The sequence below is a fragment of the Hemitrygon akajei genome, chromosome 1 (assembly GCF_048418815.1).
Source record: "Hemitrygon akajei chromosome 1, sHemAka1.3, whole genome shotgun sequence".
NCBI classification, from domain to species: domain Eukaryota; kingdom Metazoa; phylum Chordata; class Chondrichthyes; order Myliobatiformes; family Dasyatidae; genus Hemitrygon; species Hemitrygon akajei.
The window spans coordinates 197,534,025-197,606,113 of record NC_133124.1 but is presented as its reverse complement, the minus strand read 5'-3'; the positions used below and the strand labels follow the sequence as shown (position 1 = coordinate 197,606,113).

The window sequence follows — 72,089 nt, the reverse complement described above, 5'->3', positions numbered from 1 at the left end:
ATCTTGGAGTCCATGTATAGGACACCCAAAGCAGCTGCACAGGTTGAATCTGTGGTAAAAAAAAAAGGCGTATGGTGTATCGGCCTTCATCAATCGCCGAATTGAATTTTGGAGCCGAGAGCTAATGTTGCAGCTTTATAAGACCCTGGTCAGACCCCATTTGGAGTACTGTGCACGTTTCTGCTCGCCTCACTGTGGGAAGGATGTGGAAGTCATAGAATGGGTGCAGAGTAGATTTACAAGGATGTTGACTGGATTGCGGAGCATGCCTTATGAGAATAGTTTGAGTAAACCCGGCCTTTTCTCCTTAGTGTGAAGGAGGATGAGGTGTGACCTGATAGAGGTGTACAAGATGATGAGATGCATTGATCATATGGACCGTCAGAGGCTTTTTGCCATGGTTAAAATGCCGAACGCAAGAGGGCACTGTTTTAAGGTGCTTGGAGTAGGTACAGAGGAGATTTCAGGAGTATGTTTTTTACTGAGAGAGTGGTGAGTGCGTGGAATGGGCTGCCGGCAAAGGGGTGGACGCGGATACGATAGAATGTTGTAAGAGGTGTTTAGATAGGTACATAGAGCTTAGTAAAATAGAGGGCTATAGGTGAGCCTAATAAGGTCGGGACATGTTCTGTACAACCTATTGGGCCGAAGGGCCTGTATTGTGCTGTAAGTTTTCTACGTTTCTGTGTTTCAGACTGGATTGGCCAAATGGCCAACTTATGCTTCGATATCTGATAGTGTCATGGACTCACACGCATGAACTTTGAACTGGAAACATGCAAAACATTATACATAAGAAAATCTGCAGTAGTGTTATTGGAATAAAAAACAGAGTTCAGGAAACAATAAAACCGATGGATGAATATGCAACATCTAAGTATCTGGTGATCAATAAGGAAAGAAAACAGATCATACTGCAATAAATGTAAAACTTTCAACAGAATTTACTTCAAGGCTTAAAAAATCTGCCAATCGGAGCTCAATATTAACAATATAACAAATGAAGTAAACAGTTTCTCTACACTTATATATTAATGTATTTTTGCATAATATCTTGGTTCTAAAACAATCTGGAAAATTTACAAAAAGAAGAAATGAAAAGACACATTTCGGATAACATCTTATACATTCGAATGCGCTTAGATTAACATTACCTATGACAGAATGCATAACAGTCCTTTAAATTTTAGACACCCGTCAAATAAAACTTCTAAGGATATAGTTTCATCAACAGAAACAGGAATCAGCTCTCCTCACAGATATATGCTATTTTGATCCAAAGTATACGTCACTTAACTTAAATGAGAGCACACCCCGGATATATGAAGACATTACCACTGTTGAGAAAAAGTTATCCAATGGAAGAACCTGGCTCTACATTTAGAACATCCGCACGATCTGAGCAGACAGATGGTGTACTGCTGAACAGGAGGGCAGGCACCAGTAAACCTGAGAAATATAGTGCTAACATTCAAAGTAGTCCATCAACATAACCGGCTGTGACTTCTGCAAGTTTTCTCAGGGGAGCGGTCCAGTTACAACTACAATCACTCAAGCAGTAAAGAGAAGAAAGGAATGCATAGAATTGTCATTAGAAATAAACACATTCATAATGCGTATATATACCCGAGCAACGGAACTTGAGAAGCACATGACAGGATACAGGGAACACTACATCAACAGTTTCACAGTAGCATCTATGTAAATCTTCAGAAAGCCTCAAGGCTAAACACAGTAGAAATGTAGAATAGCCCGAAAGTTCCTAAAAATTGACAAGCGTGTGCGATTGGCTACACCCGTACTTCAGAACAATTAATTTAATAGATACAGCCACTCGAAACACACATGATTTACAGAAATCAATAAGTGAAATACACCAGAAATGCGCTGAATTACTAGAGGAAATTTAATGATTATGGATCTTGAACAGGGTATACATCCTCCCAAGAGTAATATCCATAACTGATATGATCCGAAAATCATTGCTCATTAAGTCAAAGCAGCAATATATATGTGAATTTCCGGAAAAGGAAAATATGAAATCACACAAAGAAATAGTCGGAAGATTTATAACATTTGAAAAGTGACTGTGCTTGGCTACGCCAGTATCCGAGGTTTTACCAGCATGAATCAGAAAAAACAGCAGCAATAATAATAACTATTTATATAGCAACCTTCAGACATCCGCATGTAGCCTCGAATTGCTTTACATAGATTATAAAGTAAAAACCTTTTGTATAGATGTTTGCATCTGGATTTAGAAAGCATGCCTGCGTTCGTAATCAGTTTAATTGTTGAACGCTTACTAGCTGTTGCATTGAAATCTTCCTTTCAGATTCACGAAAGCATCCTGAGACAAAATCACACAAGAAAGGGAAAGATGATGGATTTTGGACATCGGCGGATCATATGGGTATCACTAACATCATTGTGGTGCAAGATTTTCATTACGGAGTCTTAATTTTCAGTCTACCTTTACATATTAATCAGTACAAAAATGACCCAGGTGAAGGGAGAGAAATAAAATACAATTTTCCAGTTCTGTGGCCTCAATCTAAGACACTTAACCTCAGACACAACATAGGTTGCAATGCCATACTTTCAAAGAATAGTAACATTTCGCGGGGTTTCAACATGTCGGCGCAGTGAAAAGTCTGCTTTGCTGAGCTCAGCACCGCAACACTGATAATTTCGCATATAAACCTATCCTTTTCAAGTTTTTCTTTTAAAATGCTCAAGTGTCGGATTTAAAGACATGAACATTAATGAATATTTTTTTGAGATGCTTCAACACCATGCGTTCGAAAGCTACTAAAACGGCAGCCAAGATGGTCTGCACAGAGCGCTTGCCCGGGGCTGAGGAGCTAGCTGCTGCTAGCTATGCTAACACGTTGGAATCTGCTTTTCGTTAAGTAATTCAGGAAGTTACGGAGAATATAATCAAAATGTTCGACGAGAAGCTGGCTCCACACTCTCTAACATTCCAAAACCACATATTTGAGCTTAAAAATCTTGACACAAAAACGACCGAAGCCGAGGGCCGAGTCTCCGCGGTAGAAACCGTAACTGATAGTCGCGAAGCCTCATCCAGGCGCTAGAAAAGCAAGTTCAAAGCGTGCCTAACAATATCGATGACCTTGAGAACAGAGGTAGAAGAAAGTATATACGAATCATCAGTCTACCTACAGAAGGCAGCTATCCAGCGAAGTTTTTGAGGGCTGGTTGCCTAATTTCCTTGATTTGGAAACCAAGGTTAAGCGGAAAGATCTCACCGTACGCTGGCTCCAAAACCGTGCACAGGCCAACGCCCTGTCCTCATGCGGTTCCATAATTTCGGTTGTAAGCAAAGAGTGGTGGAGGCTTCGAGGCACCGCCGGACTGATGCCCAGGCTTTAATATATGAGGGACCCAGGTTTATGTTTCTAAAAGATTTTGCGGCATCCGTTATTCGGAAGCGCAACGAATTCGACCAGGTAAGGAAGTGCTGAGAGAATCTGGAAGCCAGTTCTTTATGTTATACCCAGCGGCACTGAAAATCACCTACAACGGGACCACCAAAATAGATGATTTTCCTGGCAAAGCTAAAACTTTTGTGGACACGTTGAGCTAAAGAATGTATACACTATATTGTGGAACCCTGGTTATGGACGATAACATGCTCGATGGTCGCTTCCTTTTACCTTTCCATTACTCAACGGTAAATATAGGATGGGTACCGTGTTTATTTTGATTAATACAGTTTCATTATTTGTTTAAATTAGTTGTGCTGCTCCAGCCTGAAGAGATTTAAACTTGACGGTAACAAATAGGTGGATTGATAAATTATGCCCTGTTTTAATTTTTGACTATGTTAAATGCCATATTGACAATGGAGAGAATATGGGGTGCTAGAGGGTTCATTTCTCCCCTTCAAGTGTGGGAATCAGTCCTCTTGTTCAGCGCTGTTGTCGCTTTGTTCTTGTATGTGTTTTCTTTTATTTGCTTATTGCTGCTCAGCCGATCTTAAATCGGGTTTCTTCTCCTCTGGAGTAACATGATTGTTATAAAGGGTTATGACCAGTAATATATTCAAATTGTGCACTTGGAACATTAAGGGGAGTCATTCACCAATCAAGAGAAATAAATACTACTAAACCTGAAAAAAGAAAAAAAGGTGGATGTAGCCTTATTTCAGGAGACACATTTAAATGATAAAGAACATCTAAAACTGCAACATAGTGGATTTGATCAAGTCTGTTTTTCATCTTTTAATACCAGGGGATGGCCATTTTAATTAGGAAGAACTTACCTTTTAAGTTATTAGACTGCATTAAGGATAAGTATGGAAGATTTGTGATTGTTAAGGCTTCAATAAATGGAGAGGAATATGGTGTTCTCAATGTTTGCTGCACTCCAGCTCGCCTTCTCAAATTCCTAACAGATGTTTTTTTTCCAAACTTACAGGCTTTTCAATTCAAAACGTTATTGTAGGTGGGGATTTTAATGGTCTCATGGACCCATTGATGGACAGAGTGGAGTGCCTAATGGTCCCCATTGCTCTCCTCACAGTCCAAACAAATCATGAGCTTATGTGGAAAATTAGGACGTGGATGACTGGTGGTTGTTACATCGCTCGGACAAAGACTTCACATTGTTTGTCTAATCCACACACGTGTTACACCAGAATAGACCATTTTTATAACCCCTAAACCGCTCCTAGATTTAGATGTATCCTGTACAATTGGAAATATCGCTATTTATCACCATGCAGCAGTACGTTGAAATATTAAGCCCAATGATAATTCAGCATGATCTAGACAATGGAGGCTGAATACTTTCATTCTAAAAGATAATACATTTATAGACTACTTTACTTCCAAATTCAAAACTTTCCTATCTCTTAATTCCAAATAAGCTAGCAGTCCATCGATTCTCTTGAAAACCGCTAAGGCCTACGGAAGAAGATTAATAATTCTTACTCTGCTAGTAAGAAGCGACAAGCTGTGGAACAGTAGCATCTAGTGGAATCAAGGCTTGTGGCAGCTGAAAAGGATTATATTAATAAGCTTTCTGTAAACACGTTACAGAATATCACAGCCCTACGATGTACACTAAACTCTTTACTTACACAAGCAAGCAAAAGAAAATTGAATTTTGCTAAACAATGGTTGAACATGGTGAAAAACCAGATAGATATTTGGCTTTATTTCTCTAGAAAGAAAAATGCCTCCCAGACTATTGCTTCAATTAGGGATGGGACAGGAGCCCTCACTAGTAATTCTAAAATGATTAATGTTGTGTTTAAGAATTACTATTCTAAACTGTATCAATCTGAGCAATGTATTAATGGTGAATCTTGGATGCAGTCCTTACCTGGTCCTGATGGTCTAATGAATGAATTCTATAAAGAGTTCACATGGTTATTATGAGAGCCTATGCTAAACATGTTCAGTCATTCATTTAATTGTGGTCTCCTCCACCATCATTGAGAGATGCTAATATCTCCCTAATACTTATGAAAGGGAAGAACCCCGAAGATAGAGCTTCCTTCACGCCTATTTCATTGTTAAATATTGACTTTAAAATCTTGTCTTAAACCTTAGTGTTGCGATTAGAAACTATGTTACCTTTAATAATTAAAGAGGATCAAATGGGATTTATAAAAGGCCGTAGGTCATCTAACAATATCAGAAGATTACCTAATGTGATTACTTAATGCATGTCAGCAATAGGCAGTGCATGGCATCATGGTTTCCTCAGATACAGAAAAGGCCTTTGATTGTGTTGAGTGGCCGTATCATTTTTTTTTTTACTTTCGAGCGATTTGGTTTGCTATATTTGCTATATCAGTGCACAACCTTATACAATGCATCAATTCATTTAGCACCTTTTCAGGTTATAAAATCAAGTTTATTAAATCAGAGGCGATGCCTCTGGGGTATCTGCAGTTGGAACCTGACACTCAGGGCGTTTTCCCCTTTAAATGGTTGCAGAGTTGTTTTGTTTACTTAGGCATATTTATCACACCTACATTTGATCAATTGTTCAAGCTAACTTTACACAGTTATTTGACAAAATCAAACAGGATCTTGAGCGATGGAGCACTCTTCCCATTTCTTGGCTTAGCCGAATATCCTTGCTCAAAATGAACATTCTTCCTCGTCTGCTCTACCCAATACAAATGATTCCAGTCATTTGTACCCAACAAATACTTAAAAAAATGACTGTTTTTTTTTTCTTTCATCTGGAGCAAAAATAAAACCCTGTATTAAAATGTCTAAGTTACAGCTTCCCAGTAGTCCAGGGGGTCTGGATTTTCCACACATCAATTATCAATTTTCCACAAATCAACAAGTATCAATAAAGTTCCTTTTTATTTTATGTGGTTGACTGGGATTGCAAGGACCCCTCCTCAATTTTGGTAGACATTGAAGCTTCACAAGCAAAATGCCCTCTTATTAATTTGCTTTTACTCAGTAAGATGGAACTATTTAAGGAATATTGTCGGAATCCAGTAACAATTACTACAGTCAGGACTTGGAGGTTGGTGCGACAAACTGTGGGCACCACAGCGAAAATATCACCTTTCACTCTAATAACCGGCAGTCCTGATGTTTAGCTTGGCAGAATGGATTTTGGATTTAAACTTTGGATTTCTAAGGGTATTTCCCATCTAGGAGATTTGTTTGATGAAGGAATGATGGTGTCTTTTAGTCAAATAGTTCAGAAATTTAACATACCCAACCAGGATCCTTTTTGTTTCTTTCAGATAAGAGACTATATAATGAAAAAAATCATTGTTAAATGATTTCTGTAGTTCTGACATAGAAAAGAGGGTCTTTCTTTCTAATGGTGAAGTCTCCATTAGTACCTTTTACAGCATCCTGAGGGAATGTTCGTGTGCAGAGGCTGAGCAGCTGGGAAGGTTCTGGGAGGAAGAGCTGGGAGTAGAAATTACAGCTGAAACATCTGAAGACAACTGGGATAATGCAAAGAGGATTTCAGTTTGCAATACAACTAAACCACTGCATCTCAAAATTCTGCACAGAGCCCATTTGACTCCAGATCGTCTCTCGAAATTTAGGATGAGGCTTTCTCCAAAGTGTTTTAAATATAAAATAAATACTGGAAGTTTCACCCACTGTTTTTGGACGTCCCAAACTTCAGGCATACTTGAGTGATATTTTGGGTGAAATGGAAAAGATTCTGAAGGTGGAGCTTGAACTGGACCCAGTGTCTTCTCTCTTAGGCTTACCCAGCAGTTGTATTATTTATGCACATCAGAAGAATCTTTTGAACATCCTGACTTTTTGTGTGACGAAGAACATTTGACTTTGTCGGATATCCGATAAGGCCCCTGGTCTTTTTGGTTGGCATTAATTAATCAGAGAATATATTCCTTTGGACTTTTTGACATTCATGGTACACTCAAAAACAAATTGTTTTCATAGAATATGGCAAGCTTTTCTGCATTATATAGATGTAAACTTGTCTGCTATACTAATAAATGCGTTTATATAGGATGTTGTGATGATATCTATATTTTGAAGGATGTGTTCTGATACCTGGCATCTGTGAGGCGAAGAAATGCAAATGTAAGTGTATCTGGAAATAGGAAGTTTTGTTATGCTGAGAAAAATATAAAATAAATTAATTAAAAAGAATGGATAGTGACATTTCAGGTTCTAGACTGACTCTACTAATTATGAAGAAGCACTACCAGCTCGGTATTTCTACATAGGAAAGACTGGAAAAACTCAGTATTGGTTTATAATATTGATCAAATGTCATTTTAGTCCTGTCATGTGTATACCTATTCCCCTCTTCTGTGAAATCATACGAAAGGATGTTTGCATTAGTGTTAAGGACCGCAGATTTGGGATGATAAGGGTTATTATTGAGTTCATGATTTAAAGTTTGTCAGTATTTACATCCTACTATTCTGTTCACAAAAATATACATTTTAGCAATGGCTTCTTGTGTTAAGTATCTGGACCAGAAAATGGATCCAAAATCTTCTTTTCAGTCAGAATACAACATGCTATCAAATATAGATTCTGCATTTCAATATTTCAGAGTAGAAGAAAAATAAAATTCCCCCATAGCAGGTGTTTCCTGCTAGCTCAGGAGCTGCCGGTAAACAGTTTTTTTTTAGAGACGTTGCTGTGCTGCTGCAGAATGCTGCAGCAGTCCCTGCATACAGCGAATGAAATGAAAAGTACTATTAGGCACAATGCTCAGTTATTAATGCCATGATAATTCCTTGCAAATAATTGGTAAGGAAAACAATACTCAGCTATCTTATATTGAAAACCTTTCAATACTGTAAAGGAAGTGTGTGGGTCATTGCATTTCCTAAAATACTTGGGAGATGACCATGAGTACACAAAATAAGTACATCTGTCTTGCTTTGAAGATGCTCTGAGAGTCAACTGTCTGGCAAAATCAATTAGTGTGGGAAGTTTTAGAACCACGACAATCTCTGCTCACAGCAGAGCAGAGCAAACTCGAGTATAAACTCTGACTAAGAAACAAATAGCTCATTCCAAATGGATAACTTCTACAAGATAGTCCAAATTGTTATATTACATTAACAGAAAATATCCGATTCACATTGGTGATGTGGAAAGTGATGCAAGAAAGTGATTAGGCAAAATCTTGAGACTTATCTGATTTTATTGAAAGTTGACACACTGAATTTCTTAACAAGTAATTTCTGTTGTGTTCTTCATCGCTCTTCTGTCTTACACTTTGTATCTGTACATTTCCATCCCTTACATGGATATCAGCCTTTTTTATTTAATCAACATTGAGTTCAGGAAGTTTAGGTTGTAAACACAGCTCAACTTAAAAAAAAGATAAAAGATAATGTTATTCTTTTTGTAGGTTCAGAGTTGTGCTCCACATTCCAGAAAGCGTCTTTGCTCTTCTCTTTACCCTTTGGTCTTTCATTAGAACACTTATTTGTAACCTTTCATATTCATGACATTTGTGTCAGTTGAAAGAGTCTATGCGTGGTCTGTTGAGTGCTACTAGAATTTTATACGCGATTTGTTCTTCTTTTACCTTGCAGTGTCTTTCACTTAAACTCTATATACTCTCTCCTTTCAGTTTGTGTTGCGATTGCTTCTAGGAACGTGAGTATGTATTATTCAGTTCTAATTTCCAGAGGAAAGTTGATTGTCAGCCTCCTTCCAGAGACAGACTTCCCACTATCTTCAGGAGAGCCATTTAACACACCGCGAGCAGAAGGCACATAAACAGGCAAATAAAACGATATTGGGATACATGTCTATCATCATGTCCGTAAAAAGGAACGCAATGATGATGGCAAAGAACACATTGAGCGCATACAAACATGCTATAAGTTGGATACGCCAGTGCATATATGAGGGAGATTGCAATTCTGCTTGAGTGGTGCCACAACAACCTCTTTTCAATGTCAGCAGAATTACTCATTTCAGGAGGAGGAAACCGGAGGTCCATGAGCTAGTCCACATCGGAGATTCTGAGGTTGAGAGGACGAGCAACTTTAAATTTGTCGGTGTCATAATTTCAGCGGATCTGTCCAGGGCCTAGCATACAAGGGCCATTCTGATGAAGCACAGCAGCATCTCTGTTTCCGATGATTCGGCATGATATCGAAAACTTTGACAATCTTCCACAGATGCTCAGCGAGGGGTATATTGACAGTTTGCATCATGGCCTGGTATGTAATTACCAGAGCTCTTGAACGGAATATCTTGCATCAAATACTTGATGTGGCCCAGTCTGTATTGGTACCAATACTGCTAAAGCCCTAACCATCACTGAGCACCTTCATCCATCATCAAGGACATCCACCATCCAGGTCATGCTCTTCTCACATTGTTGCCACTAGGAACTACACAGCAGGAGTATCAGGACACATACCACCAGTTTCAGGAATGGTTGTTTTCCATTATCCATCATGCTCTTGAATCAGAGAGGATAACATCACTCCACTCGTCCAATCGCTGAACTGCTCTCACAGCCGGTGAACTTATTTTAACAATGACTTATCAAGAGCTTTTCATTTGATGTCATTAAAATATATTGCTTATTTTTTGTAGTCATTATTATTATTATTATTACTATTATTATTATTATTATTATTATTATTATTATTATTATTATTATTATTATTATTATTATTATTATCATTATTATGATGATGATGATCATCATCATCATCATCTATTGCATTTGCACAATTGGTTGTCTTTTGCATGCTGGTTGTCTTTATCCGTCTTGTTAGTAGCAGTCTTTCATTGCTAGTATTGTGCTTTTTGGATTAGTGTTTGTGTCCCCGAAAAAAAATAACGTTCTATATGTTGTAAGAGAAACACGTTGAAAGTAAATATACCTTAAACATTGAAGACAATTGCAGGTGCATCGAATATAAAATGGTGCAGAAGAGAAACAACCCTTATGCCCATAATGTCTGTGCGGAACATCACATCAAGTACTACTCATGCATTCTGCTTGCCCATTTCCAGTTTCTCCAACCCTTATCTGTACAGGCGCCCAGACGAATGTCTCCTAAACGCAACTAACAGATATGCTTGCACTGGGAGCCCTGGCAACGTTTGTAAGTACTCATCTTCGTTGTGTCATGAACATGCCCTAAACACTGCCTTTAAACATTCACTCCCCTCAGCTTAAAGCTGTGCAGCGTAGTATTTGACTTTCTAACTTGGGAACGAAATTCTGGCTATCTGTTTCACTTATCACCTGTCTCATATAAGTTGATGGATTTTTATCTTGTCCCTCCTTGAAATAATCCTAAGTTATCTAACCTATCCTTACAAGTAAAGCACTATAATACCAGTAGCATCCGGTTAAGAGTCTTCTGCACCATGTACAACACTTCCACGTATTTCAGAAATCGTTGATGAAAATGGAAAGTCGTATCCAGGTGCAGCCGAACGTACGCTTTATACAACTACACCATGTAATCCTGACTCTTATACTCGGTGGCCTCTGCAATGTTGTTATGGTGCAAGATTTCATCCTTTCCATCCACTGAATTTACATATTCACTTTCAGGAAGGGATGGACTTGAACTCAAGGATCACTCTTTATAATAGTGCACCTAACCATCTATCATTGACGGACTGCTTTCCCATCGTCTTGCCTCATCTCACACTTGCCCAAGTGGAAATCGATTTGCCATTTTCCACCAGCAAGTGTTAATGATCCATATAATGTTGCATCAGTGGTGATATTGTTCCACCTTCGTAACTCCAACATTTTTATATCATCCTCCAAGTAAAATATAAAAACAGATAAATCTAAATCAACAGACATTCTGCAGACATCTCGACACATATATCCAAATAGATAATGACTTCCACCACTACAATATGCCATTTATGTGCAAACCGTTTTAGACTCCAAACACTCATGTAACTGTGCTTTCCATGCACATAGTCTTCCTGATCAATCCAGCAAAATGGATATTTTCAAGTACACTTATCAATGGACAACATCCAAACATCACCACCATCAATTGACTTGGTTACAATCAACAATCCTCCAAGCAGTATTTAAAGAGATGACTTCTTCCACAGAAGTACATGGCGGTTACTACTTATATCCTGCTTTTTCCCAAACCGTGACAAATCCTATCATTTTAACTCCACTTCAATAGTTTCAAATGGCTAATGTGAGAGTCAACAACTTATAACTTCCCGGATTTTCCCCTACCCCCTCTTAATCAAGGAAACAGCATTGACCCCTCTTATGTACTTACTTGGTACTTTTCCATATCGTCTAGTTCCACGCACTAATTACCTCTCTTATACTTGAGCAGTCAATCCATCACTCTATTCATCCTCTTGTTCTGTATCAATGATAAAACTAGACTGTGATTCTTTTAACCTATCTTGCAAAGTTCATGTTTATGCGCTATTGGCATTTCTTTTCCTTTGATTAGGTTTTTCAATGTATCCCTAAAAGGGCCTCTCCAATTGCATTTCCTGGAAACTTACCTATGCTTGGTATTACTTTCTGCCGAGAGCCAATGCCATAATCCGTCCAGTATTAAAAGACGGATCTTTTCATCATTATCCATTTTTGCATCGCTGACTGTTTGTCTGCTCTGAGTAGAGCTGTGACATTACCTTGATTTGACACAGAACTCACCCATCATTTTATTTCCATTTATATTATTTTTGGCTTGTTGAAATCCCGGTGAGCAGTCAGTCATGCTCAATCGCAACCACTTCTCTCCCATTGAAACACCATCATAGTTTAATGCAGTAATCGAGACCTCGTCCATCGTCCTTTTTTCTAAATCTCACTGAGATGGAATAAACACCATTTTAGTCCCATCATTTCCATGAACTCTCCCTGCCTGTTTTCTTTTCAGACATACTTCTCAGAACTTTCCACTTCTATCACTTTCTCTATCTCAGGTACAATTTAGGTTCGCACTGTCTGTTAATCTGGTTTAACCCCACCCGTGTGAAAATTGTGAACCTTACTACAAGGGATTCGGTACCTTATCTGTCCTGCAGCATCGCATCTTTCTACATGTGTTGCAGCTGCCCCAGAGGAACTCCTAATAACCAACATCTCTGAAGCCTGCAGACTGCGCCAACTGCTGTCACATGCAACAACCTGCACTCTCTTTCAATTAGATACCTCAGCAGTATATGCCACAAGCAGTAAGTTTCCAATGACAACTCCGGAGTTCATATGTTTAAGCTCCTGCCTGAGTCACAGAATTCTGTTTGAAGATCTACAAATTATTCGGTGCCAAATGATGCACGACTAATTGCTACACAGTCACTCCATCAGAATGTCCTATGCCCGTTCAGAGACGTGGGACCAGTGAGGAAAAATATCATTCTGGATTCTGTTTTGGAACCACAGAAACAGCTTCCTCTACCTCTGCTTTAAGAACTTTCTATCGCCTCTGCACCCCACGATTGAACAGCGGTAGATTGTATTGCTCTTTCAGGCTTCTGCTACTATTTTTTCCCGAGGGGACACCCGCCCTCAACTCTTAAATGGTGCTTTCATATCTGGTTAGCCCTGGGGATTCACTCAATGCTTCACTTTCGGTTACTTATCTAGATGGTTGACTGTCTCCCTACCAAAATCTCTAACTCCTGTAAGACGGTCAATGGGCTCAGTGTTACTCCAAACAAAGCATTCTACCTCACAGGAACAACAACTGTACACACCTCTTGCAGACAGAGTTGTGGGGACCATGGGCTGTTCCCTGATTTTCCATAACTGACAGGAGAACCGCACTCTATTGACTGGTATTGCTGCTCACCCAATAATAAAAGAAGGCTGGAAATTAACACGGAAACAAAGAAAACCTATAATACATACAGGCCATTAGACCTGCAACGCTGTACGGAACATGTCCTTGCCTTAGAAATTACCTAGAGTAGCCATATCCCTCTATTTTTCTAAGCTCCACGTACCTATCCTGGAGTCTCTTAAAATACCCTATCGTTTCCGCGTCCACCACCGCTGCCGGCAGTCTATTCCACCCACTCACCACTCTCTGCGTAAAATAATAACCCCTGACATCTTCTCTGTATCTACGTCCAAGCACCTTAAAATTATGCCCTCACGTGCTGGCCATTTCAGCCCTGGGAAAAAAAAAGTCTCTGACTGTCCACATGATGAAATCCTCTCATCATCATGTACATCCTAACAGGTCACCTCGCCTACTCCGTCGTTCCAAGGAGAAAAGGCCGAGCTAACTCATGCTGTTCTCATAAGGCATACTCCCCAATCCAGGCAACATCCTTGTAAATCTCCTCTGCACCCTTTCTATGGTTTCCACATCATTCCTATAGTGAGGCGACAAGAATTGAGCGTAGTGCTCCAAAAGGAGTCTGACCAAGGTCCTATGTAGCTGCAACATTACCTCTGGGCTCCTAAACCCAGTCCGACGATTGATGAAGGCCAATGCACTGTATGCCTTCTTAACCAAAGAGTCAACCTGTGCAGCAGCTTTGAGTGTCGTATGGACTAGGACCCCGTGATTCCCCTGATCCTCCACACTGCCAAGATTCATACCATTAATGCTATATTCTGCCATCATATTTGACCGACCGACATGAACCACTTCACACTTAACTGGGTTGAAATCCATCTACCACTTCTCAGCTCAGCTTTGCACCCTGTTAATGACTCTCCGTAACCTCTGAAAAGTGCCAGCTCCCCGCAATATCCACAACACTCGCGAACTTTGTGTCATCGGCAAATTTACTAACTAATCCCTCTCCTTCCTCATCTAGGTCATTTTTATAACAATCGCCAAGAGCAAGCGTTCCAGAAAAGATCCCCAAGATACACCACCGGTCACCAGCCTCCATGCAGATAATTACTCATATATAACCACACTTTTCCTTCTGTGGGCAAGTCAGTTCTGGATCCACAAAGCATTGTCCCTTTGGATCCCATGCCTCCTTACTTGCTCAATGAGACTGGCATGGTGTACCTTATCAAATGCCTTGCTAAAATCAATACACACGACATCTACAGCTCTACTTTCATCAATCTGTTTAGTCACATCCTCAAAAATTTCAGTTAAGTTCGTAAGGCACGATCTGCCTTTGTCAAAGCAATGCTGGCTATTCCTAATCATATAATGCCTCTCCAAATGTTCAAAACTCCTGCCTCTCAGGAGTTTCTTCATCAACTTACGAACCACTGAAGTAAGACGCACTGGGCTATCTCTACTACCTTTCATGAATAAGGGAACAACTTTCCCGAACTCAAATTTTCCGGAACCTCATCCGTCCACATTGATGCTGCAAAGATCCTCGCTAGATGCTCAGCAACCTCCTCCTTCGCTTCCCACGGTGGCCTGGAATACATCCCGTCTAGTCCTGGTGCCTTATCCAACATGATGCTTTCCAAATTCTCCAGCACATCCTCTTCCTTAATGTATACATGCTGAAGGTTTTCAGTCCACTGTAAGCTAGCCCTACAATCGGCAAGATCCTTTTCCTCAGTGATTACTGAAGCAAAGTATTCATTAAGCAGAAGAAAACAAGTAACTTAACTTCGATTTGCGCTGTTGTTCTTCGTCTCTTTTCAGAAGTCTGATATATTCACAGTCCACCACTTAACCCAGAAAAAGCATTTTCACCTCCAACTCGTCAGAATGAAAATGGTTGCCGCGATACTGCGGGTCTTCCATATATTCACTTCAAACAAGGGCTTCCTGCATGTTGTCTCCTAGTCGCCATTGTACATCGCATTGCAAGGACGTTTATTTCCCTGCACTGCAAGAATATTGGAAAATGTTCTTATACGTATCAGGTTCTCTAATCCGACACGAAAATGGGAGGAACGATGAATCTGTGAACGGTGTGTGTGTGTGTGTGTGTGTGTGTGTGTGTGTGTGTGTGTGTGTGTGTGTGTGTGTGTGTGTGTGTGTGTGTGTGTGTGTGTGTGTGTGTGTGTGTGTGTGTGTGTGTGTGTGTGTGTGTTGCGTGGTGTGGTGGGGATGATGATAAACTTTCACAAGGTTGAGTGCCAGGGTGAGCAAGTGGGAATATCATTGAAATAAATATTTCTGAGAAATTATAAAATCATCAAAAGAAGAGGCGGGATACTAAGAGCATTCAGTAATGGAACCATCATACATTTCAGGCAAAAAAAATGGTAGTGAATACTGGAGAAGCACCGAGAGATAAAACATCATTTTGGTTTAATTGTTTAGTCTTTTCGGAAGAAAATAACCTAACAGATTTGTTGTGACGACGAACGATATTGATTGATAAAATGGACAAGAAAATAAAATTGATTTGCTCTTTTTGGTGCAAATGGTAGTCCGGGCAAGATCGCTGTCCAAATCGCCGAAGTGTCCATCTGCATGATATTGGGAAAGAGGGAGATATGTAATGTGGTCTCAGAGAAAGCACACCGAATAAGTAGCAGCCTTTGCAATGATCTGAATAACCTACTCCTGCGCAGTTAACTTCTAACACTGAATATTTTTTTAGGTTGTAGATACCGCATCGTTGCATCATTGCTTTTTCAGATTATCTCAGCTCATTGCTTCCTCAGAATGCAGAACACATCAATTCCATTAATGGACAAGTCTTTTCCCATTGGTGCGTTTCAGCAAAATAAAATACATGCGTCAATTGAGGGGAAAGCTATTGGGTGTTGAGAGAGAAATATTGAATACTCAAAAAATTCACGAAGAATTTGCTTTCAGATCAATTATTCAGTTATTGTTGTGCCTACTCGTTGAACATACAAGTCTGATCGCTCAAAATGACGACCGAGAGATTGCTGTTGACTATCTTGGCACTGATGGTGTTGAAGATCTGGAATTGTGAGTTCATTAAGAATATTGAAAATATTATCATTTATTGACATGGTCATTATCATTAATGTACATTCTCGTGTAATTTTACAACACTGTTACAGAAAATTGAGTGAAATGGAAAGAAAAAAGTAAAAATACATGTTCCATTTCCACTTCTAACTTTCTGATAAATCAATGTTGATACGGTAAACAAAAAGCAGAGGAACATATCTGTCGCTCTGCGAATTCGCGACGAAATCAATATTTCAGGTGCTTCAAAATTTGGAGCGTACTGGTTGAATAGATCAGGAATAGGCCGTTTTGTTTCCAAGAAACGATGACGGAAATGCTCCGTTGTAATTTGGCAGTGAATTTGCAGTTTGTGTTTTCTTTCTCTAAGCAGATTTCCATTTCTATCATTTGCAGTAGAAGTGCTTCTGTTAATTACATGGAGTTCCCATTGAGATTCTGTCAAATACTTCACTGTAAAGTTGCAGCGAAGGGTAGATTGATTGTTTTAGCTCGAAAATTCTCGCTTCAGGAAAAACGCGGTTCTTGTCATCTTATATTCTAAACAAATTATTAATCCATGTTGGATAGTGGGCACATTTGGGAAACTGCCAATCTGATTTCACAGTACATAATTCAGTGAATGCGAGCAACAACCAAAGTTACAGCTGCTGCTCCTGTTTGACGCTCGTAGTCATTCCTATCGCAGGTAATTATCAGTTCTTTCAAAACACCCTGTTGCACAGTTAAGTGAAAAAGTTTTTCTAGTGGAATTAGTCTTAGCTTTTGGAAATTATTTTCATATTTTACATTATTGAAATCATTCTGTATGAGTTTAATTAGAATCTTCAGTTAAACAATATTTTGTATTTTGTAATTTTGTGCGGCCGGAGAAAAGTACCAGATACTTTTTCTTGCAGTGCGTGTTTCCGTGTTCCATTGCAAGTATGAGACAGTTTGCCGTTCCTAATATTTTGAACACTACATTCCTTTTCTTTCCCAGGTAAAACTTATAGAGCAAATTTTAGTGGGAAATAGTTTCTTTATCTCTTTTTACGTTATGTAAAATGCGTTACTGCCGTATAACGGGAAAAAAAAACCTAGGAAATCATCAAGATACAGTGACGGACAAAATAAATTAACATTAAAGCAGAGTACACAGCATTCGTGGAATGCTCAACGAAGGAAACTGTCTGTTTCTCTTGACGCAGATACATCCTAATCTGCCGCGTATTCTTGACTTTTATCTCGTTTGCTGAATACTTGTTTGCTATTTATTTTAAAATGAATTCACGTCATATATCAACTTGTATTCGTAGATATTTTAAACTCAGGGAAAAGATGTAGAGCATGGAGAAAATTAAAACATTTCACCTTATGTCTCCCTGAGTCCTTGGTCCATGAGATCCTAATTGGCATCGGGCACTAGATAATTTATTTATAGATACGTCTTTCAAATCAGATCATAATAACATGAGTCATTCAGGCATGAATCCGTGGTGAAAATTAGATTCCAATTCAAAAATACATATTTTGTTCAGAAATTCTGATTAAGCTAATAACTATGCGAACTGAATATCGATAGATTTTCATAAAGTTCAATATTCATTTACATTTAAATATACTCTCTCCGCGACCCCTTAAATGAAAGCAAATTATTTTTGTTATTTCTGGATAGAAATGAATTAATTTCTCTCTCGGAAAGCAGAGCTACGTATGTAGTCTCTCTCTCTCTCTCTCTCTCTCTCTCTCTCTCTCTCTCTCTCTCTCTCTCTCTCTCTCACACACACACACACACACACACACACACACACACACACACACACACACACACACACACACACACACACACACACACACACACACACACACACACACACACACACACACACACACACACACACTTTCGCTCCTTCCGGGCTTCGAGCCTGTGCCGAGCGGCAAACATTAACTTACAATTGAATGCTATTTTAAATGTTCCTTCTTTCTAAATCTCCAGCCATAGATTCTCCCAATCACCAACATACCGGATGGTAAATTGCCTCCCGGGTGCCAGAGCCCGGGAATATCTCTGATTGAGTCCTTAGCATTCTTAAGTGGGAGGTCGAACAACCACAAGCGGTGGTTCATATATGTCCCAATTACATAGGTAGGACAAGTTACGAGATTCTACATAGGGATTGTAGTGAGTTAGGCGCTTAGTTAATGGGCAGGACCTCTTGGTTTGTAATCTCAGGACTGCTATCCGTAGCACGTGTAAGTGAAGCCTGAACTGGGAATATTAAACAATTTATTACGTGGCTAATGTCCCTATTTGAAGGAAAGCATACAGTACTTGGATTATTAGAATCTCTTCCAGAGAAGATGGGACCTACACAGAAGGGACGATTTGCCTTGAACGGGGGTGAGTTTAATCACCCAGCGGGAACGATTGTTAATGACGCATGGTCGGCCTTAAAACTAGAATTGCATTGGGGTCGCAACCTGTGTATTAAAACAATTAGTGGAGTTGATATGGTTGGAGATATCGGTATGACATTAGACAAAATTAGGAATCAAAAAGTTGAACATGGTGCTACTAGTGTCCTGATCCACGTGTATTTCAATGCATGGTAATTCATGGGAAAATCCGATGATAGTGCTGATGATGGTTTACAAATAGAGGCAATATGTATTGATAACAGACTGTTTATAGGGCAAAACTGCAGTGAACAGGATGAGTTGGAACGTAATAACCGGACAAAATTGGAAAGAGTAAATACAGCATTGAAAGTGTCATATTTGAATGCGGTCAGCATGTGGAATAACGTAAATGGACTTGCGGCACAATTTCAGATTGGCAAGTCTGATATTGTAGGCATCACAGAATCATGGATGAATGAAGATTCTAGCTGAGTGTTAAATGCCCAAGGGTACACATTGTATCGAAAGGATAGGCAGGAGGGCAGAGTCGGCGTCATGGCTCTGATGATAAAATAGAATATCATGCATTATAATGAAATGAAATCAGATCCGAAGATGTTAACTTATTGTGGATAAAGTTAAAGAACTGGAAGGGAAAAATGACCCTGATGGGAGTTGCATTGAGATTTTCAAACAGTTGTAAGGATGTAACCTACAAATTTCAAGGGGAGGTAGCAAATACATGACAAAAGTGTAAGGTTACAATAGTTATGGGTGATTTCAATATGCAGGTTGATTGAGAAAGTTATGTTTGTGCTGGAATCCAGTAAGGGAGATTTATCGAGTGCCTACGAGAGGGCTTTTAGAGCTGGTCATAGTTGAGCCCACTTGGTGATCAGCTATTCAGGAATGTGTTTTGTGCGATGAACTGTAGTTTATCAGAGAGCTTGAAGAAAAAAATTCTCAGCGGAGAAGTGATCATAATATAATCGAATTAACCTGAAATTTGTGAAGAAGGAGTTAAGATCAGATGAATCAGTATTACAGTGGAGTAAGTGAATTACAGAAACATGATAGTAGTTGGCCAGAATTAATTGGAAAATTAATTTTCCGGCAGATAATAACGATCTGACATTTCTGAAAGCAATTCGGAAGACACAGGATAAATACGTCCTGCAGAAGAAGAAAGGAAAAAGTCTTCTTAAGGAAAGATGATACAACCGTGGCTAACATGAGAAGTCAAAGCCAGCATAAAAACCAAAGGAGGGCATATAAATGCAACACCTGGTGGGAAGTGAAAGGAATGAGAAGCATTTCAAAACAAAAAAAAACAACTATAAAGTCATTAAAAGGTAAAGAGGGAATATGAAAGTAAGCCAGCTAATATGGCAGGAAATATGTTCCAGATGCTGGCAGAGTACAGTACCAGAGGGCATTGTTTGAGAATAAGGGGTAGGTCATTTAGGACAGAGTTAAGGAAAAACTTCTTCTCCAAGAGAGTTGTGGGGGTCTGGAATGCACTGCCCCGGTAGGCAGTGGAGGCCAATTCTCTGGATGCTTTCAAGAAGGAAGTAGATAGGTATCTTATGGATAGGGGAATCAAGGGATATGGGGACAAGGCAGGAACCGGGTATTGATAGTAATTGATCAGCCATGATCTCAGAATGCCGGTGCAGGCTCGAAGGGCCGAATGGTCTACTTCTGCACCTATTGTCTATTGTCTAATGATATTGAAATGGGCACCAAACGTTCTGAAAGAGGTGGCTGAAGGGATTGTGGAGGCATTAGTAATGATCATTCAACGATCCGCAGATTCTGGCAAGATTCTGGAAGACCGATACTTCGCAAAAGTCACTCCACGCATCAAAAAGGGAGAGAAGCAGAAGAAATGAAACTATAGGACAGTTAGCTGGCCTCAGTGGTTGGGAAGATGTTCGTATCAATTATTACGATTGAGATTTCAGGGTAACTGAAAGCACATAATAAAATAGGCGGCAGTCAGCATAGTTCTTCAACAGAAAATCTTGCTCGACAAATCTATTGGAGCTCTTTGCAGAAATAACTAGCAGGATAGATGAAGGAGAAATCGTTGATGTTGTGTACTTGGATTTTTAAAAGGCCTTTGGCAAGGTGCCACAGATGACGCTGCATAACAGGTTAGGAGCCCATGGATTTACAGAAATAATTTAGCATGGAGAAAGCAATGGCTGATCGGCAGGAGGCAAAGTGTAGGTATAAAGGTAACGTTTTACGGCTGGCTGCCAGTGACTTTAGTATTTCACAGGAGATTGTGTTGGGACCGTTTATTTTTGCGTTTAATGCCAATGAATTGGATGATGGCATTAATAGCTTTATTGCAGCTTGCAGATGATATGAATATAGTTGGTGGGGCAGGTCGTTTCGAGAAAGTAAAGAGGCTACAGAAGGTCTTCGGCAGATGAGAAGAGTGGGCAAATATATGGCAAAGGGATTAATGTATCGGAAAGTAAATGATTCGTGAGATTTGCTGGAAGAATTGAAAAGGCTGACTACTTTCTAAATGAAAAGAAAATGCGAAAAAATAACCAAGGTGCAAAAGTGAATTTGCAGGCTGAATATGTGGTGACGAAAGCAACTGCAATATTAGCATTCATTTCAAGAGGACTAGAACATAAAAACAACGATCTAATGGGGAGAATTAATAAAGCAAAGGGGATGCCTTACTTGCATTATAGTGAGCATATTTGGGCCCCTTATCCTCGAAAGGATATGCTGAAGTTGCAAAGGAATCAAAGGAGATTCAAAGCAATATTCACTATAATAAAGAAGAAAGTGCTCTTATGTAGCTGAGAACTGTCAGATACAGAAAGGATCTGACAAAGCGGATGAGCAGAGGATATTTCCAGTCGTGGGAAAGTCAAAGTCCAGACGATACAGCTTCAGAATATAAGGGCGTTCTTTTAAAAAGCACACGGAGGGTAATTTATTTCTTTCTTCCATAGAGAATGGGGAATCGATAGAAATCCTTGCCACATGTAGCTGTGGAAGCAGAGTCGTTATGTATATTAAAGGCAGAGCTTGTTATATTCTTCATTGGTCAGGAGATGAAGGGATATAGAAAAATGGCAAGAGACTGGAGCTAAGAGGAATTTAATGAAATGGAGGAACACACTCAATGGGCCAAATATCCTAATTCTGCTCCTATGTCTTATTGGCCTGGGGACATATTCCAGGAATACTTTAAAGTTCCCAGTTAACTTAAAATTAACCTCTATCTGGGAAGTGGGCAAAACCCAAGTTTCAGATGGAATACGTGATACTCCACACAGGGAGAAGTTGAGTTTAGAACTGAATGCCGATCACCTGTGCCTGAGCGCAGTGTCTCTATTAATGCAACGTACTAGAAGTATCCTTTACGTAATACTGCGTCGTGCTGCAACTGTGTAGTTGTAGAGACGCGCTCTTGTGTCTACTCGAAGGTGCTATCTGCGAGATGTGCAGCGTATGTTTCCCTGTGAGCTCGCCTGTTTCTCCCGGTACTCTGATATCTTCCCACATAGGATGGCTTGCTGGTTGGTTGTTTCATTGGATACCATAAACTATTGCTTGGTGGAACCCTGAAGATCATGCATAGGGCAGTTCATGGGATTTCATGAGATGTAATAAGTGCAGGATGAAGAAAATTAAGAGTAGAAGAACTAAACTGATTTTTGTTCTGAAAAGTACGTCGATTAGAGAGTTTGATAGGTTTCTTTTTTATCATCCGCTAAGAAAATAATTTAAAAATAGTTCTCCTCAATACACAACGAAGAGGTTTAAACAACAGCAAATTGATAATGTTTCAACTGTTACGAAAGAAAAATCTTTACTTATTTGTCACATGTAGTTCGAAACATACAGTGACCTATGATGTCGGGGTCAAATCCAATCAGCGAGGCTTGCACTGCTCTGCACAAAGATATCGCTATGCTCATGGTGGCAACATTGCTTGCCAACAACTCACCAGCCATAAGCATATGTCTTTGGAATGTAGCAAGAAAGCTGAGGAAGCCCACACAACCACAGAGCGAATGTGAAAACTTCTTTGAGGAGGGAAGTGTTCCCAAGCTGACGCTCTACATCGATGCGCAAGGGGTTAAGCTGCCGCTGAATTTAAAAAAAAACTCGTCATTTTATCCAGTCCTGACGCTGAGTTAATTTATTCGTATTACGACTTATGAGACATAGACCTAACATAATGAGCGTCAACATTGCCTTATTAACAACATAATAAAATTGGATCCTCGACTTCCTAACCGGAGGAATACAATCTGTTCCAATTGGTGATGACATCTTCTGCTCGCTGACGATCAACACTGGTGCAGCTCAGGGGTGTGCGCTTGGCCCACTGCTCTACTCTCTCTATAACTATGAATGTGTGGCGAGGCACAGCTTAAATACTATCTATAAGTTTGCTGATGATACGACCATTGTTGGTAGAATCACAGATGTTGACGAGAGGGCGTACAGGAGCGAGATATGCCAAATAGTCTAGTGGCGTCGTAGCAACAACCGGGCATTCAACGCCAGTAAGACGAAAGAGCTGATTGTGGACTTCAGGAAGATAAGATGAAGGAGCACATATCAATCCTCATAAAGGGATCATAAGTGGAGAGAGGGAGCAGTTTCAAATTCCTGGGTGTCAAGATCTATGAGGACCTAACCTGGTCCCAACATATTGATGCAGTTATAAACAGGGAAGGACAGCGACTATACATCATTCCGAGTTTGACAAGATTTGGTATATTAGCAAAAACTCTCAAACACTTCTATAGATGTACCGTGGATAGCATTCTGAGAGGCTGCATTACTGTCTGGTATGGGACGTGGAGCGGGAGGGGAGTGGCTATTGAACAGGATAGGAATAAGCTACAGAGGGTTGTAAATTTAGTCGGCTTCATCTTGGCTACTAGCCTACAAAATATCCACATCTTCAAGAAAGGGAGCTTTATTATTAAGGACGTCCTGCACCCAAGGCATGCAATTTTCTCACCGTTATCATCAGCTAAGAGGTACAAATGCCTGAAGGCACATACTCAGTGATTCAGGAACAGCGTCTTCCCCTCTGCCATCTGATTCCTTAGTGGTCATTGCCCCCTTGAACAGCACCTCATTTTTAAAATATATATAATTCAGTTTTTTTTCCATGATTTTTAATCTTTTTTCTTCGGCTGCCCATTAATTTCGATTTTGACTGTGCTGAGAGTTTCTATTCCAACACGCCTTGTATAGTAATAAGACAGACGGTGTCGTGCCCCCACCATACAGTCTCTCTGGGCTTCCAAATCTGATGCTAAGTGGAACACAGGAGTGCAATAAACTTAGCAGATAAGGAAGCTGCCCCGCAGTGGCAACTAACTAGTCTAGTGATGCCATCCATTGACCAACACTCTGGTTTCTCCGCATGTCGCCAAGGTGGCTCTTTTGGATTCATCTGCCACAGACACCATCAGACGCCCTGCTGCCGGCGTCCACGTTAGGTGCAGTCTTTGCCTGAAGAGGCATAACCTGCAAAGCGGCAAAGGCATGCTTACCTCCTTGACTTAGCTAGTTACGATCCTACTACTAGATCTAGTCTAGATTCGTTCTCTGGCAGGTCTAACCTAGCCGTGAAGGTGATGTTCCATTCCATTTGTAATCTATTCAATATACGTATATTGTAATTGATTTATTTATTAAATTATTATTACTATTAATATTATTGTATTTCTTTTCCTTCTATATTGAGAATTGCATTGAACTGCAGCTACTAAGTTAACAAATTTCACGACATATGCCGGTGATCATAAACTTGATTCTGATTCTGATATAAGTTGAAGAGTGTGGTTGAACTGGACCAGAGGAAAAGACGTGAAAACCGTTCACAAATTATAACAGTGACCTTGAGTTCATGAAAATAACCATGCATTTTCCACCTGTTAAAATCGATCACATGAACAAAGCAATGCGTCAGACGGTTCCTGTCACTGGAGCAGACGTGTTCGGAGCAGTCCGACTGGGAGCAAATCGTCATCCGTTTTTGGTGTGTTAACCACTGTATCAACGAACGCATTTATAAACATTAGAATATAATTCTAACAATATCCGGAAACGAATATGAAGAGAGAAATGAACTTTGTCGTCCCTAAATGGACAGAGTGGAGAACAGGTTTCTTTTTCGGCAGAGTAACCCCATTAGTCTGCATTCAAGTTGCCTTTTACGCAGAAGGCAATGTCAAGCAATGAGAATGTTCGCAAGTTTAGTTGAAGTAATAACAACCCGCCATTTGTAATATCCTGAAATACGTGAGCGGCAGTGAGTGATGTGATTACATGGATGAGTCTGCCAAATGGAAAATATCATGTTATTTTGCTTTTGAATTTAAATTTATTGTGAGAATCGCAGCGGCGTCTTCAGAGCCACAAAGTCAAGTAATGCAGCGGAACAAAGAGCTCGGAGGGCGGGACCTAGCGTGGGAGGGAGGCGGATGTGGTGGTGGGGGTAAGGTGGGAGATGCGGGTGTTTTTACCATTGATCGCATATTAATTTCATGTCCCTCTTACCATGACTTCATAATCCATAAGTTACCACACCTGTAACTCCAAAGAGAAATCTAATTGTACATTTCTCATTTCAGGCCGTCCAGTGGATTGTCAGACCGAACAGTCAGGTAACCTCGCTGAATTTTCACTGATGGTCTGGGTTGTTGAAATTAATTGTTACGGAGTATAAACGACGACAAGCACCAAACTTCATACAGGGCAGTGAGCAGAGAAAGAGTTTCCGCTGACTTTATTAATTCCTGAAAGTAAAAAAAAAACTCCCATTTTTCAGTCCATCCTTTTAGTACTAAGCTGACGACACGTGGAGGCTCAGTTCGACCCTTTCTCCAGGATATTTCCACACATCCATTAATGTTTATATTCGATTACCCGATTGAAGAGGACCAACTATAGTGGAGGCACGGAAGGAACAGTCCATCAGCAGCTCTCCGAGGAGTAAAAAGGAGTCAATGTTCCCTATAAGTTTTGTGAGTGAGCGGCCGCGGAGCCGCGGAGCTGGTTTTTTTTTTTACATTTAAATATTTTAAAAGGTGTACAGTTTTAAAGGTGTTTAATACTTCTTTGATTAGAGCATTCTAGGTCCGCAAAGCTGTAAAGCAAATTCGAGGGAACATTGAAGCAGATCATCTTGTTTTCCTCGGAAACACCCACGTCTTCCCGTAGAATGACCGGTTGACTCTCTGTTCTCTAGACGTTACGTAACCCTTTGCTTACTTTCGTTATATTAAGCAACTTATTCCGGATTTGCCACAGCCTGATCTCCCCGTTGATCATCACGTTGTTCATGAATAATTTTAATGTTTGAGGTGTCTTAATTCGTCTCTGCCTTATGATATTTTATTTTCTGTTATTTTTCAGAAAGAAAGTTAAGATTGGTGAATGGTGGCAGTCGATGCGCCGGGAGAGTAGAAATTCTCTACAAGGGAAACTGGTGGACTGTGTGGAATCGTAAGTGGATTCCTAAGTTGAACGAGCGAGCCTCGGCTGTGGCGTGTCGGGAGCTGGACTGTGGCGCCGCGGAGAAAACCCTGGACAATGCTCACTTTGGGCAAGGATCCGGACCCGTTCTATTTTCTGAAGTCAAGTGCAGCGGGAGAGAGGCCAGTCTGCAAGAGTGTATAATCGATGAATGGGTTGACCCTGGCTACTCACATTCAGACGATGTCGGCGTTATTTGCAAAGGTAAACATGAGGTTTTTGTATCTGTGTTCCCGCCATTTTGATGTCGTCCGGGATGACTCCGATAGCAAATAAGCGGGGCGGACCACTCTTCGCTTGTGATGTCGAACTAAATCCAATTTATGTCGGGATTAATCCCGTCATGTTGGAATTGCATTTCCTGTTATCGTACTTCTACTCTGATGTTAATTAAATACTACAAACAAGTGCACATATAGTCCAATATCAGCTCAACTACTCAAAAGAGTCGAGTAACATTTGTGGTGTGAGAGAAAATGATGTCGTCAGGACTGCACAGATCCCGACCAGAAACGTCGAGAATTTTCTTTCCTCACAGATGATGATTGTCACGCTCAGTTCCACTATAGTTTGTTTTTATTTGTTCCTGCATAGAGCATTTGCAATCATTGATTAATAACGCAATATGTCACGGTATCAGTCCTGTCCTATCGCCCGCCAAACATTTTCTATACAAGTACCTCGGTAAATGTTCCCTCTCCGGTCTTTTGAATCATTTAGTCCTTCATGTTTTCAGTTTTTAATGCTCTTTCTCTTAATGCCGAGAAATTCTCTTCCCTGACAGATGATGCTCATGCCGCCGAAATGTTCCCGGTTCCAGCATTGCCAGCTGTTGATTAGTAGTCTGATACAGCACAGAAACAGTTCTCCCTCCCCCACCCCCACCAAAAGAAAGAAGTCAATAATCCCCCATGACAACCAATATGACAAACTTCGTTCGTTTGAGTTCCTATATCCTTCAAAACAATTCCTATCCTTTAGCTATCTAAATTGCTTTCAAATATTGTCACTTTACTTACCTCAACCACTTCCTCATGCTGCTCTCCGTCGACAGACCGTCATGTAGATGAAGAGTTTGCCCCTCAGGTCCTTGTGAAACATCTGCTATCTCCGCTAAACCTATGCATTCAGGTTTTGATAAATTATTTCTGAAAGTAAAGAACGCTTGTATTCACCATATTTATACAACTCATCCTTTAGAAACCACGCATTTCCCATGGCAGCAAACTAGTTTTACAGCTCAACAGCTTCCATTCCTCAATCGCATGCTGGGTTCAATCGGACAGCGCGTATATCTGGGAATTCTTAGCGTTTGACAGGGGAAGGAATTCTCGTAATTTGCATCCGAAAGCTCAAGCATGTGTTAGGATACTTCTGGAACAGCAGATTTGTTAGTATCTGTGTTTGCATAAATAATAGGTAATGCATTTATTTCAGCGTTTCTTAAATATGAAAACACCTATTATGGAAATTGCTGAAATTATTGAGGTTGCCGGGCATACTTCGTCTGACCTTATCGTTGACTTCTCACAAAGTGCGCAAAGGGTTGGAACTCGAAACAATTGTACCTGTACACATCCAGAAGAAGAAAAACTGGAAAAGCAGATGCAAATTAGATTATTGGTCATACCTTTGTGTGGGGTCAACATGTCTCACTAATTCAGTTGAGTGTTTGAAGAGTAGCTGAGAATATCAATGAAGACATACAAGTAAAGTTTGGTAACGTCTTTCCATGTCTTCGCATGCTAATCTCTCAGAAAGTTCGGGCGTATTGTTTGCATGCCGAGCAACATAATTAGCTACATAATGACATAATGTCCTGCACAATAGAGGAATGATTTTCTTGTGAGCAAACATGACCAGCGGTGTTCCACAGACACTATTGCTGGGAATTTTGTTTTCGTACTATGCACACACACACACACACACACACACACACACACACACACACACACACACACACACACACACACACACACACACACACACACACACACGCACGCACGCACGCACGCACGCACACACACACACGCACGCACGCACGCACGCACGCACGCACGCACACACACACACACACACACACACACACATACAAGTCGCAAATACATGGTAAATGGAAGGGCATTGAAGAATGCAGTAGAACAGAGTGATCTCGGAATAATGGTGCATAGTTCCCTGAAAGTGGAATCTTATGTGGATAGGGTGGTGAAGAAAGCTTTTGGTATGCTGGCCTTTATAAATCAGAGCTTTGAGTATAGGAGTTTGGATGTAATGTTAAAATTGTACAATGCATTGGTAAGGCCGAATTTGGAGTATTGCGTACAGTTCTGGTCACCGAATTATAGGAAAGACTTCAACAAAATAGAGAGAGCACAGAGAAGATTTACTAGAATGTTACCTCGGTTTCAGCACCTAAGTTACAGGGAAAGGTTGAACAAGTTAGGCCTTTATTCTTTGAAGCGTAGAAGATTGACGGGGGACAGTATAGCGGTATTTAAAGTTATGTGTGGAGGGATAGAGTTGACGTGGATAGGCTTTTTCCATTGAGAGTAGGGGAGATTCAAACAAGAGAACATGGGTTGAGAATTGGGGGCAGAACTTTAGGATAACACGAGGTGGAATTTCTTTACTCAGAGTGGTAGTTACGAGCAACCAGCTTCCAGCAGAAGCGGTAGTGGTAGAGGCAAGTTCGGTATTGTCATTTAAAGTAAAACTGGATAGGTATATGGACAGGAAAGGAATGGATGGTTATGGGCTGAGTGGGGGTCAGTGGGACTAGGTGAGAGTAAGCGCTCGGAACGGACTAGAAGGGCCGAAATGTCCTGTTTCCGTGCTGTAATTGTTACATGGTTTTATGGAAACAGAGAAAACGCTCTATTTATAGAATTTGGATTATGTGGACCAAATGAGGAACATAGAATATGCACCTGGCGATCAAAAGATAGTTTGTTACGGACTTCAGAATATTTCTGATCTATTATTATTACCGGCTGTTTTGTTCGCTCATACAATTAACTTCCAACATGGATGTGCAAAATGTTCAGTAAAAATTAATTCATCAGAAATGAATAAATACGATGTATTCTGTTGGTGGAAAGCCAGGATATCCCTCAGAGAACTGATAGTAACCCAACGATTTCGGATCCTGATATATGCTGAACTTAATATGATTTGACTGTACATTGTTATAATTTTCTTTGCCATGTTTTCTTGTCACAACTTTATCAGGTCACAGAACTGCAAGATTGGTGTCCGGAAATGACGAATGTTCGGGAAGACTCGAGTTGCAGTTTGGTGAATCCTGGGGAACGGTGTGTGACCTGCACTGGAATATGAATAATGCCAACGTGGTGTGCAATCACCTTCAATGCGGAGTCGCTGTTTCTGTGATGGGGGGAGCTTATTTTGGAGAGGGAACCGGGTCCGTATGGAGCAGAGTCCTTGAATGTAAAGGTAATGAGTCGAGCCTGTGCGACTGCCCGTATTCTTCAAGGAATGATAGTTGCAACCACAAGAACGATGTCAGTCTGAAATGTTCTGGTGAGTAACCGGTTACTGAACAAATCAATATTAAGCTTTGATTGCACTTTGAAGGCAGAAATCAGTCATCAATAATTCTTCGTCTTCAGGAATTAGTTGTCTCAATACAGTATCGTTCGATATTGCTTTGATGTGAAAATGTGAACATGGGACAGCAGTTCTAATACTGAAAAGAATGCAGCAAAGGGTTGGGAATAATCAGTTACAGGCTCGCAGAACAAGACAGCTTTAATTAAAATAAACTTTCGACAAGTATCGATGATATTAACTAAAGATGACTGACAGCTTACGGTATTGAGGGTAATAAAATTGCAGTACAGGGCATTATGTCACAGTGTTTCCCCAAGGATCAGTTTTCTACAAATAGATTGCATGCTGTTAGTCGAATTCAGCCGGCTAAAAGGGCCGGGAGATAATTGCTTCACACAGAGAAATTTGTGCATATTGCACTATCAGCCTGTGGAAACAACAGAGACAGATACATTTATGTAATTTGACAGACACAGGAACAGGTTCCCGAGCAGGAAATAATTGGTTTCTGTGCTGAGGGGAGCTTATTTTGGAGAGGGAGAAGACCCTGTATGGAACAAAACCCTTGCATTTCAAGGTAATGAGTCGAGCTTATGCGACTGTCCATATTATTTAAGGACTCATCATCATTGCAACCACAAGAATGATGTCAGTCTGACCTGTTCTGGTGAGTGTCGAGTTTCAGAAAAAAAATAAATCAATATTAAGCCCTGATTGTATTTTGAAGGCAGAATTCACTTATCAATAACTCTTCCAAATAATGTTTCATAAATTGCATTGGTGCAGTATCATTCGATATTATTTTGATGTAAAATTGACCGACAATAAAGTGGGGGAGGAGAGATAATTAAAGATTTACCATAAAGCAACATTAATGGCTGAGTTCAATGTGGGGTTCTGAAGGAGGAAATTTAGAATACCTATAATTGGAAACTTTAGAAGGGATGAAGAAATGAATCTCCTATCAAAACTTGACTAATAGGTTGATAAATTACGATGGCATTGAGCAATGAGTTAGCATATTAACAAAGTACTTGGGCATTATTCACCGATTTACTTAGTTATGTAACTGCACAAAAAAGGAATATTGGACCACGGAGGAGGGAAATTGACCAGCGGATCTTATGGACGAACGAGACGGTAGAACATACTACAGGCGGAAAACGTTTAGAAAGGAATGCAAATAAAATACATGAAGATAAGTACTCAAAAGTACGTTGTGATTTTATAGGTTTGTAAGGAAGTAGTGTCATGGACAGGTCCTGGTTCCTCGGGCCCCGGGCTCCAGGTCCTCCGGCTGTCCCTTGTTTCGGTTGGACTAAACCATAAACACATGGTGCTCATCTCGTTGTCTGGGAATATAAGCGGCCCTGGGATTGAGTGTAGTTGGGGAGTCGTCTTGTCAGCTTCCTTGGCAGGATTCTCATCGAGCAAATGTCTGGCGGAAGGCTGGTACGGCCACTTGCCATCTTTAGGCTGCGTTGGAGAACCGTTGCTTCTTTTAGCCTTTCTGCCTGTAGTCGGTGCTGTCATTGCCGTATGGATTCGACCGTTTCCCGTGGTAGCTGGGCCACTCCTAGATAGGTAGGGATCCGGTTATTTCCGTAGCCAGCCAAGATTGCTGGCCATAACGGCTACTCGGAGCAGTCCCGATGCAGAGATGGAACTGTCTGTCGTCCTTCAGTGCTTGTGTCTTCCTGTCATCGCCCCGTGGGATAAGTCAGACCGCTCTGCTGTTGCGCTGCGGGGGAAATCTGTCTTGTCTTGTCCTCTCCTCCGTAGGGTAAGTCAGCCCGTTCTGTCGTTGCCCTGCGGGGGGAATCTGTCCTGTCTTCTGCTCACCTCCGTGGGGTAAGTCAGGCCGTTCTGCCATTACCCGACGGATCGTCATGCCCCACATTAGTGTGAAGTGAAAGTTGAGTCCCGGCTTGTCAAAGAGAAGTCCCGGCTCTGTGTCAATGTCCCGTCCAGTCTCATGTTATGATCTTGTTAAAGATGGGTCCTGCCTTGTCGAAGGAGAAGTTATGGCTCTATGTTTATGTACAGTCCTAGTCTGCCTCCAAGCTCAAGCCAAGCCTCGAACCCAGCCTCAAGCCTCAAGCCAAGCCTCGACCCAAGCCTCAAGCCAAGCCTCGACCCCAGTCTCAAGTCTCTAGCCAAGCCTCAAGACCCCAGGTCTCTAGCCAAGCATCGTCACGTCTTCGCCTGGGTTTGTGGGTCCGAGCCCGAGGCAAGACCCAGGTTGTGAGTGCTTGTCCTGTCTCGGGCTTGGAGTCCACCCCAGGCTCCTTGTTCCGAGTCCCTCGTCCTTCCCTGTTCATAGTATTGCAGTGTCTGCGTCCTGCATTTGGGTCCTGATACAACACCCCCGTACGACATGTAGGTTGTTCTGGCAGCACTCTGAAATTGAACGGGAAGCAAATGGCGATATTTTCAGAAAACATCATTCAAGTGAAATCAGAAGCCATATCGTAATAGAAGATAAACATAAAAATCTACAGCAATTACATATGCTTCGACCTGCAATGTTATACCGACCATGTAACCGACTCTAGAAGCTGCTAAGAATGATCCAAATGCATAGCCCTCTGTCTTTCAAACCTCTATGGATCCATCTGAGAGTCTCTTAAAAGACTTTATTTGTATCCCCTTCTACCACCACCGCGGATAGTGCATTCCACTTCATCCAGCACGCTCTGTGTGAAAATACGCCCTCTGACATCCTCCAGGATCACTTCCAAGCACCTTAAATCTATGTCCCTTAGTGTCACCCATTTCAGCCCTGGGAGGAAAAGCCTGGCTATCCACACGATCAATGCCTTTCATCGTCTTGTACACCTCTGTCAGGTCACCTCTTATTCCCGGTCGCTCCAATGAGAAACTGGTAAGTTCACTCAACCCATTCTCATAAGACATGTTCTCCAATCTAGGCAACATCCTTGCAAATCTCCTCCGCACACTTTCTATTGCAGCCACATACTCCCTGCAGTAATATAGTGTGTATAAAATGATGAGAGGCATTGATCATGTGGATAGTCAGAGGCTTTTTCCCCGGGGCTGAAATGGCTAACACGAGAGGGCACAGTGTTAAGGTGCTTTGAGGTTGGTACAGAGATGTCAGGGCTCAGCATTTTACGCAGAAAGTGGTGAGTGCGTGGATTGGACTGCCGGCGACAGTGGTGGAGGCGGATACAATAGGGTCTTTTAAGAGACTCCTGGATAGGTATATGGAGATTAGAAAAATAGAGGGCTCTGGTTACTGTAGGTAATTTTTAAAGTAAGGACATGCTCGGCACAGCTCAGTGAGCTGAAGAGCCTGTATTGCGCTGTAGGCTTTCTACGTGCTATGTTCAATGATGTGACCTGAACTGAACACAGTACTCCAAGTAGGGCCTAACTGTCTTGTATTGATTTAACATTAACTCACGGCTATTGAATTCAAATTAGAAAGAAAGAAAACAATAAAATAGTTCAAATAAAACTAAATATTCTAAACTCTAACAAAATGCTGACAACTGACAGGAAACAGATTAAACGCGAAAGACCAAAGAAGATATCATTTACAGATTCTGGAAATCAAGCGAATACACAGAAAAATACATGTAGGATCATGACCGGGAACGCCCCATGTTTACTCTTTTTCCATAGATGCTGGCTGGACGGCAAAGTTCCTCCAGCAATTTGCGTTACTCTTTTGAGACAAAGCTATTTAACAACCAAACCGTTGCCTTTCATCACTACTACGACAATCGAGTAATAATAATTAACTAGTTAATAGTTAATATCTAGATGCTTGGTAAATGTTGAAGACATTACCTCTTTCTTGGAAAAAGAATCCCGAAAGATATGTTATTCAGTAATGTGTCAAAATTTGAAGGCGTTGTTTATGTCACGTCATTTCCAAGCATCAATCTACTGCATTACTGAGGAGTGCAATTAGGTCGAAACACTCTGTACCATTACCATCGGAGTTTCCCGCTGCAGAACCGAGCAGAACACATGTCCGCATTGATCATGCATAGAGGCAAAAAATGTGAAGCCAATAAGCCAAAAGTCGTTAATGGAACACAAAACGCCTTATGAATTCCCTGTAAGTACGATCAGGCCGGGGAATATTGATAGCGTCTTTGCAAAACCATAAGTCGAAACTAGTAGATATAGGAACAGAAATAAGCCATTCAGTCCATCGAATCTGCTTTCCCATTTCATCCTGTCTGATCCACGTTACTTTTTCGCACTAAACCCCTTCTTTCTCCCCATTTCCCTTCATGCTCTGACTCGTGAAGAATTTGTCAAGCTCTACTTTAATTATACCCTAAGAGTTGAACTCCACAGCAGCCTGAAACAACGAAGTCCACTCGCTAGATAAATAAATTCTCTTTTATCTTCGTTCTAAAAGGACAACCCTCTATGCCAACGGATTGTCTTCTGGTCTTAGACTACCACACCTCTGTACATCGACTCTATCGAGAATGTTCAATATCGGTTTCATTTGGGTCAACCCTTATTCTTCAGAATTCCAGTGAGCACAGGCCCAGAACTATCAAAAGCTCTTCTATAATAAGCCTTTAAATCACGGAATTATTTTCCTAGAACAGGCCATTAAGCCTCAGAGCTAGAGGTGGAGAAGTTCAGAGGTGGCGAAGTTACTGGAAGATACTTTAATGGCCAGGATCTGCAGGAGAGAGACCAGCATTCTGGCAGGCAGGTGTGCCACTGCTCGGGTGTGTTTAAACTAAGTGGGGGGGGGGGGGGTGGAGACGAACTGGAAATATAAGGATGGGGTTAAAGGGACAGACAGAATAAGAAAAGTTAAAGAATACAACAGAATTAACGGGGCAGAGCGCTCAGGAAGGGATCGGAGAGTATGGCCAAGTGCAATAGGACTCGACGTGAAAGTTGAGGGGAGTAATGGATTAAAAGTATTCTACGTGAATACAGGAAGTGTAAGAGAAAATGTGGATGAGCTTGAGGCTCTGTATGGCAGAGTATGATTTTGTAGGAATAACAGAGACATGGCTGCAAGAGGACCAGGACTGGGAAAAAATACTCAAGGGTATGCGTCCTATCGAAAGGACAGACATGTGGGCATAGGGGGTGGGGCTGCTCTGTGGGTGAGGAATGAAATTCAGTCCCTTGAGAGGGGTAACATAGAGATGTAGAGTCAGTATGGATAAAGCTGAGAAATTGTGTGCAAAAGGACCATAATGGGAGTTATATATAGGCCCCCAATCAGTAGCCTGGATATAGGGTGCAGGTTGAATCAAGAGTTAAAATTGGCATGTCGCAAAGGAAATGATGCGGTTGTTAATTGGGGATTTCAACATGCAGGTAGACGGGAAAATCGGGTTTGTATTGGAGCCCATGAAAGGGAGTTTGTGGAGTGCCTCCGAGATGGATTCTAGAGCAGCTTGTACCGGAACCCACCGGGGAGAAGGCGATTCTGGCTTTATTGTTGTGGAATAAACTGGATTTGATAAGGGAACTCGAGGTAGTGACCATAATATGATGTTTTAATCTACATTTGAGAAGGAGAAGGGAAAATCGGAAGTGTCAATATTACAGTTGAACAAAGGGGATTATGGTGTCATGGGGGAAGAGGTGGCCAAAGTTGACTGGAAAGATACCCTAGCATGGATGACAGTGGAGCAACAATGGCAGGTATTTCAGCAAACAATACAGAAGGTGTAGGATCAGTTCATTCCAAAGAGGAAGAAAGATTCTAAGGGGAGTAAGGGGCAACCGTGGCTGACAAGGAAAATCAAGGACAGTATAAAAATAAATTAAAGAAGTATAAAATAACAAAGATGAATTGGAAGCCAGGGGATTGGGAAACTTTTAAACAGCAACTGAAGATAACTAAAAAGGCAATAGCGGGAGAAAAGATGAGAACGAAGGTAAGCTATCAGGAATATAAATCAAGATAGTCAAAGCTTCTTTAAGTATGTGAAGAGGAAAAACAAATAGTTAAGATCAAAGTTGGGCCCTTGAAGACAGAAACGGGTGAATTTATTATGGGGAACAAGGAAATGGCAGGCGGATTGTACAGGTACGTTGGATTTGTCTTCACTAGGGAAGACACAAATAATCTCCCAGATGTATCAATGGCTAGAGGATCTAGGGTAACGGAGGAACTGAAGGGAATTCACATTAGGTGGAAAATGACGTTGGGTAGACTGATGGACTGAAGGCTGATAAATCCCCACGGCCGGATCGTCTGCATCCCAGGGTACTTAAAGAGGTGGCTCCAGAAATCGTGGACGTATTGGTAATAATTTTCCAATGTTCTATAGATTCAGGATCAGTTCCTGTGGAATGCAGTTTAGCTAATGTTATCCCACTTTTTAAGAAAGGAATGAGAGAGAAAACAGGAAATTATAGACCAGTTATCCTGACATCAGTGGTGGGGAAGATGCTGGAGTCAATTATAAAAGATGAATTAGCGGCACATTTGGATAACAGTAACAGGATCGGTCCGAGTCAACATGGATTTACGAAGGGGAAATCCTGCTTGACTAATCTTCTGGAAGTTGTTGAGGATGTAACTATGAAAATGGGCGAGGGAGACCCATTGGATATAATGTACCTGGACTTTCAGAGGGCCTTTGATAAGGTCCCACATGGGAGATTACTGCGCCAAATTAGAGCAAATGGTACTGGGGGTAGGATACTGACATGGGTAGAAAATTGGTTGGCAGATACGAAACAAAGTGTAGGCATTAACGGGTCCTTTTGAGAATGGCATGCAGTGACTAGTGGGATACCGGAATGCTTGGTTCAGGGACCGCAGCTATTTATAATATACATTAATGATTTAGATGAAGGGATTAAAAGTAACATTAGCAAATTTGCAGATGACACTGAGCTGGGTGGCAGTGGAAATGTGAGGAGGATGTTATGATAATGCAGGGTGATTTGGACAGGTTGGGTGAGTGGGCAGATGCTTAGCAGATGCAGTTTAATGTGGATAAATGTGAGGTTATCCACTTTAGTGGCAGGAACAGGAAGGGAGATTACAATCTGAATGGTGTCAAGTTAGGAAAAGAGGAAGTACAACGATTTCTAGGTGTCCTCGTTCATCAGGCACTGAAAGTAAGCATGCAGTTACAGCAGGCAGTGAGGGAAGCTAATGGCATGTTGGCCTTCAGAACAAGGTGAGTTGAGTACAGGAGCAAAGTGGTCCTTCTGGAGTATTGTGTGCAGTTTTGGTCTCCAAATTTGAGGAAGGATATTCTTGCTATTGAGTGAGGGCAGCTTAGATTCACGAGGTTAATTCCCGTGATAGCGGGACTGTTATATGTTGAAACACTAGAGCGATTGGGCTTGTATACACTGGAATTTAGAAGGATGAGAGGGTATCTAATTGACACATATAAGATTATTAACGGATTGGACACGCTAGAGGCAGGAAACATGTTCCCGATGTTGGGGGAGTACAGACCCAGAGGCTACAGTTTAAGAATAAGGGGGTAGGGCATTCATAACGGAGTTGAGGGAAAACGTTTTCACTCAGTGAGTTGTGGATCTGTGGAATGCTCTGCCTCAGAAGGCAGTGGAGGCTAATTCTCTGGATGCTTTCAAGAAAGAGTTAGATAGAACTCTTAAAGGTAGTGGCGTCAAGGATATGCGGAGAAGGCAGGAAAGGTTTGTTGATTGTGGATGATCAGCCACAATGATAGTGAATGGCGCTGGCTCGAAGTCCCGAATGCCCTAATCCTGCACCTATTGTCTATTGTCTATTATCTACCATTTATTTATCAACAGAATCTGATTAGAAGGCAGAATGGTGCTGTGAATGGAAAATTGTGTTTAACAGAGCTTTGTAAGGTTTTAAAAAAAGGTTTAACAAAAAGTGTAAATGAGGGTAGGTGATGTTGTACATTGGATTTCAGCAAAGGCATTGATCAGGTTCCACATGGCAGCCTGGTTTGAAAGATTTCCTTGTCCATTGTTCCCTCCCCACTGATCTCCCTCCTGGCGATTATCCTTGTAAGCGGAAGAAGTGCAGCACCTGTCCCTGCATCTACCACACCACATTCAGGGTCCCAAACAGTCCTTCAAGTTGAGGCAACACTTCACCTGTGAGTATGCTGGTTTCATCTATTGTATTCAGTGCTTCCGATGTGTCCTGCTGTTTATCAGTAAGACCCGGCGTAGATCGAGAGACCTTTTCAGCGAGAAGTTACACTCCGTTCTTCAGAAGAAAGGGGGGGGGGGGAGGTTCTCCCAGTGGCCATCCATTTCAATTCTGCTTCCCATTCCCATTCTGCCATGAGCCTCTTCCTGCTGCCGCGATGAAGCCGCACTCAGGTTGGAGGAGCATTCCCTCATATTCTGTCTAGGTAGCTCCAACCTAACCCGATGGCATGAACATTGAATTTTTCGAACTTCCGGTATTGTCCTGTCCTCCACTTCACCATTCGCCATTTCCAATAAGCTCTAACACTTTATCCTCCTGCCTGCCTGTCACCTCTCTCGGGTGATCCTCCCGCTTTGCTTTCTTCCATTGCCTTCTGTCCTCTGTAATCAGATTGCCACTTTTCCTTTTCCTCTGCAGTCAAATTTCCAGCTCGTTACTTCACTGCTTCCCCCTACTGGTTGCTGCTATCACATTGTGGTTTATCCTCCGCGCTCTTTCTTACCCTGAATCGTCATCTTTTTTTCCCAGTCCCAATGAAGGGACGCCGCCCGAAGTGTGCACGAAACGTGGACTGTACTCTTTTCCATTGATGCTGCCTGGCCTGCTGGGTTTCTCCAGCATTTTGCGTGTATTGCTTGGATTTCCAGCATCCATAGATATTCTCAAGTTTATGATAGGATCTCATAATGTATTGGAGACAAAATGTTCTGGTTCAACGAGGCGAAGAATGTATCTGCATAGTATGTACCTTCAGTGCGTTCCATTTCGATGAATTTTCCTGCAGAGAAACCGTTGTCAGGTAGCCATGTGGAGAAGTTGAAAAATCAACCAGTTTTTCAAATTTATTATTTAATCTGTTTTTATTGAGAGTAATTAACTGCCTTCAATTATTACTAAAACAGGGAAGAATGGACCACGCTTGGTTGATGGGAAGAGCAGATGCTCTGGCCGTGTGGAAGTCCTGCACGGAGGCCAGTGGGGGACACTTTGTGATGAATACTTTAGCCTGGAAGATGCTGCCGTTGTTTGTGAACATCTACAGTGCGGAGCAGTAAATGCAACTCCTAGAGGTTCTACCTTTAGCGAAGGAAAAGGACGATTGTGGAAGGATGACTACCGTTGTCTGGGGAACGAGACCCGATTAACAGATTGTCCAGTCTCAGCCTGGGGTCAGGTTAACTGTTCACATTGGAATGACGCTGGCCTCATCTGCTCGGGTGAGTCACAAAGAATGTCGGACAGAAAGAAACTACTCATTGGTCCTAGAAATTTTCACAAAGGTGATGTTTTAAAAAAAATTAACGATTTTGTTGTTTAGTTGTGATCACGTCTGTTTAAGATTATGACGATTGTTACAGCTCCTTAATTTTACAAGGACAGGCCATGAATACATTTTAGATTTATTTTAAATAGACTGTGCTTTAGTATAGAGTGAATGATTCTGAAGTTAGAGTTAAATTGTGTATAAGACAATATATTAATTATTATAGTAGTTTTTGGCACAATGTAAAATTACACAAATATAGGAATATATTATCTATGCAGACACTACCTGGGATATAGATTTTATTAATGAGTTGTCAAGGGACAATAAGAAATAAAGGACCCCATTACAATACGCTCTGGACGAACAGAGTCTGGCATTGTTACTTAGAACATAGAATATTACAGCAAAACACTATTCCTTCGGCGCATCATGTTTTGCCGACGACATTAACCTACTGTACTATCAGTCCAATCCTTCCCGACTGCACAACCATTCATTATTTTTCTATCATCCATGTCCCTACTGTATCTCCCTCTATTTGCAGCAGTAGCAGGCCGTTCCGTGCGCACTACTCGGCTCTCTGCGTCAGAAAAGCTCAGCTCTGATGTCCTCCCTTTTTTTTCCTCGATTCGCCGTAAGGTTAATCCTGCATGTAATCGCCCCTTTGACCGTTGGGAAAAGTCTCTGTCTATCCACACTACGTAAGACTCTTACCATTTTGTAAACCTCGATCAATTCCCAGCTTGGTCTGCTTCACTCCAAGGGGGGAGAAACAGTCCCATTATGTTTTGTGTGTGCGAGTTCCTCCCCCGCACCTCTCGTAAAGAGAAGCAGAAAAGCTCTCCTGGGAAGCTTGTATTTAATATTCGGGAACAAAATAAAGAGATTTATGAAACAGATCAGTGCCAACAGAGTAGCCTTGACGGGGGATCAGAAAACATAACACATTCAGTAGTTATCAATATGTTCAAAGTTAAAACAGTATACTTCATATTTCCAGTTTCGGAGATGAAGTGCAGAAAGCGTTTTTATAGCTCAAATGGACTGACAAACTTTACTGATGTTGCTCGCAAGCTAAGTCACACGTGGGGAAATTTGTGTATAACACAAACTCCGCAGTAAAATCTGAAAAAAAATGTTGAATACTGTCGATTGATATTAACTGTTTTATCTAACTTCTTCGATATCGTAGCTGAAAAGTGGTCTCTGAGACTGAGCGATGGAGGAGGCCGCTGCGATGGCCGAGTGGAAGTTTACGATAATGGCACCTGGCATAGAGTGCAGGATAAAATTTGGAACCTCAATGATGCAAATGTTGTCTGCAGAGAACTGTGTTGCGGCTTCGCCACATCCGCCTACAACTCCTCATGGTACAGAGAAACTGCACGGCCCATGTTGGCGACCGAAGTTCGATGTGAAGGAAATGAGACGCATCTGCGAAACTGCAAAACTTCTTTGTTGCAGAGGTCTTCTGCTAACATCACGGGCGTTGGTGTCCGGTGTTCAGGTGAATATTGTCAAAAATGTGCCAATAACAATTTGTAAAATGGTGTGGCCATTAATAATGCATCAAGAAATTCGGAATCTTTTAGGCATAGGGATTGGTATCTAGCCAGATCGGTGAAAATTTCCCAATTGAAGTATTTCTATTTTATACTACAATGAACCCCGACCACAGCACCGCATACCCCACGCATACACAGCGCCTCCCAATACCCCGCTTCACAGACTCTACAGCATTTTTGGATATCAGAGGGTTAGTACAGACTTGGAAGGGTGAAATCCCATTTTGCAGGCGGTATAGTTACGATAATGAAGTTTCATATGTATCTATCTATCTATAGGAAGCTCTCAGATTGAACTCTCATTATAAGGTCTTTCAGTGAATATGATGTGCTATGTTTAATGTATTTAACATACATTCCCTGACAATGAAAAGATCATTTTGTTCAAGGGGTGCTGGTTACAGCATTTAAAACGCAATCTATGGAAAAGATATCAGTAGGTGGCAGCGAGGCAGTGATACTGTAGCGCGCAGAAACTGCATTAGTTTGGTTGTGAAACTATCCGTCTTCAATTGCGCACGCATTATCACAGTCAATAGATGTGCGTTTATTACCCTCGTAAACAGATGTGTGCTTGACTGCAGACAAAACAACAGTGAATGGACTGCGAAGAGGGTACATCTATTTGTATATTCATCAAAGAAAAGCATTATATCCCAGAGCACTTCTCTTATCGGGTAGACAGCAGTTCTAATGCATACTGTCCAATACTCACTAGTGTGTGTGTGTGTGTGTGTGTGTGTGTGTGTGTGTGTGTGTGTGTGTGTGTGTGTGTGTGTGTGTGTGTGTGTGTGTGTGTGTGTGTGTGTGTGTGTGTGTGTGTGTGTGTGTGCGTGGCAGTAGACTATGGAAACAATGACAGTAGGACAGGGCATCAGACGGTGATGATGACCGGGAAATGAGAAGGTATCAGAGGGGACGGAGAACGGGGAACGGGGAATGGAGAAAGAGAGAAGAGAGAGCGGCTGTTGGAGAACTTACCAGAAGTGGCAGGTATTTCTTCCGGGTTAAGGAGGACGGAATTTTGATCACCTTGACGTTCATGGGGAATGCAGTTTTCGGATTATCAGGAAAACTTCGGGTATTTCATCCTGATGCTGCAGGTGCAAGATTTGCCAAGAAAAGAGCAACAAAAGAGCAAAGTTAAGCGGCTGATGTCTAGCCTTATTTCACGGTAAATGACTTATGGTTAGAGGATCAACACATGAGTCAAATGTGACGCTACGAATTTTCAGTGTTTATCCGATAATTGCCATTAGATTCACGTCGAGCGAAATTCTCAGAGATTTATTTTTGTATGCGTTAGTGTGCACTACTGCTTTGACATGAAATAAGTCATGATAGAATTTGCTCATCCAGCCAGATGTTCATTGACAGTGCTGCACGGAGTTCAATTATTTCGTATTTATGTTGCACAGATATAAGTTTTTTACTCAAATATTTAATGTAATGTGATTTTGCAGTCATGCGACGATAATTGGACTGATATAGTACAGGGATTTCCAAAATGGAGTACTGATGGAGAAGCTGAACTGTGAGTGAATGTCGCGTTGAGGACAAAAAAATGATCAAAACTGATACGAATACCGAGCGTTACCACCGTTTTCATAATTTCCCAAAAAGCACATCTTCATTATGACGATATAATGAAATGGAGCTGTTACGTGAGACTTCATACGTCCCTTTAGCAAAGATCCTTCCTCTAACAGGGATGAGGTCCTGCTGGTTTCTTTTGACATTTTCGTAGCACTGTTTTTTTTCCATGCTGGAGGTTGGGTTTGTCCATGACAGAGTTGCTTACGATACCATAGCAAAAGCATGCTATCAATTGAGAACGAAGTAGAGAAGCTGCTAATTAAACTCCGAAAATGTAAACGCTATTGATGTTCACCCCAAATAATTATATATAGTATTTGGATACTAGACAACGGTCAAATTTTGAGGTGGCAGTAGTAGCAGTAAGAGCACAGACGTTATTATTAATTGGGGAAAACAACAACAACAACAAAATCATTAAATGTATTGTGAAAAGTTGATATGTTCTGGTCTGGGCCGTCAACTGAACGGAGAACGTAAGGAATGGAAGTAAATATTTACACTTAAAACAGCATTTTGCAACATTTGAAAAATAGGTCAATTTTAAGCAATATTTATTACTCCATCTTAATGAGGTATGGATGTAAATGGCTGGCAAAACAGAAACGCCCTTGGAAAGTCACCGCAAGTTGTGTGAGCTCGTCGCTGGGAAAGAAAAAAAAATAAGCAAAGGAAGAGACAGCCAAAAGAGCTAGCGATGTGTTTGTTCATCAAAAGCAACAATCAGTTCCTTGTCGTTTTTTTTTCTCCAGAATTATGAGAATCTGCTTTGGCTGATTATCCTACGTATAATTTCCAACACACAACATCCACAATGGTCTTTGATCTGCTGTTGATATGAATTATATTCATTCGTAAAGTCTATTCTTCATTATTCAGTAGATTTTCCACCGAAGCCCTATCTGCATGATTAACGAAGCACTCCTTTAACTTTCCTGAAAATACAGATAACAATGATGTATCTCTATCTAAAAAAATAATGTGGTTCTGTTGTAGACTGATTGAATTCCTGTAGATGTGAAGACTTCATGCAAAGTAAGACACGAGACCATGAACATCAGTTCCTTATCAATTCCTGGCAAAATGTGACTAATTGGATCACCCCATACTTGATATTGTGATTGCACAACCGGAGATCTTGGGCAGGAGGTACAGTTGTAATATTCTCTCCTCCCAGGGATATGGTCCAAAGCTCTTTCCACTGTTTTGGAAGAGGAATACATCCTTCAAATTACACGGAACCTCTCTGATATCAACCATGCTTTAGACAGTTAAAATGTCAAATTAGAAGAAATACCACCAGGCACCCCCCCACCCCTCTCCGGCAGAGTAAAGTAGCAAATGCCTGCCAGCACGATTGATCTATGGTACTGCATGCGGTACAATGGTGAAAGAGAAGCTCCACCTGGGAAATAGAGTGCCCAACGTTCTATGCAGGGTCCAAATGTGAAGAGCCATAACCTGGTTCAGACAAAAACCAGTGACTGAGCGCCCAGTTCAGTCGAACAATCTAATCCGCGCTGCAGCCTTACTAAATTCTTACAAACTTTTGGTTTTGATTTTATACTTCAGCAACTTCAACTTCCAACATGCTGTGAAATGAGTGCACAATTATTTTCAAACTTTAATTTCAGAAGAAGTCTCATAAATGAGAACGAGGTGATGAGTTCAGTTTGTGATGCAATGAGTAACCTTGTATGTTTCTGTTCAACAGACCACATGCAGTTAAGGCTATTCGGAAGTGAAGATGCATGTGCTGGAAGACTGGAGGTTTATTACAATGGATCCTGGGGAACAGTCTGTGATGACTCCTGGGATCTGGTTAATGCTAACGTGGTATGTAGGCAACTAGGTTGTGGTTATGCTTTGGGGGAAAAAAATATTCCGACCTGTGAACGAAGCACTGGAGAAATTTGGTTGGATGAAGTGAGATGTTTGGGTAATGAAAAGTATCTCTGGAAATGTCCTTCGGCGCTGTGGGGCCACCATGACTGCAGTCATAAAGAAGATGTGACAGTGGAGTGTTCTGGTAAGCGTAAATCCATTATACCGACTTTCTGCAATGTGGTATTGGAGTCCTCATGTTGGAGACGTGTGAAACGATTTATAGCACACATTAGGGTTATTGAAACATAAACATAGAAACATAGAGATCTATAGCACTTTACAGGCCTTTCGGCCCACACTGTTGCGCCGAGCATATAAACTTCTCAAGAAACTGCCAACAATTTCTCTACGGAATAGCCTATATGTTTCTAAGCTCCATGTACCTATCTCGACCACCGACACTGGCACTGAATTCCACGCGTCCGCCACCAATACACAGACAATACTGTTACAGTAAGAGGCGACTGGGTATAAAAAATAAGTTGGTGCGGAATAGCCATTTTGATTATTAGGGGACCAGAACGGCACATTTGATCGCAGATGTTGATCAGACTGATCATGTTGTGAAGAGGAGACAAAATTGTTAACAACGCCAATAATACATGCAAGATGTCAGAATCGAAAGAGTGCAAGATAATCTTTGCGTAAACTGCAAAGACTGAGTACAGGGTAGAGAGAAGACAACAGGGTCGCTTCTCAAGCAATTGCATCAGGAAGCGCCCTATAATCTAATGGACGGTGTCAGCAGAATGGACACTGAGGGAGAAATTATTTCCAAAGGCTGAAAATTTTCACTGATTATGACATTTTGCATGGACCTTTAACGTTTATTTCGGACTATTTCTTTCTTGCAGCTTCGCTTATTCTCGCCATCATACCTGAGCAGGGGAAAAATAAACAAAAACCTCTTCCCAATTTTCACACAAAACATTCTCAGATTTAGTGCCTGAACTTGCCTGAAGACCAGCAGAAGTGCGCTACCAGTCCCACGTTTCCGTTCCTCCAAATTCCGTAATTAATTAGATTATATCTTTTTATCAGCAACATGGACTATCTATAGCACAATTCGGCCCACAAAGCTGTGCCGAATATCTCACTACCGTAGAACTGCCGAGGCTTTACCCATAGCCCTCTAATTTTCTAAGCTCTATGTGACCATACAGGGGTCTCTTAAAACATTCAGTCCTTTCCTCTCCACCACATCCGCCGGCAACCCATTCTACCCACTCGCCACCCTGCGTAAAAAAAAAAACAACTTACCCCTTATATCTCCTTTATACCTACTTCCAAACAACGTAAAACAGTGCCCTCTGCAAGTAGTCATTTCAGACCTGGGAAAAAGCCTTTGACTATCCAGACGATCAATCCCACTCATCATCTTATACACTGTACCTCTTTCAGGTCACCTCTCATCCTCTGTCGCTACAAGGAGAAAAGGCGGAGTTCAGTCAACCTATTCTCATAAGGCATGCTCCCCAATCCAGGCAACATCCTTGTAAATCTCCACTGGACCCTTTCTATGATTTCCACGTCCTTCCTGTAGTGATGCGACCAGAACTGAGCACAGCACCAAGTGAGGTCTGACTAGTAACCTATATAGGTGTAATATTATTTTCGACTCTTAAATTTAATCCCACGATTGATGAAAGCCAATGCACCGTTTGCCTTCTTAATCAGAGAGCTGCGTAACAGCTTTGAGTGTCCTATGGAGTCGGACCCCAGAATCCCTCTGATACTCCATACTACCGAGAGTCTTACCATTGATACTATATTCTGCCATCATATTTGACCTACCGAAATGAACCACCTCACACTTATCCGGACTGAACTCCATCTGTCACTTTTCAGCCCTGCTTTGCGTCCTATCAATGTCCCGTTGGAACCTCTGACAGCCCTCCACAAAACCATCCATAACATCCCCATAACAACCCCAACATTTGTGTCATCTGCAAATTTACTAAGACAACCCAGCACTTCCTCATCCAGTTCATTTATTAAGATCACAAAGAGCAGGGGTCCCAGAGCAGATCGCTGAGGCACAGCATTGGTCACCGTCCTCCATGCAGTATATGACCCGTGCACAACCACAGTTTGTCTTCTGAGGGCAAGCTAGTTCTGGATCCACAAAACAGTGTCCCCTTGGATCCCATGCCTTCTTACTTTGTTAATAAGCCTTGACTAAGGTACTTTACTAAATGGCTTACTTAAATCCATATACGCTGCATTTACGGCTCTACCTTCATCAATGTATTTAGTCACACCCTCAAAAGATTCAACCAGTCTCGTAAGGCACGACCTGTTTTTGACAATCCCCAATCATATTATGCCTAACCACATGTTCATAAATCCTGCCTTTCAGGATCTTCTCCATCAGATTACCAAATACAGAAATAAGACTGACTGGCCTATAGTTTCCGGGGCTATCCCTACTCCCATTCTTGTATAAAGGGACAATATCCGCAGTCCCCAATCCTCCGCAACCTCTCCCCTCCTTATTGATGATACAATGATAACCGCCTGATGCTCTGCAATCTCCTCCCTCGCCTCCCACAGAAGCCTGGGGTAAATCACGCCCGGTCCCGGCGAATTATCCAACTTGAAGCTTTCCAAAAGCTCCAGCACATCGTCTTTCTTAATATCAGCATGCTCAAGCTTTTCAGTCTCCTGCAAGTCATCACTACAATCAACAAGATCCTTTTCCATTGTGAAAACTGAAGTAATGTATTCATTAAGTACCTCTGCTATATCTTCCAGTTCCATACATACTTCCCCAATGTCACACTTTATAGGTCCTATACTTTCACATCTTATCCTCTTGCTCTTCATATACTGGTAGAATGCTTTGGGATTTTCCATAATACTGCCCATCAAGGTCTTCTCATGGCCGCATCTGGTTCTCCTAATTTCCTTCTTAAGATCCTTCCTATTCGCCTTATGTTAGGAGGCATAGGATCCAAAGGGACATTGCTTTGTGGATCGAGAACTGGCTTGTAATGTTAGAGATCTTCTAGATCTCTAACATTACCTAGCTCTCTGAAACTTTTGTAAGCTTTTCTTTTCTTCTTGTCTAGATTTATTATAACCTTTGTACACCACGGTTCCTGTACCCTACCATAACTTTCCTGTCTCCTTGGAACGTACCCGTGCAGAACTCGACACAAGTATCCCCTGAACGTTTGTTACATTTCTTCCATTCTTTTCCCTGAGAATATCTGTTTAAATTTATGCTACCAATTTCCTCCTTGATAGTCTCGTAATTCTCCTCACTCCAATTAAAATTTTTTTTATCCCAACTTATCTGTTCCTATCTCACTCCAATGCTATTGTAAAGGAGATAGAATTATGATCACTACCTCTAAAATGCTCTTCCACTGACAGATCTGACACCTGACCAGATTCATTTCCCAATACCAAATCAAGTACAGCCTCTCCTCTTGTAGGAATTTCTACATCTTGTGTCAATAAACTTTCCTGAAAACACCAAACAAACTCCAACCTATCTAAACCCCTTGCTCCAGGGAGATGCAAGTCAATTTCTGGGAACTTGAAATCTCCCATTACAACAATTCTGTTATTATTACACCTTTTCAGGATCTGTTTCTCTATCTGCTCCTCGATGCTCCTGTTACCATTGGGCGGCCTATAAGAAACACCCAGTAAAGTTATTTCACACTTCCCGTTCCTAACCTCCACCCACAGAGACTCCATAGACGATCCCTCCAGGGTGTCCTTCTTTTCTGCAACCGAGGCACTGATCTGATCAACAGTGCCACGCCCCCACCTCTTTTGCCTCCCTCCCTGTCCTTTCTGAAACATCTAAACCTGGTACTTGAAGTACCCATTACTGTCCTTGAGCCATTCAAGTCTCTGTAATTAACACCACATCATATCTCCAAGTACTGATCCACGCTCTAAGCTCATCGGCATTGTTCACAACACTCTTTGCGTTAAAATAGACGCATCTCAAACCTTCGGTCTGAGCGCGTTCCTTCTCTATCACCTGCCTAACCTCCCTCTTGCACTGTCTACAAGCTTTCTCTATTCGTGAGCTAACCTCCTCTTACTCAGTCTCTACATTTCCGTTCCCCTCACCCTAGCACTTCTAGTTTGAAATTTCCCCAGAGCCTGAGGAAACCTTCCCGCCAGGTTATTGGTCCCCCTTGGATTTAGGGGCAACCCGTCCTGTTTGTTACTGGTCATACCGGTCCGAAAAAAGTTCCCAATGATCCAGAAATCAGAATCCCTGCCCCCTGCTCCAATCCCTCAGCCACGCATTTGTCCTCCAAATCATTGTATTCATATTCTCAATGTCACGTTGCACAGGCAGTAATCCCGAGATTACTACCTTTCAGGTCCTGCTTCTCAACTTCTTTCCATACACCCTGTAGTCTGTTGTTCCCTGATTTCCTTACCTGTCTACACGTTACGCTCCCTTCTGAGTGTTTCTAGCGATTTCAGTTGTTTTGAGGTATCGCAAATATCTATCTCGTGCCTTTTTTATTTATAAAAACAGGTTAAGTTTTCTACCGTACGAAAATATTATTAGTACGTTTGCATTAACTACTTTGTTCTCAGAACACAAAGAGATGCGCCTTGTGAAAGGAAAACACAACTGCGAAGGGAGAGTGGAAGTGCGGTACCATGGGAGATGGGGAACAGTTTGTTCCGAGGAACTGGATAGTAAAGATGCGAATGTGATCTGCAAGCAAATGAACTGCGGAACCGTGAAATCTATCGACGATTCCTCCAAGAAATACGGAAAAGGATCTGATCCAATATGGCTGGATGGAATAGAATGTCTCTCGTACGAGTCGACTCTTTGGCAGTGTCATGCAAAACCTTGGGGGAAACACGACTGTCAATATAACTCACATGCAGGTGTTGAATGTAAAGGTAACAGATGGAACACATTATTTGGCGATTTGTATTCTAAACATCGCTGTTAAAAAAAAAGACAAAATGTTTATCTTCTCATCAGAGGCCAAAATACCGGACCGGTCCAGTGTAAAGGTTTGCGAAGCACGCAATATATCTCAACCTGTTTATGCAGCAGGTAATCTAAACTACAATTTGCAAAATCATTTTAAATTCCATTTCGAAGTTATGATTAATGCAACATCAGTGTTTTCTTCTGCATTAGAAACAAAGTTGCGCGTTTCTGGCGCAAACACCAATTGCTCCGGAAGGTTGGAGATACAGTTCAATAATATCTGGGGCACGATATGTGATGATTCCTGGGATCTGGCCGATGCCAATGTGGCGTGCAGGCAGTTGGGCTGTGGCTCTGCCCTTTTGACTGGAGTGCCGGATAAAATTATCCAGGACGTCGGCAATCTTTGGTTGGACGAAGTGAAATGCAAAGGAAGTGAATCTTCCCTGTCCAGTTGTCCTTCCTCTCCACTCGGTCAGCATGACTGTGATCATACGGAAGATGTCTTTGTTGTTTGTTCAGGTAGGTGTCCATGGACAATTTCCACGTTATATTCAACTGATTTGTAAACATAGTAATCATAAGCAATTGAGAAAAAAAATCTTAAGAAGACGTATTTGTTAATATTTGTTCAAAAATTCTCTTCACAACAGAGTCCGCACCTCCCACTGGTCCAATCGGTTCAGGTATTTAATATTATGGCATTTTTCCTTTATTCGATCTCGAATCTTGTTTAATTAGATTTTTAATTAGGTAATTAGATCTAGAAAGGATTGATTTGCCTTTCTTACAGACAGACAGACATACTTTATTGATCCCGAGGGAAACTGGGTTTCGTTACAGCCGCACCTTTAGGAGATCTAGGCCTCATATGGAGCCAGTGATCATTAATGGAGAATGTGTGGAGCAGGTTAAGACCTACAAGTATCTGGGAGTACAGTTGGACGAGAAGCTAGACTGGACTGCCAACACAGATGCCTTGTGCAGGAAGGCACAGAGTCGACTGTACTTCCTTAGAAGGTTGGCGTCATTCAATGTCTGCAGTGAGATGCTGAAGATGTTCTATAGGTCAGTTGTTGAGAGCGCCCTCTTCTTTGTGGTGGCGTGTTGGGGAGGAAGCATTAAGAAGAAGGACGCCTCACGTCTTAATAAGCTGATAAGGAAGGCGGGCTCTGTCGTGGGCAAAGTACTGGAGAGTTTAACATCGGTAGCTGAGCGAAGGGCGCTGAGTAGGCTACGGTCAATTATGGAAAACCCTGAACATCCTCTACATAGCACCATCCAGAGACAGAGAAGCAGTTTCAGCGACAGGTTACTGTCGATGCAATGCTCCTCAGACAGGATGAAGAGGTCAATACTCCCCAATGCCATTAGGCTTTACAATTCAACTGCCAGGACTTAAGAACTTTTTTTAAAGCTATTATTAATACTTTTTGAGTTAGTGATTTAGATGCATATCATATTATTACTGAGTTAAGTATTGTATGTAATGAGTTTTTGCTACAACAAGTGTATGGGACATTGGAAAAAATGTTGAATTTCCCCATGGGGATGAATAAAGTATCTATCTATCTATCTATCTATCTATCTATCTATCTATCTATCTATCTATCTATCTATCTATCTATCTATCTATCTATCAATATAAAACCATAAATAATTAAATAATAAGTTAATCATGCCAAGTGGAAATAAGTCCAGGAGCAGCCTATTGGCGCAGGGTGTCTGACACTCCGAGGGAGGAGTTGTAAAGTTTGATGTACTCCTGTGCCTATCCAGCACATTACGGACTGAATGGGAGTCATTGTCCAAGAAAGCATGCAACTTGGTCAGCATCCTCTTTTCAGACACCACCGTCAGAGAGTCCAGTTCCACTGCCACAACATCAATGGCCTTATGATTAAGTTTGTTGTTTCTGTTGGTGTCTGCTACCCTCAGCCTGCTGCCCCAGCACACAACAGCAAACATGATAGCAATGGCCACCATTGCCTCGTAGAACATCCTCAGCATCGTCCAGCAGATGTTAAAGGACCTCAGTGTCCTCAGGAAGTAGAGATGGCTCTGACCCTACTTGTAGACAGCCTCAGTGTTCTTTGACCAGTCCAGTTTATTGTCCGTTCGTATCCTTAGGCACTTGTAATACTCCACCATGTCCACACTGACCCATTGGATGCAAACAGGGATCACCGTTGCCTTAGCCCTCCTCGGGTCCACCACTAGCTCCTTAGTCTTTTTCACATTAAGCTGCAGATGATTCTGCTCGCACCATGTGACGAAGTTTCCCACAGGATATCCTTTGTTAATTACAAAGGATATCCAGAGTGGTTAACATTTCTGCTGAAATCTTAATTGCCCAAGCAACTGTTTGGATCAGGATGTTGTAAAATTCTTAAAACTAATATATCCAACTCCTGCCAAATATATTGGTGAGATTACCTTATCTGATTATTGGGTGAATTGACTCATTATTGAGTATACAGTAAGTACCTTCAAATGAGTTCTTATTGAAACGTTGACGAATTTCCACTACGTATGTGGAAAATCTTTGCTGATGTATGTGTGGATAGTTACAATTAATACATATAATTTGTTGGACCAATATCATCTGCGACTTGGAGAATTAGTGCAGGCTGTTAGTTCCTTGATATGTTAATGCTGAAGCATTTGCTATTTTCTAAGTTCGTGCTGAAATAATCGAGATGAGTCATATCCAGTGAATTTTATATCAGCATTGCAGTTCCAAGCAAACCCATCAGCATATTCTGGACCCTGCGAGTTAACACCTCCCTCGAAAAGTATATCGTTGGCATCCGACCAACAGACTCGCAATCGAACCACCAATGTTCCACAACTCTGTCTTCTCTTTCCCTATCGTCCTCCTTGCAAGTTCACTGCTGCGTGGCCACATAATGCTCTAATCCATTTACATGTTTGCACAACGTGCCACCGTAAAAAGCCATATCGCAATAACGAAGAGTAGGTGTACAGGAAGGAGAACGGAGGCTAAGTGACATAGGGTCATTAAAACCGTTCCCTCAAGTTCAGCAAAACAAAAAAGGGTATTGGTGACTTCAGAGATGAGTTTTGTTTAATTAAACAATATTGAGGATGAGTGCGTGGGAAGTGTCAGTAGTGTATCAAGCTCTAACCATGCAGACAGGACGGATCTGAAAGCTCAGAAACCTCTCTATTTTAGCAGGAAGTAAAAACATATACACATCCCTATCGGCCTTTACCAATTGTTAAGGAAGCACCATAGAACGTACCCTATCGAGATACATAAGGGTTTGCTATGGCACCGCCTTACCATGACATGGAAAAACTATAGACGCTCAGCAGATCAGGGAAGCCAGCATCCCCTCTATGACGTCTTGACTCAACTTGGCACTGCCACAATAAATCAGGTTGCAGAATCAAAGCCCCGAACCACCCCAGGAATTCTCTCATTCATCCTTTCCAAATGACAGAAGTTACAAAAACCTGAAAGCAGGATGAAAAATAGCTTCCAGCACGCTTGTACGAGCCTATTCAATTGATGCTTCGTAGAAAACTATCTACTCTTTGTCCTCCCAATTAACTGCGTTATGATCTTGCACTTTATTGTATACCTGAACATCATTTTCTCTGCAGCTGTACTTATTTTTCTGCATTCCGTTCTTCTTTGATCTTCCTTCTCACCACGTAATGATGTTAAGTGCATGAACAGTATGTAATACACACTTTTCACTATATTTCGATACACGTGACAACAATAAACAAATTCCCATTCGAATTCCGTAATGTTCACTTTTAGCATGTTAGTTCCTGTGCCGGATGAATTCAATAATCGGCGCACGCCTTTCCACTTCCTGTGAAATACGAGGGGTGATTAATAATTTCGTGGCCTAAGGTAGAAAGAGGCAAATTTCGAAAACCTATACACTTATTTTTCCTACATTTCCACACTTACGCCAGCGATCGTGGAGCAGACAGATCCCTTCTTTGTAGATGTCGGTGTCTTGGACCTCCAGAAATGGTCAAAAGCATGGGTGATTGATAAATTCGTGGCCAAAGGTAGAAGGAGGTGAGTTATTAAATTCAAATATCTGCATTTTTAATCAAAAAGTTTAACTGCAGGTGCATGTAACGAGAGCTGTATATTTTAATTCCTTCTACCGTAGGCCACGAACTTATCAATCACTCCTCATGGTCTGACTGACCCATCATGGAGGTAGGCTGTCAGTCTGGCTTGTGTGCACGCATATTTTACATTAAGCACTGCTTTACGCTGTCGCTTACAATGTGTCAATTGTGGTAAATTTGCAGCTTGCAGTCATCTTCCTTATTTATCGCATTCCAGCACGGAGAGATGTCGGTGTTTCATCGAGCACCTTTGTCCGCATAGCTGCAGTGCAGTGATCAAGGGGGACAAAGAAAAAGAACTAGAAATTAAATACTTCGAACGCTGAGTTTGAATGCTATTCCCAGAATACTTATTCCTCTGAAAACTAGACACCCCCCGCACAACGACAGCCCCCCGCCCACATATGTGTATTTGTAACTGACCGGTACATTATGAAGGCTGATTATGATCATTCAGGTCATTCAGCCTGATTGCAAGGCTTGCTGACCTCATGGATATTTCTAATGACTTGCCAACAAAGAGTTCAAAATGCAGGCAAGCACAAAGATGCTAAAGATTGTTGACGAACATTAAACATCGATTTTCCTGACAGCTTGAGATTTCATTTAGTCTAGAAAGTACGTTGCTGATTTTGAGAGGTAATTTTTCCATTGGAGGATTGATTGAGAGTCATTGCACTGTTTAATATTATGGGGAAACAAATGACATGCATCGTCGTGAGGATAGAACGGCTTGAGACGTACCTTCAACACAAATTGTTCGCTGCATTGAGTTTACAGAACATCATGTTTAGAAGCAGGTTATCATCGCCCCATGATCTACTAATCGGGCAGCTGACACTTCAACAGATGAGGAAAAGGGGGAAACGCTTCTAGCCCATATAATGTGTTTTGTACTGCGGCTCAGTGCTGTAATTCCAATACTTTGATGTCTACAATTTCGGAGCATCCCGAGTTGCGAAAAAGGACGTTTGTGGTTGAACGGTGTTCGAATAGGCATGAATAATGAAAAACCACGAGCAACCCTACAACAATGGACTTGATTGCCAGGACAAATACCATTCGTACTGAAATAACTTGTCCCTTTGTTTATTTATTCATGACATCCATCGGTTTCCGTGTGTACATGCTATTTCTTTTCATAGCGGAAATATAAGCTAAAACTCTTTAACCCTTTACAATAACGGTAATACCCATAATGTAACTGCTCATTGCCCACAGTTTTGAACAGATTATTCTGACATTTAAACAGATTATCCTTTTCGTCTCCTAATATATTTTCAGAGCTGTTGTCTTCCACCTGAAAAATATCCACCAAAGGATTCTATTTTTTACAATTTTCTCCATAATTCTCTCATTGTAGTATTTGCTTAATTTGACTTTTCCATTTTCACCACCGATGACTTAATTTGTAATGTTTATCGTGTTTCGTTCTATCGTGTCCTTTTACAGGCTTGTTTTTTTCCCTCTACCGTCATAGCCCATAATTATCACTTCCGTGTTTTACACGACGTATTTGTCATCTTTCTATAAATGTTATTCTATGAGTAATTCCGCATTATGCAAAGTTGCTTCGTAATGAAAATAAGCATTTCTGTTTGTGAATATCTAAACCTTAAAATTATAGCATCTGTTTTAATTTATCTACTGATTTTTTTGTTTAAGTATTGGAAAACAGGTCCTCCGCCATCTTCTTTGCTGTCTGCGTGACGTTTGGAATCGTTGTCGTGGGCGAGTTCTTAGCAATGATAGTGATAAAGCGGAGAAGAGGTAAGATTCAAGCTTTACACTTTATTATTGTTCGGAATAATATTTCAAATTTTGTTGGGTAATAGTTGTTGTTTTTCTACAGATTGTCGCGTTATTATCCGGTACAATAGGGATGGTATCCTCATCTGTGTAGTTATGATAATCAGCGTCTTATCATTTGCTCTGCAGTTTACCAAATTGGTGGAACATCAATTGGCATATGTTTTATGTATCTGTATAAGCCCTGTATTTAGTGTTACTGTAATTAGTCTATGTTTACTTGTGACACTCAGGCTCTCCCAGCTCGTGTTCGTCTCGGGGAAACAGCCTTTGGCCCCGCCAAACTGGGAAATCACTATTGTCTGGATGCTGTGTAATGTAGCGCCCAGTTACAAAACCGCAATGCAAAATATCGGACAGTATACCATATGCAATTGTTATGTATTCAGGCAACAATAAATATATGTGAGTTAGGCAAGGGTTTTAACAACAAATAACACGTTTATTAAACACTGAAAACAAACCCCCCAAAAGTAAACAAACACTAACGTAACCGGAAAACAGCTGCTGTGCGGCAGCTTAACAGTTCTTAAAGCGATGAAGCTCAAACAGTTCTTAAATCGATGTTGCAAAAACAGTTGTTTAAAGCGATATTGTCAAAAGTTCAAAATGCTCACAGTCCATTTAAAAGGAGAGACTTTTTAAGGCGATTTAAATTCTCTTCCACGTCGTTTTCCATCGATTCCCGGCGTCGAACTCTTCCCACGTAGATTTTTATGAAACGTAACGGCTTAAAGGCACTGACCTTTCCTTCCACACTATTCTCAAATCCTTTCTGGTCATCCCAGGGATTAACACAAGAATAGTCATCAAAATCCTTCCGAATGAGGATCACACAAGGTCGAACCCATTCCACTGTCGAAATTGGATTCTCCTCGATCTTTAACTCCCGGACTTTTATCTTCACTCTCCACAGTAAAGAAACAGCGTAAAGAAACTGCTGGCAATGACCTTTTGAACGTTAGGCATTAGATAAAACTTCATTTTTCAACTAAACTGCGTCATCACATTAAATCACGCAGTGGCATGAAGTCAGCTTGGCAAATCCAGCCACGAACTGCCCCTCCCCACAGGGTGGGGTCCTCCTCTTATACCCTGTAAAAAAAACCTGTCACCTGATCTCTACTGGCGGGAAAATGACGTCACTTCACCATCACAAGACCATTACCTCAAGTCCAGTATAGCTTCAACCCCAGTCACGTGACAAGGGTACCACTGTCACGTGTCACGAGTACGTAACACAATTAAATGATTGAATCTTATGAATCTTAATCTGAATTTGGGTTAAATGAAAATAAAAGGGCCCCATTTCAAGCAAAAGTTAATAGTTCACGTTGGAGCTCACTCAGTAGTCATTCGGCCACCATCGGTCAACTCCGAGCATTGCCGACCTTCGGACCACTCCGTCCAGTGGTCCACCAGCTCTCTCCCCACGCGTCTTCCCTATTCATCTTTTCTTGAGAAAAGACCGCAAAAAAACTTCCTTACATATTCACAATACCGAGCAACAAACTCCGATTGGTAATCATGGATACCACGGTCCTGTTATCTCCAGTCATAACCCAAGCATTGCTGTTACAGAGAAACGGTTACCTCAGCAGTGAACATTACAAAGAAGCTATTATATTAGCAGTGAATCCTTACCGCGCATTATATACAGAATATATGAATGATACTGACAGAATTTTGAAAGTCCCGTTCACCAAAAGTCATATATGCCTGATATCCCTTTTTAATTTTAATAACGATAGATTAACTCTTCAGTTTGTAACTTTAAATGCACATGACCTTCGGAATTCTCACTTCAACAGACGCAGAGTTTGCAGGCAGTGCTTCATCTGAAATTTTTTACCAAGCAATTTATGAAGAAATTGAGAATACTCCCCTCAGCAAGAACTTGAATGATGCACCCGATTCAGGTATGCCTTGCTTCTTTCATTTACTTATCAGGAGCTGAAGACTGTCTCCACCCATTACGGTGCGAGTAATCGAGAACTATCAGTTAAAGATACCGAAAGATACTTCAAAATTGAAATGAAAGGAAATCAGAGAAATATAAAGATAAATGTCTGATGACAAGATATGTGTGGTCCAGTATCAGAGTGGAAAATTCAGACTCTGGCTTATCGTGATAATGGTGAAGAGAAAGGAAGGCTCTACCTTTCAAAAAAAATTAATCCTCTTCCGTTCTTTCTTGTTGCACTGCTGGAGTAGTGTGGAGGACAGGTAAATTAGTGCAATGTTCCTCTTGCAGGATAGCGCAAGACCGAGAGAGCTTTATTGTCCGTAGCGACTGCACTTGTAAGAAGAGCAGCAAGCTGCAGTTTCCTACACACCGTGCTAACGAACTGAATGAATTCCCGATTATTAGGAAGGCTGAAGTGCAGATCGGCAGGACCGACATATAGCTAGTTACAACTATGGAGCAGGACACAGGTAGCAAACTGATCGCCAGAAGGGGAAAAGGAATGGTTAGCCTCTGTAGGAGAACACCGCGGCTCCTCCCCTCAACAACAGTTATTCTGCTTTGGACACTGTTTGGCGGGAATGATCTTTTAGAGGAAAGGTAGACTGGTCAGTGCTCTGGCAGTAAGTGCGTCTCTGTGGCTTAGAAAGAAAGGGAGGGGAAGATGCGTGCTGCACTGCTAGTAGATTCATTTTGTGAAGTGATCATTTAGATATTTCTGGCTAGGTGAACGATATTGTCATTTCCCAAGTGGCAGGGTCATGGAAATCTCCGATCCTCTCCGAATAATTATTAAGTAGGGAGTGGTAGAGTGTGCAGCCGGAGGTCATGGTCCACGTCGGTATTGTTACAAAAAGTGATCACGTCCTCCAAAGAGAGGTTACGGAATTAGGAGATGAATTAAAAGACAGGAATCCCAGGGTTTTGGGTCAGCACCTCCAGTTGAACTTTGTCTTTTTTTTGTGTGTTTTCACCCAAGTCGCAGTCTATGATTTTTTATCGCCATGTGCTCTTGTTTGTTTTCATGTCCCATGTGCTCCTGTCTCCTCTCCTGCTCTATTCTGGCACCTGTATTGCTGAGTACTCCATTTTCAACTGTTTCTCATTATTACATGTTTTGCTGTAAATTCTCCACGTACCATCTGCCACTGCGTGTTTTGTTCAGTGTAATTTAGTCAGTGATTTTTCCTGAGTTTTCCAGCATTCGTATCTTTCTCTGTTCGTCTTGAATATCGACTCTTTCTGTTTCCGGATTCTGGTTTTTGGATTTCTCTGAATGTTTTGATCTCTACCTCAACTTTGACGCTGTCTTTGTTTGCACCTTGGGATAGTTACTCAATTAATATCAATGAGTGCACAGTACTGGGTCTGCGATCGGATCGCTGCTCCAGCGCGCTGGCAGTTGTGATCTTAGGATTGCTCGCCATGACACGTGTTAGTAAGACAATAAATATGAAGATTATGCAGAAGGAACGGTATGATAGTGCTTCACGGTGGTGAGGTGGTGGGGCGGGAGGTTGGGTTTTAAACTAAATTGCAGGTGGATGCAACAAGGACACAAGAGAAGATAGTGGAGTGGTTGTGGGGAACGAAGTTGTTGAGCCAACCTACAAAATCAGAAATCGAGAGACTGAGCATGTATATGGTTTGTGTATATTTAAATGAACAAAGTATGAAAGGAAACGCTTTTGAGTTCAGGGCACGGATCAAAACCAGAGGGTTTTGGCATTATTGTTGTGATTGAAACCTGGTTGCAGAAGTGACAGGGTAGGCAGCACAATGTCCCAGGGTTTTAGTGCATGAGACGTGTTAGCACAGCAGTGATTACAGTGGGAGTGATGACATCATCTATATCGGAAACTATGGGACTATGTCTTAGCAGTGCTCAGATAGGACAAACTGGTGAGCTCGTCTGCTGAGGCTAAGTAAGTAGAACTATGGAATTAGAAAGGTACGAAAAGGACGAAATAGATGTATATTGTAACTACAGAGCACCTGAAATCATTAGAGCAGCATGTTTCAGGGAGAGTCCAAAGTGTTGCAGCAACAGATGGCAATGATAGTAGGTGATTTCAAATTTCCACAAATGCATTGCGATTACCATTCTGGAAAACAGCGTGACGGAATAGTTCGTCAAATATAGGCAGGTGAGTTTCCTCAATCAGTCCAGAGACTTCCCAATCAGATAGAGCCAGATACTAGATCTCCTATTAGGGATGAGACAGAACAGATATCAGGAGTTTGTGTCGTGGAAACCTTTACATCTGGTCATTGTAATGCCATTAGTTTCAAGATAGTTGCGAAGATGAACAGATGTGATCATTCGGCTGTGTTTCAAAATTGGGGCAAGAATGAAGTTTATTGTGTAAGAAAGAATCTGTAAAGTGTGAATTGGAATTAGTTGTTTTCTTGCAAAGGCGTACTTATCAGGTGGGAGGAATTCAAAAGTGAATTTGTTGTTTTCTTGCAAAGGCGTACTTATCAGGTGGGAGGAATTCAAAAGTGAATTTATGAGAGTAAAAAACTTTGTATTTGTCAGACAGAATAAAAGACAACGATAAAAGGTATGGGGCAATAAATAATCCTCCCGTCGGGCAGAAAATTCTACTAACAGAATGGAGGAACAACTCCTTATGTTCGGTCTGGATATGGCTAATGATCCCCCCCACTTCCTCTCTACCCCACATTGATATTTTAGCTCTTCTCATCTGCCACTGGCTCCTTACACTTCGTACTCCTCTCTTCTCCTGTGGTCCACTCCTTTCCCATTAGATTCTCTTTTTCTCCAGCACTTGTCCTTTCGCACTAACCTGGCTTCATATATCATCCCGAGCTAGACTCCTCCCCATCCCTTCACAATAGAGTTCTGCCACCCTGCCCTTTCTTCTGAGACACGAATCTTCAATTGAAAGTTAAATTATGTCCGACCTGTTTAGTTCCTCCTGCAGTTTGAGTGTGTTGCTTTTGATTTGGAACATCTGCAGACATTCTCGTGTGCATAATTGTTAGTGTTTGGAGGAAAGAGGAGATGGATGTCAAAGGTATGTTTTATGCAGATGGTTGTCGGTTCGTAGGACGTTCTGCTAGCGGTTGTTATCGTAGCAGATAGACTAGGCACATTTAGGTGACTAATAAAAATATGGGGGGAAATACAATGGAGAGCAACGTTGGAGGGATTGTTCTTAGACTAGGTTAAGAGTCCATCGTGGGACAAAGCGTCTGTAATGTTCTATGTTCTCTGCTGAAGAATCTTGAAATTGCAGTAAAATAGTAAAATAGTAAAAGCTATTATTAATGCTTTTTGAGATAGTGATTTAGATGCATATCATATTTTTTTTACTGAGTTAAGTATTGTATGTAAGTAGTTTTGCTACAACAAGTGTATAGGACATTGGAAAAAAAAGTTGAATTTCCCCATGGGGATGAATAAAGTATCTATCTATCTATCTATCTATCTATCTATCTATCTATCTATCTATCTATCTATCTATCTATCTATCTATCTATCTATCTATCTATCTATCTATCTATCTATCTATCTATCTAAACTGGGGTGCTAGAGGGAAAACAGACGTCAACTGAGCTGCAGTGGGGAATTGATGTTGCAAAGCAGTAGCACCCTCACCCGTTTTAAAAAAATATTCAGTACACTCTGTGAGTTTGTGTCTTTGCTATTTATAGTTCTTCGTCATGCTCCAGACATTATTTTTCTGCTCTCTTCAACTCAGCGCACCTACTCTGCACTGTTTTCACCAGCTTTGATTCTCACTTTTCTGACTGTTATTATGCTAGTCCCACACGAGCTGCCCAGACTATTCTTACTGAGATGATGAAGGATCTATGAATTCTGTTCGGTAGATGAAATAAATCTCTCCATCACCTAATTAGCTATCTCTTTTCGTTGACTTTTAGACTTTGGTTCCATTGATTCCATCAATCAAATCGCATATTATACCAGTGACGCATTTAACAACACCGAGATTAGACCCGAATGTATTGAAGGCAACTCTCGTTTTCAAGGTTGGTATACGTTTCTTTCTGTTTTTTTTCCCCCTTTACTTATTCGTAATTATGGCGGCGACCGTAACTTGACCAGGCAAGTTTTAAAGTCATTTTGACGTGACCTGGTACGAGACCTCAAACTTTTCAGAGGGATTCTTGTTATTTGATGCTCGTACCAAAACATCTCACCTGCAGCCAGGCGAATTAAATGCTATTACTTTGTTTGGTTCGTGTTAAAAGATAATTAGAGCGGAGTTTTGGTACACGATAAATTATACAAAGCGACGATACTGATAAAGATCCGTCTTTCACCAAAATGCCTATCCCACGTGAAGCATAAAAATATGTCTCATGCAACATGTAGCGGAGTACAACATTGCTCACAGGAATGTCGATATGACTCATTGCTCCCCCTAGATCTGGTTCCCAACGAATATGATGGCGCTGAACATAGAACTATTGATTCTCCTGATGCTACGATCCTGCTAGCCGACGGTGCGGACGATTTTCTGATGCTCAGAGTTGCTGATGATGGCCTCGAAAACGAAGGTAAGTTCATCTCCTTCTAATTCATAGGAACCAAAATTCTGGGTAAGAAAACATTGATATCCTTATGCCTTTGACGCATTCAACGTAATGAGCATATTTGGTTTCTTAAAAATACGTGCCTTGGATACGTATTTACCAGCAGTTATAAATTTCACCGCTGAGCATTCAAACTTGCAACTCTTTCAGTACCAAGTCGCGTTGACGGCTCGTTCAGATGCTTTACATCTTCACCAGTACGAAACGATTTTCTTTGTATTTGTTTACTGTTTGTGTCCCGTCCGCTGTGATTTATAATCTAAATAATACAGTTGAAATTAGGATTCAGTGAGTTGTTCAATTCCTGAAGGTCTTTCCTTCATAGTAAACAGTATTGTGTAAAATATATTTTAATTTTGAATCGAAATAATTAAATCAGAGGTAATGTTTCAGCGATTTTTTTGTGAAATATGATTTCCTCTATATTAGGTTGATATCCAATTATGTCGCATTACTGTCATTACTGTTCAGGTTGAGGAGACCAATACTTCAAGTGAAATTCCCTTATGCCTTCGAATTTCATCACTGAAATAAAAAAAAAGACAATAATATCTGCGCACAATTTACATTTAATATTGCAGTCTTAATTTAACCAGCATAATGTGTCAACTGTTTTTTTTTTATTTCGCAGGTAAATTAGTGTAAAGTCCATGATCCTTTCTTCTAAAGCGAGTCGTGAAGAATGGAAATCTTCCGAGTAGCCTGTCCTTTCATCTCTCCAGAAAGATGAACATGTAGATCGTCAGGTTTTGGTTTTTCACGGAGTAATAATAATGGCAGAAAGATTGACTTCTCATGAGGGATTTATTTTCTCTCTTTACACATAACTTGAATGAAGTCATGTTTATTCAGTTGAATTGAAATAAATTTGAAAAGAAAATGAAAAGCAATATTTTACTCTTGAGCTTTCTAGTATCTCGTATATCTTATTAAACAAATCTCAGACTGTTCTGAAGTATGGTTTTACGGCTTTATTGTCCTTTATTATCCTGTAGTTGTTGCCAGTCGCAATTTTATTTTGACTTTTTCAATGAAAGTTTCAAAGAATTTAAATAAATACATCATTTTATGTATAATGCAATTCCTATACAGGTGTTTAATGTTTTTATATTTTGACCTAAACTAATGCCAGGCCAGCATCATGCTGATTGCTGATTGCTGATTACCTCTAATCTGAGCAACAAACGCATAGCATTATAATATTAATTTTGATGATGATTCAATTGTTGCGACCCCTCTCTTGAATTTTGACAGAGCAATGTGATTAAAGTAACAAAGTTCTGTTGAACAGGTTGCGGCAAATATAAGTACGAAAGTAAAATAAGTAAGCGATTGTGTATGAGAAAGCGAGCGAAAGAGAGAGAGAGAAAGTGAAAGAGAAAGTTAAAGAGAGGGAAAGAGAGAGAGAGAGGGAGAGAGAGAGGATAGAGAGAGTTTGCACTTTATCAGCAAATTCATAGATGGTATTTGAGCTACACCTATTCACACAGTCATGGCTACACTGAGTGGAGCAGTGGGATCAATGGAGAATGAGCAGTGAGTTGCACCAGTGTTAATCGTCAGCGAGGAGGACATGTTATCAGTAATCCGTACAGATTGCGGTCTTCGGGTTAGGATATCGAGGATCTAATTGCAGAGGTATGTGTAGAGGCCCAGGTTTTGTAAATCGCAACCAGGACTGTGCAAATGATGGTATTAAATGCTGAGCTATGATCAATGAACAGCATCCCGACATAAGTGTTTGTGTTGCATTGTCCAGGTCCTCTGAGGCTGGGTGAAGAGCCACTAAGATTGTCTGAGTTGACCTTTTGTGGCGACAGGCAGGGTTCAGATATTTGCTGAAGTAGGAGTTCAGTCTAGTCATGGGCAACATCTCAAAGCATTTCATCACTGTAAATGTGAGTGCTACCGGACGATAGTCATTAGGGCAGCTCACATTATCCTTCTTAGGCACTGTTAAAATCGTTGCCTTTTTGAAGCGAGTAGGAACTTTCCCCCGTGGCAATGAGAGTTTGAAAATGTCGTTGAATACTCCCGCCGGTTGGTCAGCACAGGTTTTCAGAGCCTTACCAGGTACTCGATCGTGACCTCCACTCTTGCGAGGATTCACCCTCTTTAAAGACAGCGTAACTTCGGCCTCTGAGACAGTAACAACCATTCACAGGAAGGAATGGTTTCCTTCTTTGTCTTCGGTAGGGGGATGTGCTAGACAGCTAATATACGGTCTGTTCCTCGTCCTCTGATTCCCTCCGTCAGCTCGAACCCGAGATGCTGCACGTTGTTCTGTCAAAACTGAAACTTTTCCAAGGAAATCCGGTGTCCCATGTCAGACAGACTCTGTAACACCTTAATTGTATCAGCTAGACATTGAGGGCCCGTGTCCGAAGCTATCAGGATATCCTCAGCTTATTGGATAAGGGTGGAAAGATCGAAGAAGGGGCACTCATCCAGGTCATGCTTTAGGCCTCCGGATACACTGCTGGACTTTCCCTGTATTCTTAAGGGAATCGGGTCCAAGTATACTGCTGATTCTTGTAGTTGAGGGAGTATAGATACTGACAGTCAGCATTTTGAGGTATAGAGATAAATGCTGAACATATGTCTATGATGGTGAAGGTACTGACGGCGGCAGGTATAGAAGTGAGGATGATGTTGGTATCGTGGACCAGTGAGGCAATGGGGATAGTGATCTTATTTATTGCTTTTGCGTCCAAAACTAATCGCCATTCTTTTCCACTTCCTGTATTTGGAATCGGAAGGATGGTTGTGTTACAGGGACTTTGTGTCTTAATCAGAACCGCCTGTTGCAGAGATAATGTATTACCAGCGGGATGCATTCTACTGTCTGATCTTGTTTCACGCAGAGGAGGAGGGATCCCTTCTTGAGGGTTACCTGATGTTCTGGTGTCCTGTGCATCATAGCGAGATGGTTCTTCTGCAGGACCAATCCCGTGTTAATGCCGGCGGCAGCTTTCAAGTAAAGCAGTGGCCCTGCTTGGCTGGGGCGGGCACAGACGCTGAAATAAATCCTATAAATTCATAGACCTTACGGTAATACTTCCTGTCTGTCCGTCCAAGAACTCGATGGTGAGCGTAGCTGCGCCGGAATTACAACAGAGATTGTATGAGCTGTGCGCGAAATTTGTGATAGGCTGTGCACCATTGGTCCAATGTGCTTTGGTTTAGTGGGGGCGGGGGACTTACGGCCACAGTGAGGTGGTTCTGGCGGTCCCCTGTGAGAAAGCCCTTCTGTTTTCCATTGGTCTTGCTGTTGGTTGTTTAGTTCTACTGCTAATCCCAGCCCTTCGAAGACGAAGTAAATAAGACGCCCAGTTCCCAAGGTCTCCGTGTCTCCAACATAAGGTGCTGTATGCTCATCATACGTGGAATCTGCGCAATGCTCGCAGAAAGCGGTGTAGTGAAGGACCTTGCTTTCCCGACTGATTTCCAGGAGGTATTGCAAATCCTGTCCTTGCAACTCAGGGGTTGCCCCCAGCGCTGTGCATAGTTATCGTCCGAGCCGGGAATAACTGTTGCAATCCAGTTGCCAGCAGTATAATACCGGAGTATCATGACAATCATCCACTCTTCTTGTGAGCTTTAACATCTGTGGGACCCAATTTGCAGGAGATCAATTTGAATGCCATCAGGTCGAAGTATGCGATCGCACCTAACTTACAGAGAGTCTGTCTGCCTAACAAGGGGAGGGCGCATATTTTGGAAATTATAAAGGCATCAATAACATCCACATAATCTATTGTTAGCGAGCAAGGTGCCGAAAGGTGTTCCGTTATCGGCACACCGGCTATCCTGGTGGTGCTTATCAATTGTCCATTAGCTAGTGGAGTGGGGCACAGAAGACAGAGTAGCACCAGTATCAATGAGACAAGTCACCTCACCCTCTCCTATTTTTACAACTATTATCGGCTCTTCTCTCATGCTTCTGGACAGTCTAATATCTGCTGCCTGACCACCAGTACTCTGCGGCATCCCTATTGCTGAGGTAAGGGATGAGTAAAAGAGAAAGTCAGCGACTCTCGTTTTTCTGAAGCCCAAGCAGAGCGACGGAGAGGAGGGGACCGACAGTTTCGCGGCCAATGACCTACTTTTCAGCAATTTCGGCATGTACTTGCACAGTTAGGGCCCAGTGCCCCTTCTCACCACTACTGTAGCATTGGTCGCTTGCGGAACCACGAGGATTTATTCGGAACCTTTGAATTACTTTCTCTTCCCCGCCACCGCACATGAGGTGTGTGCCCTTCGCCCTGGACGTACTGGCCTACTGACATTTTTATACTTCACCTCTGTTTTATTAGAAAGGAAGCCTTCCCGATTGATATTGCACAAAGTTTTAATTTTCTGCATCCAGTTCAGATTCAGTAAATTATATATACGTGGCCTTGCTGTGGCCAAAAGCAGTTCAACAAAGTCTGAATCGCCTAAGAGTAATTCCCCTAAATGGGCATCCCTGCACCCTCTTCCCACTTCAGCTTAAACCTTGCTATGAAATCTGGAATCGGTTCAGCCTTCTACTGCAAGCACCGTGTCACCCCCGCGATATCGGTATGTGTCGGAGATTGCTGCCATTATAGCATTTTCCCCTCCATTCTCGAAACAGTGTGTCATTGTCTCATTACCAGGCACCGTGGCATCCTGTCTCCAGTCTCCACTTTCCACGGGAGGAATCACTGATGTCTCTTTTAGCGAAGGCTAGGGGAACCCATGGACACATTTTAATAACATCTGCACATCTCCCAGGGAGTGGCGAGTATATAGTGCTCATCTGGACAAACGAATGGTTAAAGGCGTTTAGTTTATTTAAAAGGTCAGATGACCTCGTCACCACCGCGTACACTTCAGTTGTGTTCCAAGGATTTTAATCAGGAACGTGACCTATTATAAATTTTGAGGGCTGAATTATGCCTTTGGCCCATCATTTTCTGCTTTCTCTCTTCATCCGCGTGTCATCTGTCGGCACACGTGGCCTCCCGCAGCACCTGTGGTGCTGTTCACTTCGGTCTCATCTTCGGCAGCCCTCGTGCCTCCGACAGACGTTGCGGCCAGCTCTTCCTGGCCCCCTGGGGGAACACGGGAAAGCTCGGGCCGATCTGGGATATTGTTCTAGGGCCACATGGGAGGCCAGGAGATTATTCTTATGGGGTCATTTATCTTTCTTAGGGGGCTGAGGGACGCTTTGTTCCCAAAGTTAGGTGCCTAGAGCTGTAATCTCTCCTGCCAATTCTCTCACTTCTTACCAATTTACTCAGTAGCCAATGATGAATGTTTGGTCTCAGCACTCCCTATTAACTCTGGAGCAAATGGACCTATCCCCCAGCACAGGATTCGCAACTTTTTCTGCGCTTTGGAATAGGAAACACGATCGCTTTCCATTTCTACTGAGGTTTTCCACAGCAGTGTCCCCATTCTTACCCCGTTACTCCTGGATCCTGCCGACTACGCCAAATTGACGCATAAATTTGACTTTAATCAAGTGTAAAAAATGCTCGACTCCAGAGTCTCGTTTCTGGATCATTATTTTACTTGGTACGAAGTAGAGAGAAGAGTTAGTCTCCACCAGCTCCCGACTCTTCTCTCCGTTCCAATGGCGTCGTTTTATAAAACGCAGCATAGTAACAGCACTTACTGAAATATGTCCTGTCATTGTATGGAAATATTAGTACACTACCAATATGTTGCTCTTTACTAAAACAAATCTTAGATGAAAGGAACATTTACAAGTAAATCTGTCTTGCAGAGCTCAACACATTAGTTTATTTTCCTGAAGTTAAAGCAGATGAGACTCATCTCTTATCTCGCAAGTGTTCTCTATTTGCACATATGGGTCTTTACTCTAAAGTAGGCAATTTCCCTAGACACGTACCTTATTAACCCCTTTCTTCCAAGGGCATTATTACCTCAACTGTATCATCTCCATTGGTCCCGTACCACCAGCTCTCACCTCTCTTTTAATCTTTATATAACTGAAAACAAAACATTTATTATTTTGTTTGATATTATTTGCTAATTTGTCCTCACATTTCATCTTTACCCTTCTTATGGCTTTTTCACTTGTTATTTGTTGAATTTAAAAAAAAATCCCAAATGTTGCAACTTCGCACTCACTTTTGCTACATAATATGTCGTTTCGCTCCTTCCAGTTATTACTGGCTATTGATCTTGTGCGAAGTGCTTTATATTTTGTACTTAAAGTGGAAACATACTGCACTTAGTGACAACACGTGTACAACGATATATAAGCAAGACAGTATGAAATGATGTTGGATTAGGAAGTGATGTTGCTGGTACTTAAAAATTGTATGATCAACATTTGGAAGACAGTGTGGACATCGGCTTGCTGAATTATAAGAAACACTTATAGCAATGACCAAATGGCTGACGAGATTCACTTGAATAGCGGCTCAATGGGAAGGTATTACTCACAGGGAAAGTTTGGACTTTGTTAAACTGATTTCATTGGAGTATAGGAGGCTGAAAAGTGCTGTGTAGAAAAGTAACAAAATATAGATTAGATGTATGGTCAAAGAGAAATGCCAAACGCTAGGGGTTTTAGGTCTATTGTGGATATGATCATTGAATAGGAAAAAGAGAACATATCCACGTGGCGATAATTTCATAGACATAGGGTCGGATGTGTCTGGAAGTAAAGAATGGGTTGAAAACTTCTGAGGTTGCAATTTGTAAAAAGAAAAACAACATTCAGAGAGAATAACACATAGGCGGGGAATTGAGGACATGATTCCTGTAAGACAAATGTAGTTAATTTTGTTGGTCATTGAAGGCTGCACTGACGGCATGAACTGTCGTCTTTTTTTACACCGTGCTGTAAATATTGATGAACTAATCACTTTCAATAGCAAATATATCGTCAGCGGCATACACATATTGAACATAAATGTTTATCATTAAAACTAAAGCCATATACATATTTTTCCTATTTTTAATAGACTATTTCCTATTATTAGGCTTAAATGCTATTGTATACACAGAAGCGTACCGAGTATGAAGAAGGCAGTTACCCATAAAAATATACCCATATCTTCAACACAATGTTGCTGTTTGTTTTATGGGGTAGTTCCAATAACTGGGATAGTGCTCGTATTGTAACATATCAGTAAACATTTGTATTACTTCGAAAACAATCCCTAAATTGTAGTAACAATGGGACTCAAACTAAAGTCCTGAGTTTTTGAAGAATCACGTATCCACGTAGGAATATATACTGAGTTCGGGAATGAGTTGAAAACCTTATTGGAATTTTCATGGACTGTGATAACTATGTATGAATGACAATAGTAATTTAATGTTTATGACCGGGACTCGACAAGTGTCCATTCCATATGATAAGAAATTGAGGTGCTTGCAGTTACAAGCTAAAGTCAGCATCAGAATAAAGGGATGTCCATTTGGAACAGAGATAATAATGAACTTTAAGAAGTCCATAGTGGTGTGGTCAGTTCTTTCATTGAGCTTAGCATTTGAGACCTGTCATAATTTACGTTCCACCATTCCGATCACACCGATGTTAATATTGCAATATTGGCTTCTTGGATTTAGTGCAACTGCTTTGACAGAACAGAGCCAGCTGCGAAGTATAGATTTGGCATATCAGTGGAAATGATAAATGAAACATACATTCAGCAAACGCCATGATAGCAGGTGTTTCCTGCCATTACAACGGAGAGACCATTTTTGCTGACATTGTCGGATCGCTCCAGAATGATGCACAAACAGTGTATACACACGGAATGAAATATTAAAAATAGTGTTCATGGCCATTTTCCCGATTCAGCTCACTAAGGATGAAAAGCAGCATTGCATGTGTTTTTTTCTAAAGCTCCTGGCGAATTGTCATGAATACTCAAACAGACACGTGTGACATATGTTCTGAAACAGTTCCAATGGTCATTGCTTGTGTGAAATCAATTTCAATGGCAAACTGCACGATCCCTTCAATATCTGCTACCAACCAGAGCATAGTACACGCCGGTATAAAATCTCAAAATAAACAATCAGCTCTCATCAAATGGATAAATGTCGCAATACTGCCGATATTTTCACTGAAAAAGTCCTTCTTGTTCTTGAAGTACATTAATGCAATAAAATACTTGGGGAATTATTTGAATTGTGTGTATTTTTATTGTTATGTGAAATGTATGAAGAAGTTTGTTGATGCAAGAATTAACTCGAACATAGCTTATTAAAGAAAATCCATGATATTCTTGAATAATAAATAGAATAACACGAGGTGTTCCAGGAATCGTGTACTGTGGCAATTTTTATTGTGAGCAGTAATAGTGGTTATGTAGAGTGCGTGGCCAGAAAAATTATGCTGAAATTTGGTACACAAAACGGAGAAGTCTCTTGTGAAGGTCTAATTTGTGAAATGGATAGAACGGCTGACGTCTTTGCCAAATATTTATTGAGCAAACTTCTCAGTTGATTTTAATAAAATAGTCCAAGCTAGGGCACTATTATATCAGTAGGCATAATTTATGTCAACGTGGTTCTATTGGTGAATGTAGAAAGATGGGAAGTACATTTGGCAAAATCGTTATCAATGGCTGCGGCTGCTGTAGAACTGTATGAAAATTCATCTTCCATTCTGGACGTGGTGTACCCCCCCCTCATTATTTACGATTTCTTTTCATCTTATTTTTCTAAAAGATTAATACTGCAGTCCAGACCATAGAGATTCTATACACTTTTCATCACCCATCTAACCTCCGTTCATTGAGAAGATCGCTGGAAACTTGATGATCCTTACCTCATCTACTGATGGGCGCATTGTATGTTTCATATGTAAGTAAACAATGAAAGCAGAAATTACAAGTTGTAAATACAGCTCAATTTTCAGATCAAATACGATGGTATCAAACCTCCACGATTCTGATCTGACTTCCCTTCCACATTCTTGTACTTCTGCCATACTTCCCTTTTCGTTTTCCATTTTCTTTATGTCAGGACTTACCTGACAGTTTTCAACATCGGTCACTCTTTTTTGGTGCGAACTTAAATCCTCAGAGCAAATGCAATATTATTCCTGAACCAAAACGTCTTATCTGGCCTATTGACTGCTTCCAGCAGTTCGCACTTGATTTGCCTTGCAATGACCTTAGTTAGGCTCTGAATGTCTGCTCTTTCAAATATTCAGTTTGAGATTGATGGTAGCAAATTTATTATATATTACCCAATCCCAATTTCAAGAGAAATGCTGAAGCTCTGCCACTTTTCCGTAAAAGAATTTCCACCACGTGTGGCGAAGCTATAACATTCGTGCCCAATTGTCACGCAGAATTAATGTCAAGCAGCATGCAGTGCTGCACCTCAATATTTTTAAACCCCCAACTATACTGAAATAAGATACACGCTTTTTATATTAATAGTCAAATTATTCAGTAATAAGAGTATGTAGCACCCGTGGGCACTGAGATGTTTTCACAAGAAGCGTCTGAGGACGGCTTGGCACCAGCGGGACAGTTCCGTTGACATGTACTGTTGGATGATATGTTCTGAAACCATCGCAGAGTTGTTTTACACATCAGGATTCGAATAACAAGTAGATGTGATAACGATACGACTAAAACATGTTGATATTTTTCAAATGTTACCTAAAAAAATTAACATTAATAAATTTTGAACTGAAATGCACAATTTATTTCAAACTATCTCTTTTAATATTTTCCTTAATGGTAAAAAAATGAATGCACGCATAAAGCAACATAAAGCATCTTTTGTTTCTGTTAAAATCCATAGCTTTGTGAACTATATCATAAATCAGCGTTTATCACTGTTTAAAATAACCAATGGTTGCAAGAGAATTTTAAAGAAATTATTAGAAAGAGATGTACATGGCCCGAGAAATAGTAGTAAGGATGTGGTCTACAAATTACAACCCAAGGTAGACAATGCACTAAAAAATGGCAACATGATAATATACATGAGCGACTTTAAGATGCACGTAGATCGGGAAAATTGGGCTGGTGCAGGATCCCAAGAGGAAGAATTTCTAGAATGCCTACGAGAGGGCATTTTAGAGCAACCCGTGATTGAGCCCAAAAGAGGATAAGCAAATCTGGATTGGTGGCGTGCTGGAGGGACGGCCTGAGCTAAGCAGTGTCGCCACGGCTTCACGTTCCCCACACCCACCATTTCTTAACGATGGGAATGCAATGAACTCCAAGTTTATGCAATGAGATTGAAATTATTCTGTACCCTTCATATATTTGTGATTCTCATTTCCCTGACTTATCTTGAATGCACTTTTGCCTACGTTTTGTTCTTGTGCATTGAAAATCTACCGTACGTTTCAATCATGTTGATAGAAGGAAAATTTACACTTATAATTTCATTGAAAACCTACGATCCTCCAATTTTCCACTTCAATAAA

The 72,089-nt window shown here is 41.2% G+C and overlaps 1 protein-coding gene across 1 annotated transcript; it reads left to right on the top strand.

Moving 5' to 3' along the window:
- The first annotated feature begins 18,919 nt into the window (after window positions 1-18,919).
- Window positions 18,920-62,326, top strand: LOC140728929 (scavenger receptor cysteine-rich domain-containing protein DMBT1-like). Its single transcript, XM_073048073.1, has 14 exons — window positions 18,920-19,139; window positions 26,123-26,446; window positions 29,471-29,782; window positions 38,855-39,169; window positions 40,412-40,726; window positions 44,095-44,409; window positions 48,843-49,160; window positions 49,246-49,320; window positions 49,408-49,719; window positions 54,985-55,089; window positions 56,940-57,047; window positions 61,007-61,114; window positions 61,514-61,645; window positions 62,313-62,326. The coding sequence occupies exons 1-14, from the start codon at window positions 18,920-18,922 to the stop codon at window positions 62,324-62,326; spliced, it is 2,973 nt and encodes a 990-aa protein (XP_072904174.1).
- The last annotated feature ends 9,763 nt before the right edge of the window (window positions 62,327-72,089 follow it).

Coding starts and splice junctions, on each gene's coding strand:
- LOC140728929 (XM_073048073.1), top strand. CDS start 18,920: ATGGGAAAATCCGATGATAGTGCTGATGATGGTTTACAAATAGAGGCA. Junction 49,321..49,407: donor TCAACCTGTTTATGCAGCAG/GTAATCTAAACT, acceptor CTTCTGCATTAG/AAACAAAGTTGCGCGTTTCT. Junction 57,048..61,006: donor GAATGATGCACCCGATTCAG/GTATGCCTTGCT, acceptor GTTGACTTTTAG/ACTTTGGTTCCATTGATTCC.